This window comes from Salvelinus namaycush, chromosome 12 (genome assembly GCF_016432855.1).
Source record: "Salvelinus namaycush isolate Seneca chromosome 12, SaNama_1.0, whole genome shotgun sequence".
NCBI lineage: Eukaryota > Metazoa > Chordata > Actinopteri > Salmoniformes > Salmonidae > Salvelinus > Salvelinus namaycush.
This window is the reverse complement of record NC_052318.1, coordinates 44,406,258-44,478,346: the sequence shown is the minus strand read 5'-3', so window position 1 is coordinate 44,478,346 and position 72,089 is coordinate 44,406,258. Positions and strand designations below refer to the sequence as shown.

The window sequence follows — 72,089 nt, the reverse complement described above, 5'->3', positions numbered from 1 at the left end:
CTCTGGTTGTGTTGAAGGTTCTTCAGCTGCTTCTTCGTCTTCATTAAGGCACTGGGGGTCTTACCCAAGGTTCCAATGAGGTCAGACAAATTGATTTTGTCTCTTTCACCTGTCATTCATGACACGCAGACAGACATACAGTTCGGACCGTCAAATCACATGTACCTGGATCTTGTCAGACATTTAGCTACACGTTTTACTACTGAACTGCCAAACTATCTTGATAAAAGCACAAGGGATTTTGAAAAAAGTAAACCGGGTACATTTAGTTTAATTTACCTTTGACTGTGAATTCTGACACCTGAATGCTTTCTTCAGACCATTCAGTAAGCTTCTTCCTAATAGTATGAATAATAAACGTTGACAAAAAAAACTGATCAAACATACATGACTACAAAAGCAACACAAATAAAAAATGTTACATTACATACTGTTGATTTAATTCAATTGGTAGGCTAAGTCCTCCGGTCTGCATTTCTCTTTGTTAGGTTGTAATTTGAAATACTTGCTACACCAGAAGTTAATGGTTATATGTAGGAGGAATGTATATGGTGGGGTCAGTTGAGGGTGGATAAGATCCAGGGAAAGTTACTAAGTAAGGAAAAAGGCAATCACGTGGTTGTGGTCACTGATAAGGGTGGATAGCTGAAGATTAGTGAGGAATGTGGGCCGAGGTCAGGTCAGGTCAAGTCCCATGAAAGGAGAAGGAACAGTTTTATTACCCACATCACATAACTTCCTGCCTAGCAACAAATATGTAGTGTTTAGAGAAAAGGAGGAGACTAAGCCTAAAGGGGGGTATAAATACTTGTGCTTGTGTAAACATGTCTTTGTCTTATGCAGCTGAATGACCCAGTGGTTGAATAAACTTGGTTTGAGCTTTACTAGTCGTCCGCGAGTTTTACTCTGTTCATTTAGAATCTAACATCTTGTACAACTCCAGAAGCCCCACTTATCTAGGAATGTACCATTAAAACATGATCAGTTCTGACCTTTTCTTCCCCCCCCAAGCGAGCTGATAGCCTCCAGTAGCTTGCAGTGTTTCCTCTCATCATCACTGCCTCCCTGTATCAAACAAGACACAGTACCAAAGTTGACCGACCAATCCATAATTGATTTGCTTGGAAAAGTTAGATTCAATATAGTGATCTGCTTCTACATGTTTCTAAAATCCCAAATAGACAGATATGAGCAATTCCAGGTTAACGGAATTACGCTTTGACTCAGATTATTCACTTTAAAATGTATGCCAAACAAAAACCATTGATTTCAACATTTACAAATTATACAACTATGCAAAAGGACAAAAACCACTTCATGTCACCACTCTCTCTACCTCTGCTGAGCTGTAAATGAACAGCATTCTCACATACAACGCATTTGGAAAGTATTCAGACCCTTTCTCCACATTTTGTTACGTTACAGCCTTATTCAAAAATGTACTAAATTATTATTTTTCCTCATCAATCTACACACAATACCCCATAATGACAACACAAAGACAGATGTAGACATTTTTACAAATGTATACAAAATAAAAACAGATATATCACATTTACATAAGTATTCAGACCCTTTGCTATGAGACTCGAATTTGAGCTCAGGTGCATCCTGTTTCCATTGATCATCTTTGAGATTTTCCTACAACTTGATTGGAGTCCACCTGTGGTCAATTCAATTTATTGGACATGATTTGGAAAGGCACACAACTGTCTATATAAGGTCCCACGGGAGACAGTGCATGTCAGAGCAAAAACCAAGCCATGAGGTTGAAGGAATTGTCTGTAGAGCTCCGAGACAGTATTGTGTCAAGGCACAGATTTGAGGAAATGTCCCCCCAAAATTCTACTAAGCTATATGGAATTGTTTTAAGAAGGACAATTTAGCTATTTGATTTTGATGTATAAAAAAAATATATCCCAAAAATGTATATGATGAATTTTTTTTGTGTCTTACTGCTATTAGCTCATGTAAACACATTGCATTACAGATTCACTACATGGAACAGATAATCCCCCCAAAATATCAAAAGGAAGTTTGTTCTGAAGTGCCTCTCCTATATCGGAGAGATACACAATATATACAAAAGTATGTGGACACCCCTTCAAATTAGTAGATTTGGCTATTTCAGCCACACCTGTTGCTGACAGGTGTATAAAATTGAGCACACAGCCATGCAATCTCCATAGACAAACATTGGCAGTAGAATGACCTTCCTGAAGAGCTCAGTGACTTTCAACGTGGCACCGTCATAGGATGCCACATTCACAACAAGTCAGTTCGTCAAATTTCTGTCCTGCTAGATCTTCCCCGGTCAACTATAAGTGCTGTTATTGTGAAGTGAAAACATCTAGGAGCAACAACGGCTCAGCCATGAAGTGGTAGGCCACACAAGCTCACAGAACAGGGCCGTAGAGTGCTGAAGCGCATAAAAATCATCTGTCCTAGATTGCAACACTCACTACTGAGTTCCAAACTACCTCTTAAAGCATCGTCAGCACAAGAACTGTTCGTCGGGAGCGTCATGAAATGGGTTTCCATGGCAGAACAGCCGCACTCAAGCCTAAGATCACCATGCGCTATGCCAAGCGTCGGCTGGAGTGGTGTAAAGCCCGCCGCCATTGGACTCTGGAGCAATGGAAACGTGTTCTCTGGAGTGATGAATCACGCTTCACCATCTGGCAGTCCGACGGACGGATCTGGGTTTGGTGGATGCCAGGAGAACACTACCTGCCCCAATGCATAGTGCTAACTGTAAGGGTTGGTGGAGGAGGAATAATGGTCTGGGTTTTGGGTTTTTCATGGTAATGGTCTGGGTTTTTCATGGTTCGGGCTAGGCCCCTAGGTTCCAGTGAAGGGAAATCTTAATGCTACAGCATACAATGACATTCTAGACGATTCTGTGCTTCCAACTTTGGGGAAGGCCCTTTCCTGCATGACAATGCTCCTGTGCACAAAGCGAGGTCCATACAGAAATGGTTTGTTGAGATCGGCGTGAAAGAACTTGACTGGCCTGCACAGAGCCCTAACCTCAAACCCATCGAACACCTTTGGGATGAATTGGAAGGCCGACTGCGAGCAAGGCCTAATCGCCCAACCTAACTAATGCTCGTGGCTGAATAGAAGCAAGTCCCCACAGCTATGTTCTAACATCTAGTGGAAAGCCTTCCCAGAAGAGTTTAGGCTGTTATAGCAGCAAAGGGGGGACCAACTCCATATTAATGCCCATGATTTTGGAATGAGATGTTCAACGAGCAGTGAGCTTGTGTGGCTTACCACTTTGCAGCTGAGCCGTTATTGCTCCTAGACATTTCCACTTCATGATAACGGCACATACAGTTGACCGGGGCAGCTCTAGCAGTGCAGAAATTTGACAAACTGACTTGTTGGAAAGGTGGCATCCTATGACGGTGCCGCGTTGAAAACCACTGAGCACTTCAGTAAGGCCATTCAGTAAGGCCATTATTTTGTATATATAGTGTATATTGAGAACATAGGGTACTACTTCCTCTTGTACAATAAGGGATAGTTTTGCTGGGGAGAGAAGAGAATAATGTGACCATTTGAAAGCTAAAAAAAGATTGCGAAATGTTTAATGCTAGAAAAGGTTGGAGACCCCTGGTCTAGGGTGTCTGGGATGATGGTGTTGATGTGTGTCATGACCAGCCTGTCAAAGCACTTCATAATTACAGATGTCATTTAGGCAAGTTACCTTGGGGCTCTTGGGAACAGGGACAATGATGGTCAGCTTGGGATTACAGACTGAGACAAGGAGAGATTGAAAATGTCTGAAGACACTTGCCAGCTGGTCTTCGCATGCTTTGAGAATGAGCCCTGGATTTCTGTCCAGTGGCCTTGTTGACTGTTAACCTTTTTTAAATGTTTTGCTCATATCGGCCACGGAGAGCGAGATCACACAGTCATCCGGAAAAACGGGCTTTCACGCAAGGCACAGTGTTATATTCCTCGAAGCAAGCATAAAAGCCATTTAGCTCGTTTGGGAGTTCTGCATCACTTGGCAACTCATGGCTGGGTTTCCCTTTGTAATCCGTTAACGTCTGCAAACCCTGCCACATTCGACGAGCGTCGGGGCTTGTGTAATAAGATTCCACCTTACTCCTATACTGGCCTTTTGCTTTTTTTGATGTCTCGTCTGATGTCGTTGCGGGATTTCTTGTATGCGCCCATGTCCGTGTCCCGTTCCTTGTAAGGGGTAGCTCTAGCCTTTAATCCAGCGCGGATATTGCCTGTAATCCAGGTTTTTTGGTTTGGATACGTTCGTATCACTGGTACTTCCTGTTTGAACAGGAGAGTAGTCATGGTCAGATTGAGGTAGGATGGCATTTTGCCCACTCTCCCCTATGCACTCACAGCGAATTGCGGAGTGGTAACGTGCTTAACCGTGACGCTGCTAAAAAACTCTGGGTTTAAAATGGTACAGTTCACGCATATTTAGCAGTTGAGAAATAAATAAAGTAGGAACGGAAAGCTAGGAACTTCCTCTTGAAACTGTTGTTTCCTGTGCAACTGCAAGAATTGTTGGGCATTGACTGCTTGTCAGAATGCAGGTTTCCCTCTGACTCGTAACTTGAATGCGACTCGAGATGAATATTTATCTCATATAGAACACACAAGCAGACAATGTAAATTGATAAACTATTCTACTATGGGGTTGTCCAATTTTTCAAGTCATTACTTGTTACTTTGTTTGCAGAGGAAAAGTAAAAGTGGACAGTTCTAGCATCTGCAAAAGGCCTCGACACAAATATGTGTTCATGTTTCATATTTTTTGGGCCGTGGCGACAATGATTTTGCCATGGCGCAACACAACAGTTAAATGAGTACAGCAGAAAGACTGGAGCTATGGATGCAAGGACTGACCATCCATGACATCCACATTATAGTTTTAACAGTGTTTTGAGGCTAGACAGTGTTTGTTTACATTTACAATGTTTATAAACATTGGAGTAAAACAAGCTTATATTTTGGGTTCTGATGGGGTACGACAGCTGAACTAAAGCTCATGAAGCATTTATAAGTTATATTATTCAAGAATCAATGGGTATATCATGGTATTCCAATGCCTAAAATGTATGTAGCAACTAAGGATTCTAGCTTTAAATTACAGTACATTTATGAGAAGGAAAAAAATAAGATTTTTAATCAATGGAGCACTGCGGATACCAATATCCCTGTGAGCCTCTCCGGCCCATGTTGTCCAGGATTAAGAACATAAATTAATAATATTACATTGTAATGTATTGTATTACATCCTCTAAAGTTATTCCTGGATCCCTTGGCCAAAATAATTTTCGTCTGTTAGAAATGTTCAGAAATAAAATGACCCCCACACCCTGCAGTATGGTACAATACATTACACTGTATTCTAGTGTGCTCTACTGGACTGAACTCTACTTTACTGTTCTGTCCAAACTTGTGACCGTCTCAGATTTGGCCCGGCCAGGGTGGACTGACCAAATTTGAACAACTTTTCTGACGAAGGCCGTGAGGCCGATACGTAAGCTTATTAAAGATCAGTGATACTATCAAGAGCAGTGTGCGGTTTGCTTTTTCCTTCAACGTCCATGGACGTCCCTTGTTGGCCGGTCACTCAGGGGGGGAGGATGCTTGTTACAGTAAATTGAGGGTAGGTGGTAGGTGTCAGTAAGAGCCATGAGATGTGACATTAACTGGGCGAGTGAGAAGAGCGGCAGCGAGAGGGAGAATGAGGCGTCGTCCAGACTTTTCACAGTCTTGCTTTGTCCACCAAATAACAGAAAGAGAGGAAAAACTGTCATGAGCTGAACATAACAGTCAGTGGAAGGTAGGACAGTAGCAGGTGACCCAACTGTGGTTTGTGACTACAATGATTTCCCATTGTAGCCAATTCAATTGCAGTAATTAACAATTTGGTAACAGAATGAGTTTTAATCACGTAATAATTCATAAACAACCTTGATATCAGTAAAAACACGAACTAATTGGTAGGTCTACCTTAATTGTTTCTTCTGGGAGCTTTCTTAAACTTACAGAAGGCAAATAATTTCTCCAAAACTAAATATTAGTGTTGCTATTAGTTGGCAGGAGTTCTTACTTCAACATTATTTAGGGTGTCCAAAAGCAAAATCGCCTATTTTGACCAATGGGTAAAATAATATGTTCATTGTGTAGATAATCCCCTAAAATACTGTCTATCATAATCCGTAAAAAAATTATTGGAGTTTTGTCAACAGAGCTCGGTGCTTATTATTGGATGTATTTGATTACGAGTTTTTGGATATAGTGTTAATTAAATATTTTGAGAAAAACCCCACTGAACGATTCAGAAGAATCAAATGTGTCTTGGTGAAACGTATTTAAAAATATATATTTTATAACATAATGAGGTGAAATTCATCACCAAAGCGCATATTCACCCACTCTGAGCAGAGTGATGAATTTCTAATCCATCTGTTTGCCCAGAAATCAAAGCCTTTGCTTATTCTTAATTTTAAGGTTTGAAACTTTCAGAAATGTATATATATATATATATATATATATATATCTTTATTTTTATTTTTTATGTTGACTCTTAGCTTTCATTTGACACCCAATTTGACATGCTCAGAACTAGAGATGAAACGGTATGAAAATGTAATTTCACAATTATAGTGACCAAAATTATTACGGTTATCAGTATTATCGCGGTATTGTTAAAACGTGCTGGAAATGTTCAAAAAGTACTGAAATCATTTCACCAAGTTTTATATTGAAAGCCATTTTGTGTGCATAAACATGAAAATAATAACATTAAACATTAACATTAAGGATGGCACCATGTGGCCATGAGAGGTAAAAGTTTCCCTAGTGCAGCTTTAAATGAACACAACCTTAAGTAAGCAAATCAAACGTGCATATAAAAGCAACACAAGTAAAGCAATGTGCATGTAAGAACAATACAACCATATGTAAACACATCCAATGTGCATGTAAGAACAATACAACCATATGTAAACACATCCAATGTGCATGTAAGAACAATACAACCATATGTAAACACATCCAATGTGCATGTAAGAACAATACAACCATATGTAAACACATCCAATGTGCATGTAAGAACAATACAACCACATGTAAACACATCCAATGTGCAGGTGTTGACATTAAAATAACAACACAAAATATGCACAAAAAAATCAAATGAACAGCGCTGATTGTATGTCCGTTCTCTCCTTCATACAGAAATAAGGTGCTGCTGGCCTAACATCCTGTATGGATGCATCTTCGTTCACTTGAGATTGAAATGTAAAAATGTCAGCATATTTACTGTCCGGTTTAAGTAGTGATCTGCGAGGGGAAACAATGTGCCCGCTGGCACTGAACACTCTCTGATGGCACGCTGGTTGCTGGGATGCACAAAAGCTTCCTGGCAACCCTGGCAAGGTGAGGCAGCTCTGATGCATGGCCCCTCCACCACACCAGGGGATCCTCTTCTGCTGGAATGGTTGGCAGAGACAGGTAGACCTTGATCCCTTGATCCCGTGCTTCTACACCTGCATTGCTTGCTGTTTGGGGTTTTAGGCTGGGTTTCTGTACAGCACTTTGAGATATCAGCTGATGTAAGAAGGGCTATATAAATACATTTGATTTGATTTGATTCTTTCACTCTGTCTTCTGGGGTGGTCGGAATCTGACCCTCTTCACCTCTCTGCTGCCTCTTTCTCAGTAACCCAGCCAGGCCTTTCCCCTCCGATGCCGCTGCGGGGGTGTTGGTGGTGCTGCTGGTGCTTTGTGGTTCTTCCCTTTTCTTGTTCAGCTGCCAGCTTCAAGGCCTTCTGGACACAGCTGTCAGTGTCAACTTTTGCAGCCTCAGGCTCATCTAAAAGGCTCCTTTTGAAGCGGGGGTCAATGAAACAAGCCATGTGCATGACTCTATTTGCCTTCTCTGTGTATCTGTTGTTAAGGTCTTCTCTCATTACCCTTTTCATCTCCTTGGTCAGGGATGGCTCTGTATCCTTTTCCACCAGAACATCACGGGTGATGTGGTCCAGGACAGGCTTGATGGCTGACAGTGTCACTCGTGTCTCTGAGGCAAGTGCATCTGTAAACTTACTCCCTTATGACACTTATGTCGGCATCCTTGGGCATCAGATGCCATGTTCCTCTTTCTCCAGCCAGTGTTTTGCACAGACTGGCTGCTGTTGGCTGAGGAAACGCTCAAGCATCTTGTGTGTAGATCCCCATCGGGTCACCACATCATGGATCAGAGCCTTTTGTGGCATGTTGAGGCCAGCTTGCTTTTCTCTCAGTTCTCTCCTCTTCCAGCTCCGTCAGAAGCCTTGGACCAGATGACAGCAGGCCTTAACTGCTGTGTCAACCCTGAATTTTCAGAGCCTTTGAGATGGCCAGGTTCAAATTATGGCCAAAGCACCCAAGCCACAGATCTGGGAACTCTTCAAAAGCCTTGATCATGTTTGTTGCGTTGTCTGTGGTTATGCAGACCAGGTCTTTCTTGTTGATCCCCCACTCTTCCAGCATATTCTCAAAAAATCCTCTGATGATGTGAGCCGAGTGATCTTCTGGAAAGAACTGTAATTCCAGGCAGTTTGATTCCAGTTGCCAGTCTGGGGTGAGGTAATGGATAGTGAAGCTGATGTAGGGTTGACCACCCCCGCTTTTACTGGTCCAGAGGTCAGTAGTTGCAGCAAACCATGTGCCTTGAGCCAAACTTTTTCCAACATCAGCTTTAACCTGGTTGTTCAGGTCTTTGATTTCAGTCTTGGAAAGTAATGTTTGTGATGGCACTTTGTAGTGAGTCACGGCAACCTTCATCAGCCTCAGAAAGCCAGGCTTCTCAACAATTTGAAACGGCATCATGTCCTTTGCAATGTAATATGAAAGGGCTGCAGTGAGGCCTTGAGCATTTTTTGATGTTGGTGCATAAGCAGCCTGCCTTTTAAATGCTTGCTGGAGTGTCTGTATCCCAGCTGTAGATGAGGATGGAACAGTAGCATCACTGGGTTTGCCTGCTGCACGCCCACTCTGTAAACGCCCACTCTGTAAAAAGGAAATAGCAAATGTATTATTATGATTAACTCACTCACACACACACACACACACACACACACACACACACACACACACACACACACACACACACACACACACACACACACACACACACACACACACACACAATCTTCTGTGTTACATTTGAGTATATGCAATGATCCCATGCACAATTTACATAAATACAAATGAGTCTTAAGAAGACAGTGATAGTAATTGCAATGAGCCCAACAGTTGACATAAATATTGGAGTCTATAGTGTCTCTCCTGTTGGTACACTTTTACAACCAAGTCGACGACTGCCCGATTTTGAATAAACAAAATATGTTGGTTGGGTGACTAAACTACATAACGTGTTATCGTGTGCAATGGGCGAATAGAGTCTGCAGACACACAACGCATACAGCAGCAGAACAACGGGTAGTGTTTTTACAAGAGTAGGTAACACTGAAAGCTTCAGTTTACATGATTGACAAGGTATCAGCAAGTTAGACAGACAAACCATGACATTTTCCCCCATTCCGAAGTCCCCACATCATGCATTGAGCTAAAAGTTAACTTACCTTGCATTCGCTATAAAGTAGTGGGTGTTGGTCATGAAGATGACTCAAGAGATTTGAAGTGTTGTCCCCTTTCGCAGTGATTTTGTTGTTGTTGCATGTTCTGCAGACAGGGTGACCATCTTCGATTAAGTTTCCCTCAGCACTCTTGTAAAACCCAAAATACGACCACACTTCAGATTTGGTCCTCTTAGAAGGCTGAAAAATCTCCAGAGCGCTGTCACTGCCTTCCGCCATGTTTTCACACAAAACAAAACCCACGTTGCGTGCTGCGCCTGCGTCAGACTGTTGCTAACTTTGGTTGATGCTGGACAGTATTTACAGTGAATTTTTCAAGCCACGGTAATCAAACACAGTTTTATTGATAATTAATGTTTGAAACGGTAATGCTAACCGTTGGGAATTTTACTGTGGTTTATCGTGATACCGGTAACCGTTTCATCCCTACTCAGAACTTTACATATTGATGCTTATGGGTCCTTTCAGATGGAAATGCCCATATGCTACTGTTTTATTTTCTCAAGATAATAACTGCAGTGGTGTGTGCATCCCACCTCATCCTCACTGGCACTAATTATGTAATCTGCTAGTGCTTGATGAAGATCCTCTTCATCCATCCCCTGGACCATCGTTGCACTGGAGTGAGGGGTGTAAGCGCTGCGTTAATCGAATCCGGTATCAGGATAAATAAAAAGCAAGGTCTGCTAACTTTCTTTAATTATTTTTAATTAACGCAAGCAATAAATGGCAAATGCAATTTTCGTATATACGGGTTCACTGTATCACCGCGTAAGGGTAAAACAGAGAACTCTGGAATGTGCGCAAACAACAGTTATTATACTATGACAGCCATAGTTCCAACCCGTCCGTTGGCCTATCACAGTAGAGGCTGAGCGTGGTTTAAACTTTGCTCAGCCTATCGCTGGCACTCAGACTGGTCCCAGTCTCTTGGTGCTCTCAGGTGTCCTCATCTGGTCTATGGGTAGATTAGATCTGTCTTGTTCCGCTCCCCAGATGCTACACTCAAACAGTTCCTTTTATGGTATTGTCCAGTGTCCTACCCTCCCTGGTTGGCCTAGAGATATGCACCCCTCCCCTCTCCAGATTGACCACAGCTTTTATAGCATGTCACTCTATGTTGCTCAGTCTTTACACACATACACTCACACACAAACAATGCAGATGTAACAAAACAATATTCCTCTTCCTACAAGATGGTAACGGGCTATAGTGCATAAACATAAATCCTAACAGGGGCAACAATCATTACTTATGTTGCCCCTCGCTTGTTGTTATTGTATCATCAATATCTGATTTAGCTAACAAAGATCGTCATCATTGGCCCTGGACTTTTGTGTAACGTTACAGGGTGTAGCTTGTTAGTTAGCCAACGGTCTTCCATATGGACAAGGAAAAATTGTCACGCATACTTTGGTCAGCCAGGTAGCTACAACGCTAATATGAGCTAGCTAGCGAACGTAATTTAGATGTCCCCGGCACCATCAGTGCCTCTCGACCTTTCATTTCAACTAACCAGTAGCACAACAAAAAAATATCAGTAACAACCCAAGTTATTGAAAAGCCTGGAGTTCGTTGCACAAACCTTGTAATCTTCATAGTTTATGCACCATTTAGTGCAGTTTTTGACTTAGCCATTTTGACTAGCTAGACTTACATGTGCAATGTACAGTGTAGGAATCAAATCTGTTGTGCATTGTCGTAAAAACGCGTGCTCCACAGCTGGCGTGTTCGAGGACATCAATGCTGCGCACTGCAGTCAGTGCACATGGCCCAGATCAAAGATGATCTATATTGACAATTTGGTTGGCTGACCGCTCTAACGATGGAAATACATGCACGCAAAGGCGAAAGCCAGGAGGGAGGACGCAAAATCAAGTGGGAACATTCTAGCCCAAGGCTCTCAAACCCTGTTCCTGGAGAGCTAGGTTTTTGCTCCAACCCTAATTGTAACTAACCTGATTCAGTTTGGACTATAACTTAAGCATTATGAAACTTCTATTTGATCAAATAAGCCTCAGCTATCAAAATAGCAATTCACTTTTATCTTGACCAAATTAGACACTCGCATTGCACCCCCATACAAAAACTTATAATTTGGTCTGCTTAAAACTTCTTAGGGCTAGGTGTTGAGCGGGACACCTGCTGACAACATCCGGTGAAATTGGAGAACGCGCAATCCAAATAAATATTTATAATAATATTAAACATTCATGAACATACAAGTGTCTTTAATCATTTAAAAGCTTAACTTCTTGTTAATCTAACTGCGTTGTCAGATTTCAAAATGCGCTGAGGACAGCGCCCCACATTAGCATATTTTTCAACCAGCACAGGCTTCACAAAATCCCAAATCGCGATGAAATAAATCACTTACATTTGAAGATCTTCCTCTGCAATCCCAAGGGTCCCAGTTACAACATGAATGGTCGTTTTGTTCGATAAAATCCTTCTTTATATCCCAAAAAGTCTGTTTAGTTGGCGCCATTGATTTCAGTAATCCACTCGTTCAACATGCAGACAAAGGAGTCCAAAAAGCTACCGCTAAACTTCGTCCAAACAAGTCAAACGACGTTTCTATTTAATCCTCAGGTACTCTAAAATGTAAATAAACTATAATATTTTACATGGAAAGTAGTATGTTCAATAGGAAAGGAAAATGCGTAAGAGCGCACCGAAAGACTGATTTGCTTCAGGTGGTCCCCTAACAAAAACTCCAAATACTTGTTCGTTTTTCAAAAAAGAAGCCTGAAACCTTGAAGAAATACTGTTGACATCTAGTGGAAGCCATAGGAATTGCAATCTGGGTGACGCAGTTACAAAGAAACAATAGGTTTCCATAATAAGAGCCTGGGAGCTAAAAAAAAATATTTCTGGTCGGATTTTCTTCAGATTTTCGCCTGCCATATCAATTCTGTTATAGTCTCAGACATTATTTTAACAGTTTTAGAAACTCAAAGTGTTTTCTATCTAATGCTACCAATTATATGCATATCCTGGCTTCTGGGCCTGAGTAACAGGCAGTTTACTTTGGGCACGTCAGTCAGGCGGAAATTCAGGAAACTAGACCCTAGCCCGAAGAAGTTTTAATCTGCACTGACATATTTTTCCAGAGTAGACCCTTTCGCTTCTTCTCTTCCTCTCTGCCGAGATCTGATGAAATTGACCCCTTGCCCTGCTCTAACATTCACTTTAGAAAAACTCCTGGCTCTCTAATCATGACCATCCAGTCCATAATGAATGAGTGAGTCTTATCTTCTTGTGATATCTATCTATCTATCTATCTACAGTTGAAGTCGAAGTTTACATACACCTTAGCCAAATACATTTAAACTCAGTTTTTCACAATTCCTGACATTTAATCCCAGTAAAAATTCCCTGTTTTAGGTCAGTTAGGATCACCACTTTATTTTAAGAATGTGAAATGTCAGAATAATAGTAGAGAGAATGATTTGTTTCATCACATTCCCAGTGGGTCAGACGTTTACATACACTCAATTAGTATTTGGGAGCATTGCCTTTAAATTAACTTGGGTCAAACGTTTCCACAAGCTTCCCACAATAAGTTGGGTGAATTTTGGCCCATTCCTCCTGACAGAGCTGGTGTAACTGAGTCAGGTTTGCAGGCCTCCTTGCTCGCACACACTTTTTCAGTTCTGCCCACACAATTTCTATGGGATTGAGGTCAGGGCTTTGTGATGGCAACTCCAATACCTTGACTGTGTTGTCCTTAAGCTATTTTGCCACAACTTTGGAAGTATGCTTGGGGTCATTGTCCACTTGGAAGACCCATTTGTAACCAAGCTTTAACTTCCTGACTTATGTCTTGAGATGTTGTTTCAATATATCCACAACATTTTCCTTCCTCATGATGCCATCTATTTTGTGAAGTGCACCAGTCCCTCCTGCAGCAAAGCACCCCCACAACATGATGCTGCCACCACCGTGCTTCACGGTTGGGATGGTGTTCTTCGGCTTGCAAGCTTCCCCCTTTTTCCTCCAAACATAACGATTGTCATTATGGCCAAACAGTTCTATTTTTGTTTCATCAGACCAGAGGATATTTCTCCAAAAAGTACGATCTTTCTCCCCATGTGCAGTTGCAGACCGTAGCAGTGGCTTCTTCCTTGCTGAGCGGCCTTTCAGGTTATGTCAATATAGGACTCGTTTTACTGTGGATATAGATACTTTTGTACCTGTTTCCTCCAGCATCTTCACAAGATCCTTTGCTGTTGTTCTGGGATTGATTTGCACTTTTCACACCAAATTACGTTCATCTCTAGGAGACAGAACCCGTCTCCTTCCTGAGCGGTATGACGGCTGCGTGGTCCCATGGTGTTCATGCTTGTGTACTATTATTTGTACAGATGAACATGGTACCTTCAGGCGTTTGGAAATTGCTCGCAAGGATGAACCAGACTTGTGGAGTTCTACAATTCTTTTCTGAGGTTGTCACGATCGCCGTAATAACATTCGGACCAAAGCGCAGCGTGAAATCGGTTCGATTTTTTATTTGAAGTGAACCGCACAAAAAACAATAAAGAATACACGAAAGGTGACATTCTGGAGTGCTCACAGGCAACAACACAAAAACAAGATCCCACAAAACATAGTGGGGAAATGTCTGCCTAAATATGATCCCCAATCAGAGACAACGATAAACAGCTGCCTCTGATTGGGAACCATACCAGGCCAACATAGAGAATAAAAATGCTATCTATGGTCAGGGCTTGACAGAGGTCTTGGCTGATTTATTTTGATTTTCCCATGATGTCAAGCAAAGAGGCACTGAGTTTGAAGGTAGGCCTTGAAATACATCCACACGTACACCTCCAATTGACTCAAATTATGTCATTTAGCCTATCAGAAGCTTCTAAAGCCATGACATCATTTTCTGGAATTTCCAAGCTGTTTAAAGGCACAGTCAACTTAGTGTATGTAAACTTCTGACCCACTGGAATTGTGATACAGTGAATTATAAGTGAAATAATCTGTCTGTAAACAATTGTTGGAAAAATTACTTGTGTCATGCACAAATTAGATGTCCTAACCGACTTGCCAAAACTATAGTTTGTTAACAAGAAATTTGTGGAGTGGTTGAAAAACGAGTTTTAATGACTCCAACCTAAGTGTAGGTAAACTTCCGACTTCAACTGTAAGTATTCAGACCTTTTGCTATGAGACTCCAAATTGAGCTCTGGTGCATCCTGTTTCCATCCTTAAAATGTTTCTCAGTCCACCTGTGGTAAATTCAATTGATTTGACATGATTTGGAAAGGCATACACCTGTCTGTATAAAGTCCCACAGTTGACAGTGCATGTCAGAGCAAAAACCAAACCATGAGGTCAAAGGAATTGTCCGTAGAGCTCCGAGACATGGTTGACTCGAGGCACAGCATTGAAGGTCCCCAAGAACACAGTGGCCTCCATAATTCTTAAATGGAAGAAGTTTGGAACCACCAAGACTCTTCCGAGAGCTGGTCGCCCGGCCAAACTGAGCAATCGGGGTTGAAGGGCCTTGGTCAGGGTGGTTACCAAGAACCCGATGGTCAATCTGACAGAGCTCCAGAGTTCCTCTGTGGAGATGGAAGAACCTTCCAGAAGGACAACCATCTCTGCAGCAGTCCACCAATCAGTCCTTTATGGTAGAGCAGCCAGATAGCCTGCTTGGAGTTTGGCAAAAGGCACCTAAAGGACTCAGACCATGAGAAGCAAGATTCTCTGGTCTGATGAAACCAAGATTGAAAACTTTGGCCTGAATGCCAAGCGTCACATCTGGAGGAAACCTGGCACCATCCCTACGATGAAGCATGGTGGTGGCAGCATCATGCTGTGGGGATGTTTTTCAGACTGGGAGACTAGTCAGGATCGAGTGAAAGATGAACGGACAAGTCTCTAAATGTCGTTGAGTGGCCCAGCCAGAGCCTGGACTTGAACCCAATCTAACATCTCTTTAGAGACCTAAAAATAGCTGTCCAGCGACACTCCCCATCCAACCTGACAAAGCTTGAGAGGATCTGCTTGGGAGAATGGGCATGTGAAAATGTGAATGTGAAATTTCATTTTTTTAAATTTTTATAAATTTGCAAACATTTCTCAACCTGTTTTTGCTTTGTCATTATGGGGTTTGTAGATTGAGGGGGGAAAAACAATTTAATCAATTTAAGAATAAGGCTGTAACGTAACAAAATGTGGAAAAAGTGGGGTCTGAATACTTTCCGAATGCACCGTATGTCTGATCTACTAGGCAAATCCTTTAATGAAATAAAAACACACAACATTACTTTCTGTGAAGTACAGGAAAGTACTATTTTTTTTATTCCTTCATAATCAAACTTCACAAACAGCGTGAACTTGTACAATACCTCAGAGAGTGAAAATTACAAAAAAAGTGCTGGTAACATTTACAAAAAATCATCCTTACTTAGCAACAATCAGTTTATTCTTCCACACTTTTTTTAGTATTTTGTATTAAGGCTTAATACTTCTGTATAAAGTATATGCAAGATAAGTCTTCACAGTTTTTCGAAAAAAGTCACAATATTATGTAACATAATGAAGCTTTACGGCAATTTTTCTTTATAATAACAAATACACATCACTGGTAAATATACGTGAAATACAGGGCTTACTGTAAAATGGCAGGTAATGATACTGTTTGCTGAAATAACTTGCTTTCACACACTGATAGGAAAAGTTTGACATACCATTGTGATAACTGAAGGAGGAAGAAAGAAAAAAATTATAAGCTTAAACACTCGGGAGATCGCCTCCTAACTTTGGCACATCCCTTTAAACATTTTCACAAAATATATAAGGTTTATTTTGGAAATCATATGCACGGAAGAATAGCAAAACTGGCATATAGTGAAAACATGCTGTGTAGTAAGGTGCTAAATCAGAGATATTACATAACCAGCCTTTTCCACTCAGACTGACATGAATAAGGTGCATTTGTAAGACTCAAAGCATGTAGGTATTTATTTCTCTTAGATTTCAACTGTCTAAAATAACTTAGAAACACAAACTTTAAAAAACAATCAAAATAAAGTTGACCAAGTCTCGAAGTAGCCTCTTGTACTCATGCATCCCCATGGATTGAGAGAAATGGTTGAATATCTCTTACTACACTAATGCAGCTCTTCAGCTGTGGCATATGAAAATAAAAAGGAGAGCTGTATTTGATTTGTTATGTCATTTGCTTGTCTTTTAGAGTATGGATATTCCACAGAGGTTATTTAATGTGGAACATGCGTCTGAGAAATTAGAAGAGTAATGAATGAGATGGAATCAAAAAGTGAACGCAGTACAAAGCTGATATATATATATTCGGGGTATTTACTAAGCTGCACTAGTTAACAGATGGGAGCACTAGCCCTAGAACTTACCAATTTCACCCTCATGCATACTGTACGGTTAAAGTGATGCAACAAGCTTGCTTAAATAGCCTACATCACAAAAGCAATTTGGTTTTAGTGCAAACACTATTGGCTGGCTTCAGCTTCTCAATAATAACAAGCTCACCAAGGAGATTACAAGAAGGCACATACTTATGCTTCATATTTAGACAAACTGCAACACCTTTCAATAACACCACAAAGCAGTTATAACAGGAAAGCTACTATTCCCAGATACCAAAAATTATAATTATCATGATTGCTATCATAAATGATTGATGGTTCATAATTATCAATAGAGAACATTTCGATTTCAACAATATTTCACCCCACTACTCTTGATGTCTATTTCCTTATGGATAATTATGAATTATAATATATTTGGGTGGACTTTGATTCTTTGGATGACTAAACTGATGTTAAAATTGACGAGGAAAGATGCATTTCCCATCCATCAGTGTTTTTCTACAGAAATGTTGTAGTCTTTTTTTCCATTTTCAAAAATGTTTTCAATAATGTCCCAGAAAAATGTACTCCGACCTGACCTCAGATCTTTACATATGAGTGTTTTAAAACAGAAAAATAAGTAAATCAGTGAAGAAATTGAATGTTTTAACATGGAGGAAGTTTAATGTGTTATGTTGGCATCATTTGAAAGAAAATATTGTCTACATAACATAAACCTTTATTACCCTTTGTTCCGTTACCACCATCTTTTTCTGATGAGGACATTTTACAATGAGTGCATGTTTATGGGACATCTTGTGACTCTCAACTCCTTCCTGTCCCTCACTTAGGGCTTGTAAGAGCAATTTCATTTAGTCCAAAACAATTACAAGAGGAAACAGAACGTCTGATTGGTCAAACATGTCAACTCTAAACAACAATATGTGCGTGTCCAAGTTCATAATGTGTCTCAAAGACAACAGGTTTCCATTCTGTACCTTTAAACAAAAATCATGAAAAAAAAAAAAACTTTTAAAATATAACCTTTTACACAGCATTACACCTGTACACAGACAGCGTTTTTATTTCAAATACTGTGGCTTGAAGTATGTGTCAAATGTTCTGTGTTGTATTGCTTTCCATCAACAAAGACCAAAATATGTTTAGTGCAAATCTCTTTTCTGGTTTGATAAGTGGTAGTTGACTCTGCAAAAGACTTTAACATTAAGACAACATATACTGAGTGGTTTAGTTTGATTATTGAATTGCTATTAAGTGGTATCCCTTTTGATATTTTAGCATATACTTATTAGAACAGTCTTTCGTTAGAACAGCGAATTTTGAAATTGTTATTGTATAATAATGACGGACAGATTTTATAAGCCTGACAAAATGCAACAATTTAGCAGATATATTCAGCACCTTATTGAACTAAATGAAAATGGTGCAAATATAATTAGCAATTTCCATTAAAAAAATGTTGTCACTATTCCTTCTCCAGCAGTGTGGACATGCGCCATCTGTCAGGTAATGGGTGAGATAAGGCTTTATTCTGTGCAGTCGGTTCATGTCTCTCATATAACAGCTCTCAACTTGGAAATGTTGGAAAACTCAGTCCAGTCCAGTGTTTGACAAGTCAAAGTATAAAACTTCCTTGTACATATATAAAAATTTAAAATAAAACGTATCACCTATTTCAAAACAGCAGTCATACAATTCAAACAAGGTTGTTTCATAACAGTAATAAAAATAAAAACCAACTTGGAGCACACATAAAAGAAAAGAAAACTGACAAAACGACATTACTGCAGCATATAAGTCAGGGTTGCTTACTTGTGATGTTAACTACCTGTACTACAACAGCTCCACTTCTGCCAAGTTCATTATTTTAATATATAAGGAGTATTTGATCAGGAAGATAATGAAATCGCAAGCCAAAGCAGGCAACAAAACCTAAACAAAATATTCTTAACTAAATACATGTGTATATATAAATGCACCTCATATTTCACTGCAGATGCTTTTTTTTTTTCAAAAAGCTTGACTGATTAAAAACCTAAGCTTTCTGTAACATACAGCTAGCTACACTTCGAGAGCACACTGAATTTCTGATTTATCACTGAGGGGATCTTACAATGTCCAAGGGAGACACTGACTTTATGACACTACTACACTAAAGAAGCATGACACAAATTACTAATCATATTTCAAACATCCAGCTTGAAAAAAGCTTCAAAAGGCCATACCTCATCAATACGTGAAATATTAACAACAACAAAATCCAAAGGGTTACATTCTTCTTTGATATGAACAATTAATATTACAGAAAATATATAATGTAGTAATCGACATCATGTATGCCACCAACTGATAAGAAATTTGGTCCACATCTACAAGATGTTAATACAACTCAATTAATGTGAATATTATTACACTGTTTTGCTGTTTTTGCAGTAATTATTCATCAAATGTCTGCTGGCTATTGGGTTTAATGCTCTCTGGGAAGAATGTATCTGTAGCAGGCTCTAGGGTAGCCATCAAAATGTAATAATATCGTATTGTGGGATAAAAAAAAAAGGCCCTTAAATCTGATTTAGGCCTCTTTGCGTTACTTGAATTGGTTGTTATGGGCAGCGGCAAGTTTAATCTTCCTACTCTTTTACTCAATGGCATCAACACATTGCAAAACCAATAAACAAATATGTGCAAAAGCAACTAGCATCTTGGTCCATCTCAAAGTATGAAAAAACAGTATAAATTCGGTATAGATCTTCCACTATATGTTTGAAAAAACATTTTGAGACATGTGTCTTTTGAATATTAGTCAGGCAAATAGATAAATTGTGCATGGCACTTCAGTTTAGTATCAGTTTTCCACCAATCCAGTGCATTTTGTTTATCAGAGAATAAAAGCTTTGAAATCAACAATACGGCAGGAAGAAATCAACTACTGAAAACTGGAATAGCAGACGAACGAATCAAACAAAGACAAACAGATGAATCAAACCAAATGCGCGTATTGGAAAGGCCTAAATCAATTAGCTGATAGTATGTAGAAAAAATAACTAATAGATATTGAGTATTACTTTTAAGCAGAGGAACAATGCAACATTTAAAATCTTATTCATGTAATAACATGCTATAGTTTTACATCCCAGCTACCACGTGTCAGATTTATTTTTTCTGTTTTGCTGAATTTCTTTAGAAAAGCTATTTTGGTCTACAGTAGGCACATCAACACAACTATTCAACTAGTCTACCGATCGTGATCAGAGTATAAAAAGCAGTAACGCATTTTCACAAGCACCCTGTCTTTAGTATCAAAATAAAATAGAACAGTAGCCATCTAGCCAGATTTGAACGCGTACAAATGTACAGGAACGTACATCTTGGTAGTCTTTGTTATCGCTTACACAACAGATTATGTTATTTCTGCTTGAAACTCAAGACACTGTGATATTCTTATGATTCTTTGGTGTTTACGGCAACAACAAAAAAACATGTCATCCAACATGTTCAATAACCCCCTAATGGTTTTCTTGGATCCATATCACAACAGACAAAAATAATGACAACTACCGGCACCTTCAACAACAACACAAAGCAACGTATTGTCATGGAAGTTCTGCATGTTCAAACTAATTATATATGATTGCATGCTGATTGAGACCAAAAGTATGGGGGGGAAGGGGAACACAGCCGAAAGTGGACAGAAAAGTGTTAACCGAACCTATTAGGTGAAAGAGGGACCAACTTAGAAAAACATATGGGTAATACAGTGCAGTGCATATTACTTAATCTTACCATAGACATAAACTATCTTTTGGACATGTTAGAAGTTCAAGAGACCTGCCGAAAGCCCCAAGACATCCAAGGGTGCTAAGCAAGCTACTGTTGAGGCTCTTTCATTCAGCACCTTTCAAACGCCACAGCTTCTGGATGACTCAGTATTCTCTATAACTAAAAGACAACATTTACCGGGGGGGGGGGGGGGGGGGGGGTTGAGATATTGCATATGAAACCCAATCAGATAGGCACCAGAGCACGCCATGGTCCAGGAGAGCACGCCATGGTAGCAAGCAGACCATTGTCGTGTACGCAGGGGCATATTCTGCCCTAGGTTTAGAAGCTATAGCAAATACAATGATGGAATCATCAATGCAAGAGGTGCTAAGCAGTGCTTTTCTGAGACTGACCTGTAATCATCTACATTTGAGCTAGCCAGTGACATTTAAAGGAACAGCAATACGAGTGGGATTTATTGCAGATACTCAACATAAACCAACTTAGAGGGGAAAATGTCCCAGGACAGAATAACCAGCAGACCAGCAAATAGTGAAAACAAAGTCAATGATCTGGTGTCCTAGTAAGGCTGTTGGGGGTCACGTCATCTGTTACAACATAGTCACGTAAAGTGATGCCAGACTAGTTAGGAATGTTCTGGACAATACAGGAATGTCAATATTTCAAATATGCGGCGGGGTATTGGGTTTGGATAATACATAACATGAACTTTTCCCTATCAATTCAAGTCAGAGATACACAAACAAAAAAAGATGACGATTGATCTCCAAATCATATTCTAGGGAGTAACACTCTCATACAACGATAGTAAAGAGAAGAACGCTAAAGAGAGGCTAATAATGGGACAGCTGTCTGATTCTGGTTTATAAGGACACTTTGAATTACAGTCAACACTCGGACAAAGGCTTGCTACTCTTCGCGTAAAACTTGTTTGCACTTCTAACCTGGTATTGCTGTGGTGTTGTAGACTGGAGTAGCTGAATCAAATGTAGTACTGCATCTGTGTCACTGATCATGCACAGAAATGCAGGTGCACGTGTAGCTACATGCAGGGACAGAGAAGCATAATTGATTGAGAGGTCAGAAACAGATTTCGGACTGCCTATCATCGCCCGAACCAGCACAAAGACACAAGTATACACGCAATTCATCAATATAAACTACAGGCAGGGAACAAACACACGGTATGTGCTCAACTGACTGGGATGTCTGAAGTGAGATCGTAATCACTGAATTCTGAGAGAACAGCTAGGCTATGTCGAAGGACAACATTTGATTGTGGTTGGCATTTTGCATCAAAACAAAATGTGAAAAGGGTTTTAGTGACTACTATTTTGTTTTTTAGAAGAGCAAAACAAAAAACAAACAAATGTAATTATGGACGTTCAGTATGGCGGAAGAATGATAGCTAAAGCTGATAAGCCAAAAGTCATGACAATTTAGGTGTGCTTACAGACCTGGGCAAACTCTTTGAGATTACATCGTTTTAGACAAACAGAACAATTCTGTGTGTGTGTAATGGCAAATATGAAGATAGGGACCAGCTACTATATGATATTATTGTACATGCTTACTCATTGTTTTAATGAAGAGTTGGGTGGGCTATGACCCTTACTGTATTACAGTACCTACAGTTGTTTATCAGAGCGGTTTTCTCTTCTTGTATTAGTTACAAAACTATGTATGACAGCAGGAAATAAAAACACAAATCTATCTTTATATAAATAGAAGATTTGAGGCGGATAAAGATCTTTTAAAAAGGCTTTCTTAGGACGTACTGTGTTAAGACTATGACCAACATTGTTGTTATAGTAGTATAAATATTGTTATCATTTGTGTATAGATTATCATGTGTATATACTGTATATATTTGGAAAATGTACTGTAGGAGAGCAAAACTACTTTATGAAGATTTCGTATAGCACTGTACAAATAGGCACTTGATAGATAGGCACACTCCTTATATCCCTCAAAGCACATTCATTTAGCTGCAGTTCTGTCTGTATCTCAAAAAGGTTTATGTTATACGTGTTGTTGATGAAGAGGTGTATGTACTGTATATCCATTAGATTCAACTGATACCATGTAGTTGGAATCGATCTATATAATGTGTGCCAGCAGGTTTACTGTCAGGGTAACTGTTCGTTACTGTCTGAGTTACTATGCAAGATACTATGGAAGCGCATGAAATGAATGTGAGGACACTGATGTAAGCTGTTCGGACAAAGTATTTCCAAGCCTTCTAGAATTAGAACTACACTCAGGGAAAAAGGGCTCCAAAAGGGTTCTTTGGCTGTCCCCATAGGAGAACGCTTTGAAGAACCCTTTTTGGTTCCAGGCAGAACCGTTTTGGGTTCCATATAGAACCCTCAGTAGAAAGGGCTCTACCTGCAACCCAATAGGGTTCTACCTGGAACCAAAAAGGGTTCTTCAAATGGTTCTTCTATGTGGACAGCTGACAAACTCTTTTTGGTTCTACATATACACGCTTAGAAAAAAAGGTGCTATCGATTACATCACTACTTTTGTTCTTATATTTTCCCCAAAGATCTCTCATTTGAAAAGAGGTTTGTGTCCACCCAGAAGATACGCGCTTCTGCCAAGCTGTGACGTCTTCAATGGCTGTCTATCCTTGGCCCACTATCTAAAAACGAATGACAAATACACCGGTACACAATGGTTGCAAGAAAAAAGGGCAAAGTAAAGCCCTGAAACACACAAGCACACAGATGTTTCAAACACTGCAAAACTGATCCTGTGTGTCCACACTTAAGTGAAAACGTGAAATATAAGAAAATGACCGTTAAAACTCCAAACGAAAAGCTATAGGCTTAATTCTACGTAACTCTATACCTGTGAATATATTGTATAGTTGAAAAATACATTGTTATAGCAATCTTACAAACATAAATTGGACAATTGTGACAGGGGTGTATTTCAGGGTTGCATTGCATGTTTTCACAACTTTCTGACTATTCATTGAACACAATAATGGGACATCAGCCACTGGTACAATAAGTGAATGAAACAAAAAGAGAGCTGTTATAAGTAAGGCCAGGGAGAGGGAAAAATGGCGCTGTTGTAAAAAAATCCTAGGTAGTTCTTAAGCCATGTCAATGTATAGTATCATAAGATGCTAAACTTCTGCTTGTAAGTCAAGTTTGCCTTAAAACACACGTATGAGTGAGGTCAACCGTCTATGGGTAACCAACAGGCCTATACCTCAGTACTGTCAATATCATGTCATTTTTCCATTGAACCTCTCATAAGCCGTGTGATAATATGGATGATTTATAACCCAAATCCACTCTCGAAACGCTGTCTCTCAGAAACCAACATCTACATCACTATTGTCTTTTTAAACAACCTGTGACAACGAGAAAATGACACACTTTAGACAAACATCGACAGTCAACAGTGCATTTGATTCATGTATTACATAAACATCATTTAGACTGACTGTAAGAGACTGCAAAGTGGTCAAAATAATCACTTGATAATCTTGATAATTACAAAATAGTGCTAGATTATCTCGCTGATAATGCATTTGGAAGCAGCTATTGTCTGGTCTTGGTTTCATTATAAATACGTGATGGCTCCATGGCTATCATAGAGTGCATTCATTATTCTGTTTTGTGAAACTGAAGGATGGACTTGCTTTCACGGTGCATGGTACACACTGTGTTTACTGGGGCTAATTTGGTGACTGGACTGCTCTGCCTAGCTGGTTGACCATTTCTATATTATTCCATAGAGCAGACAATCACCAGGGCTGTAACAACATAGAAGAAGGAAAAAAATTAAAAGGTGGAACTCCGTCGGGGTCTCAATTGACTGTTGAGAGTTAGAATCGTAGAATACACAAGGTGCAATTTCAAAACTTAGTTGTGCATCAGTAGTTTTCCTGTTGTTATATGTCACTCACTGACAGTCACTCAATTAGCCCATGGCAGTAACACATTTTTAGATTGGTAAATTAGTCTAGTTAGTCTAGCCAGCTATCTAAACTTGTAGTAATCGTGGCTGAATTACCGACTGGGCAAGCAGGCCACTCCAGGGGGATTCCAATTGATTTTGTTAGTCACTCTCACTCAGATATCATTCACGTGGAGAATGGCAGGAAATTAGCTGTAAAACTGAAAAAACAATTGTTCTGTAAAACAAACTCATTTGTTTACTTTTCGTTAATGAAATACTTTTTTCTGCCAACATATCCCTCTGTACGTATTCAATTATAGTTTTTAATCCCAGTTCTGAGTTCATGTGTAGCGGCTAATTGTATCGCTAGTAGGCTATGTGTTTGGAGATGGACTGAGGTGAATGAAGCTACAGCAACCAGTGTGATAATGGCTGGGGTCACGTTTGCTGTTCTCCAAATAGCATTTTAGAGTTTTTAAACTGTATCGAAATGCAGTAAATGAGCTTCAACTTTCTTAAAACAGTCCGGACCTCACTAAAACTAAGACCCTGGTTTACGGGCCCTGAACAATACCACCAACACCAACACCAACAACAACTGTATGCTAGAGCAATAACATGTGATCAAAATAGATCTCAGCAGTCCCTTACATACTGTAGCCATCTGTTAAGGACTTTGCCTCATCAAACCTACGACTACAGATAGTCCTCCAAGAATAGAGACAAATGAACATTGCATGCAGCCATTCAGTGTTCCTTGTCTTAGTGTAGCAATTGAAGCTATAGAGTAGAAGCATGTATAGGCTTATGATCCCCCTAGAGACCTCTGCAGCAGAGGATAACAAACTGCTGGCCAATCACAAGTCACATACACTCACCTACGTATTTATTTGGACAGTGAAGCTAAAACGTTTAATATTGTCTTATGAAGCGCCAGTACAGAATATCACCTTTTATTTGAAGGTATTTTCATACAGTACATATCTGTTTTACTGTTTAGAAACGAAAGCACTTTATGTATCTAGTCCCCCCATTTGAAGTATTGGACAAATTCACTTATAGTGAATACTTATTGTGCCATTTTGGAGTCACTTTTATTGTAAATAAGAAAATAACATGTTTCTGAACACTTTTACATTAATGTACCAAGTTACAGATGCACAAAGATCCCCCGAAACATGCTATCCTCTCACCATTACCAATAACAGGGAGGTTACCATTTTTGGGGGGGCATGATATTTATGTCTCTGTAACTTTATCACACATCATTATTGACGATTCATTCATAATTATCCATAATTATGGTAGCATCCACCTTAATGTATAATCGTTCAGAAATATGATATTCTAATTTACAATGAAAGTGACTCCAAAATACACTACACATTATTTACCATTAATTTCTAGTGGGCATAGCATAATAGCACGACCAATATAAACTGCAAATGCATCCAACAAGTTGTTAGTCACAAGCTTGATGAACTCATTGCGTGCTAGGAATATGGGACCAAATACAAAACTTTTGACTAAATGTAATACACTATAAGGGAATTTGTCCAAATACTTCTAATACCTTCAAATGGGGGGACTACATACATAACGTGCTTTCATTTCTAAACGGTAAAACAGATATGTATGAAAATACGCTGGGGTATAGAGACACATTAAACACGTAGATTCACTGTTCCACAAAACACGTAGGGGAGTGTATATTGTTTCCTTCGCTTGACAACCACATGCTATTCAGTGACCAGATGGAAACTCTACGACATAATATGAAGACCCCTCTCTGATGCATGCAGTAGGTCCGTTGTTTCTGATATGAGGATATCCTAACGTTGTGATCTATGTTAATAACAGTCCTCATCACTTCCTTGTTTTTCCCATTTGAAAGAGACAAAGATAGAACACAGTGAAGCTGGCAGGAGAGTTTTCTCAGGTTGCCTTTTCAAATAGCAACCAGCTGAAGGAAGGTAACTAAAACACTAGGCATAAAATGCCATATACTTCTTCCAATAGGGGCAATGTATTTACCAGTATCAATATTTGATCAATAGATGTCTTTGTAAATGTGCATCACAAATGTGTTTGTTAGCCCATGAGGGTTAGCAAAAGCTGCTTCTCATAGTACCTGCACTGCATATTGCAAAGGAAGCCCTACAGTTCAGGTATTACACATCCACTTGGGACAACAACAGTTTGATTATACAACACACACAAACACTCACACAGACATACAAAACACAAGAGACACACACTTGTGAAACAATTTACAAATAGCAAATAAGCTTCGTACAATCTCCCACCCACCCTCTTATTCCCAAAGAAATGTCTAAAACACGCCTATGATTTATGTGTATCATTTATGTCCACGCACGCTATATAAAAAAAAGTTTGTTTTTGGGGGGGGATATCATTTGGCATGAATGCTTTTGTATGAAAATTCAGCATCTGTTCTAATGTATGCAGTGCGATAACTGCTGTTAGAAGGGTTTAACTCCTGAAAAGAATACATTAAAAGGGTAAAAACAGAGAGAAGCTCACGCGATGGTTCGGATTTGAATAAAAAATAAATGCTTACAGCACAAGTAAGTACATATAATAGCAAGCAATAACAAAAGCCAAGAAACGTTGAATTACCTTATCGAAAAATAGAACAAAGCTATTCTAACACGTGAATTCTACAACCAAACATTCGATAAAAAATGATTATTATTCTCTAAAACTAAAATATCTCTGGTAACAGTAGTGCACTTATCGGTTTAAGCAGTGCAACATATATGCAAGAAAATAATGCAGTCCTCTTATCAAGCTTTTAAGAAATCTTTTTTTCCTTTAGAAAATGAAAATCATAGAATTTAATTTCTTAAGTAAAACAATTCAATATTAAGCACAGCCATTTGAAGAACATTTGCAATGCAGCACTTTGTTTTTATCTACAACATATTGTTTTTCAGACTGTACTGTAATTGTGGTTAGTTACGATCTCATCATTGTAACTAAAAAAAAGTGTCTACTCAAAGAAATGAGCAAAAACGTTAGATTGCAGTTGCAGGCAGACGTGTCTGTCTTATTTTGGATAAAATGCAAGGACAACAAGACAAATATCAGAGCAGAGCCTTTGAGTGACGTGACACTTGAACGGCATCCCCGCTCCCTACTCCCAAATCTATTCTGTACACACTTGTGTCTAGGTATCCGGTGAAAACGGGAATGTATCTTACTGTCTGGAAAGTCCATCTGCAAATTGTGGTATATTATGAAGTAGGCTAATTATTGGCCCGGGTATATGTTATCATGCTTTATTTTGCCTCGTGTCTCTCTTGTCTGCATGTCATGTCCGAACATGACATGCCATTTGGGCCACCAGGTAGAGCTAAGATTTCAGGTATAGTGCATTTTATTTTCTCCACCTGCTCAAATAGCTGGGTCATGTCCTTAGGAACAGGGTAGACAAGAGTTTTAGGTCATAGGATGATATTTCTGTCCAATGCAAGTTCACAGAATCATTCTCAATTCACCGGTAATCCATTTGACGGCTGTCTTAAACTTCCTTGGTAAATCATTCCATTATCAAATAATATATATATTTTTTGAATCATTTGAATGATAATAGTAATAATGAAGAATCATGTTGTAATCTACAGCTGATAACAGTCTGGTGCAAGTTGTGGGAGCAGCAATCATGATAAGTCTGGTGGCATACTCAAGCCTGCCACAACTGCACATGTCAAATCCTCTTCATAGAACTAAACAATAATTTAGAAACGGATTAAGTCAAGAAGAACTTTCTTCTGTCTTCTGTTAATAAGTTATAGCCTTAACAGTCTTCTAAGATATTAGTGGCAGTGTATGCAAACGAAATAAACTCCTAACAATATTACTTATTTTTTGTTGCTCAAATACTGTCTTATCAACAACCCTAATTTCGTCAACTTAACCTGAACCATCAAAATGCATGGACAATAAAACATTAACCAAATAACCATTCCTATACCCACTCACAGGAAGTTCAGTACAATTAGTCAAATCAACTTGTACCTCCACAACAGCTGCATGTTAATCCCTCGATACCATAATAATAAATAAAAACCCAGTGTCAAATGAATTACTCTCCTTTTCTTATCCGACATAAGAAGGCAAACTTGTGACCGACAATATTTTTTAAGAGGGAATCTTTAGCCCAAGCCAGATATTTTTTTTTGTTTATTTGAAAATTATACCACAGTAAGCTTGGACGCCTATAGTGCCCAAAACGGTCAATATGGGATCACATTTATTACCATGTTAGAAATTCCATGGCAATGTTTGCACACGCGCACACACACACAAGCAGTCACGCACACATACAGATACACAAGCACACACATACACACATGAACACATACACTCATACAAACATATATCTATACTGTATATAGGTGTGTAAGTTTGAATTTGTGTATGTGTGTGTTTCTTTCGTAGGCCTTTCGGTAGTGTTCAACACATAAATCAGTATTTTAGGAAAGCATACATTTAGAGGCCTGTAGTAAGGATCCATCCAGTGGATCAATATCAAACTACAAAGCCTTAAGGCCACCATCTTGTTTTTCTTTTAGAATAACAACAAAAAAAACTCCTTTCTGGGAAACTTAATGTGCCAGTGTCTATACTCATTACTCTTCATGCCCCAAAATAAAAAAATCTAGTGCCATTTTTATTTTTCATTCTTTTTTTAAAGAAGTGCATCTATTTGTACTTATCCATCAGAGACGTGCATTCGCATGTGGTCATTGAAGTGCTCAATTTGGTCGAACTTGGCAGGGCAGACGGAGCACACATAGGTGGTCCCTTCTTGGCAGCTTGCCTCCGCAGCCACACCCACTCCTGTTCCGACCCCACCCCCTATTCCGGCGCCTCCGCTGACGGGCATGGCGAGGGCCACCACTCCAGCGCCGGGTTCGGGCACGGCCATGGGAATGGAGACGGGGCCACCGGCGCCTGCTGCCCCGGACAGCCCTGTGACGGCGCCCCCTGTGCTGTGCAGAGCCATGTGTCTCTCCAGCAGGGTCTTGTGAGAGAACTTCTTCTTGCAGATGTAGCACTCATAGGACTTCTCTCCACGGTGCAGCCGCATGTGGACGTTGAGGGAGCTCTTTTGGGTGAAGCGTTTGTTGCAGATGCTGCACTGGTAGGCACGCACCCCTGTGTGTGTGACCATGTGTTTGATTAGGTAATCCTTCAGGGAGAACGAGCGCCAGCAGATGCTGCACTGATGTGGTTTCTCACCTGAATATACACAGAAGTCACAGTCATTAGGAGGAGAAATGGGAGACAGGAAAACACAAAACCGTGCTAAACAACGAAGGACACCGACAGCGCAACTCATTTCTTCCAATGTAGCCTTGAAAATGTAATTTTGCAAATGAACGAGGACTGTGCCCGTCACAAAACAAGTTAAACCCAATGCCCTAACAAAGTTTGACCTCACTGCCAAGCAGCCATTGTTGATCGGCACACTCGTCCTCCATCTGTTTATGAATAAGTATCTCGGCTTGAATATATTTTTGAAACTATTTAAAATGTTACATTTTTTACAAAATAACATCATTCTGCTCTTAACTGGAATATAAAGAGCCCGATTATGAATTCTGGTAGAATTAGAACCCCTTCCAACGTCCTGCTCAGTGGTAGTTGCCATACCTCTTTTTGACCTTTTTAATATTTATGCACCAACCACCACCCAGTGATAAAACTCTAAATTACAAATAGTAATCAATGTGTCATATTTTACAGGACTAGCTTCATTGGCAACCATACAAGACCTGAAATATCACTCACTGTATTAATCAAATACAGAATATCAGTTATGATGCAGGCTGCCAAAGTTCATTTTTCAATGTGACAGAGCCTTAGAACTAATTTGTACCGCTCAGCTGAATCAAAATCAGGGATTGACATTAAGGTAGCCTAAAACTGATATTTCTGGTTCCTCCCCATTGTTTAAGTGAAGACAATTGATGGCATTTCTGTGTGTAAACAACTAGGGCCATAAAATGCCAGAAATGTTCTGTCTTTCACTTAAACAATGGGCAGGAACCAAAAAGATAATATTTAAGCTACTGGAATTATTTGCAGTTCGGTTGTTTTCAGTTGTTTTAAATCTACCTGACCAATGGGGAAATCACAGAGCAGGCTCAACTTGCTCGACTGCCATGAATTCAATAAGGGGAGAAACCAGAAAGTTAACTGCCATGAATTCAATGAGGGGAGAAACCAGAAAGTTAACTTGCCCGGCCAGTAGGGGAACCCTTGATGTCAATCCCTAAAATTAATACTTCTTTCATGCACAGAAAACCTATGTAATTTTCCTTATGCTAGTAAAATATTTGTTTGCTATTAGCCATCCATCAAGAAATAGCCTATATATTTCAAGCCACTAAACAAAATAAACATTTATCCATGGCTACATTTTAACTTAAAGAACCATTCATTGCGTTTGTGTATTTCATTTGCAAATGTACAGGGAAATTATTTGACCCACAAACCACTCATGGCAATATACTAGTGTTACATGCAAAATGGTAAGAGGAGCCAGTGTACTCACCAGTGTGCACAAACATGTGTTTGACATAGTTCTGTTTAGCAGTAAAGGTTTTAGTGCATAGAGTGCACTCATAGGGCTTCTTCTCCCCCTGTCCCATCTGGGCCGCCTGTTGCTGTTCCCGCGCTGCCTGCTGCTGTACCATTAACTGCTGAGAGAATGGGGGCATACTAGGGGGCGGCACGGCCACAAACTGGGGCTGTTGGCCTCCCGTGGACTGTGGCAGGCTGAAGAGGAAGGGTTTGTTGTTGCTGGCCGACTGTGTGGCAAAGAGGTTGGGCAGGTAGGAGTTGCTGGCCGTGCCCATTACCTGGGTGTTGCTGGTCATGGTGAGCGGCATCCTCAGGTTGCTGGTAAGGGATTCGGCCTGACGCATATAGAGTGGGGCACTTGGCAGGGACTGGGCCATGATTGGGTTGGGCAGGGGCTGCAACATATTACTGTCGCTAGTGCCGTGGGATGTGCCCCTGTCCTCCGTCTCATGCATCTGCTCTGGGGAGGAGTCATTGACATCGATCTGCACTGGGGTCCCCTCACACTGTTGCCCCTCTCCAACCCCTTCCCTCCCAAAGCCAAGCAGGTACTGCTGCTGATCCACGGAGTCTGGCTCAGTACCGATGGAGGAGCTTACCCCTGAGTCAAAGCTTTCACCCTTCGGCTCACTCTCCACACCCTCAACGTGGTCTGTGTCTCCTGTGCACTCATCCATACCATAGCTGCTGTACTCGTCCTCTGCCTCCTGCTTTATGTGAACGCCTCCTGTCTGTATGCGTACCGGTCGGGGCTGCTTGCGGCAGTGGGTGGTCTCAGGAGTGGATAGAAAGCGTTCCATCTGCTGTGATCTCTCATGGATGCGGGTGATCCACGGCGGGTCCTGGTCATGCTGGTCCTTCTGCGTGCCGAGGGCTGGGTCGTAGCTTGTTGTCATACTGGTTACGTAGTGGGAGCGCTCACGGGTTCCATTCTGCAGTGAAAGGCCGGAGTAGGAATAATGCGATGTGTACGCACGCTCTAGGCTCTGCTGGGACGTGGCCTGCATGTACACTGACTCTGCATCGCTGCTGGGCCCAGAGGTGCCTGACTCCGGTGTGCCCCGGGGCGTCTCCTGCCCAGAGTCCCCTGGGTTGACAGGGAACCCCCCTGGCCCGGCCAGGCCCACATTCTGGGACACGATGCGGGTGCACTCATCGATGACCGTTTTGATCTGCAGGATGCTGGCAGCAGTGAGGATCTGGAGAGCTTCCGATTGGGAAACCCGCAGGACCCCGCTGTACATGAAGTCTATCAGCTTCTGGATGGACTGCACCGAGACCACCGAGGGGACCTCAATGTCACTGTAGCCCAGGAGCAGCTTGTCCTGAAAGAAGGGGCTCCCAGCGGCCAGCACGCAGCGGTGGGCTCGCAGCATGCTTCCATGGATCCGAACAGTCACGTCACAGAAGTGCCCACGGTTGCGCTGCTCATTGAGGGTCCCAAGTACAGAATTGCTGAAGTTGTGGAGATTGATGTTATGAATGCGCTCGGTCATCCCCTTGCAACTGATGTCACCTGGAAAAAGAAGAAAACACCAAACGTTTTAAATGATGACTCAATCTTTAGGAATGTGGGCCACATGATGAGCAACAATCTAATAAAAAAAAAATGTGAAATTGATTATCAAATACATTTTGAGAAGCAACACAGCTGCACTGTTGTAGGGACATAATCACGATATTTAGCACAGATATGCCCAATTTAATCCACTTCAACATATGACCTTTCCCATCCACCCCATGTGCTTTCCTCACATTTCGGTGATCATCTTATTTTATGTTATTTCATGGTATGTTGGCATTTGATATTGAAACAATCATATCATTCGAGGTAAACTAGCTGGTTAGTAGTTGGATGAATGTCTGCACAAAACAGCACGACAAAGGATCTGTAGGGCAATAGCGAGAACGAAACAACCAAGATGGTTCCCATCCAATTAGTTTTGTTCCTATCTTACAAGTCTGGTGATATATTTTCTATGAGACTCCAAACGCCCAGTAGGTGGTAGTGTGGGTTTAGACTATAAAGCCTCGTTTATCAGCCTTCAGCGTGCACTGTGACGTGGTTCCTAACTACCCTACTCTCCGAATTTCAGGACGTTACACAGCTAGGCTTAAGCAGTGTTTAAGTTTGTATTTGCGCCCATCTCCTTTGCTAAAATGTAGAAGTCAAACTCACGAATGGAGTAGTGACTGCCCATAACACAAATTGTACATAATAAACTACAAATCTACAAAATGGCTCAGCTATAGGCTTCCTAATATTTCACGCGTTACAGTATTGCTCTCAATTCATGCATTGTTAAAGCTCTTCTTAGATATCTACATGTCGAATTAACAAATTGCTACAAAACAATACACGACTTACTTGTTGAATGTTTTACTTTTATCACGGACATTTGTAGATCAGTTTAACAAGACTGAATATGACAATGACAATCAATGGCATCCAATAGCTTTGTCACTCCACACATGGACGCTAGATTCATTGAATGGTTTAAAAAGGGTGTTCTACTATTTTACCATTACATCTCATCTCAATATAACATCATCGATTTTCTGAACCTCATCTGTATCAAATCACTAAATATTATTTAGCATTAGTCCTCCAGCAAACAGCCTCATTATACTATCCTCAACAACAACAAAAATGAATGGCTTCTCTGTAAGACTGAACACCTGTTCATACAATCTGTATACGTTTTACATATTTTCATTCATCCACATAACCCACACCCGGAGCGCAAGGGTTCTTAAAACCACTGCTATAATACAGCGCCTCTCCCTTTACTCACTGGGTACATACTGTACATCACACACACACACACGTTTATTCATATAGCACCTGACCCCTCTTCACTACTATCACCCTTGTAATTATCATATGCTTCGCAGTAAAACTACAATGAAATTAGGCTACTTTACTATGCAACCATGGTGACAGAAAAAAAAACACCTCCCCTTGATGTTAAACACGATCATCAAGATCTATCTAGATAATGTATATTCATGGCCACGCCTTGCTTTTAGGTCAACAAAAGGAGAGCTCTCAAGTGATTACCTTTGACCACCTGTCAGTGAATGATGAAAGCCTTGTATCTAGGTGACTATTTACTATAAGGTATTATCGAAGACATTCTATCAAAACCAAGGGAAGGACTAATGAATACCATTTATTGTTATTCATTCCTGGGGAACCAAATTATCGTAAATATATATAAATAAATTAAACAGGAAAAAAACGAATTCAAAGAATGAGAACAAACCAAATCACATCCAATAGGATTACTATAATCAGAAACAGAAAACGTTAATGATTGCAACATGCAGGACAGATTTGGTATGTATGAATAAAACCATATTCAATGTCTGTTTAATAAATGTGAAACACACCCATGCTGCTAGTGTACCCTAGCTATGAGGGGCACTGACCGACTGACCACAGAAATATACTCACACAGTCAGATGACGCTTGGTTGGGAAGATGTGTGTGAGGCTGGTGATGAGGCACGGGACACACTGCTACAGGTTCCTGGTGGAGGTGGCTGAGAGAAGACCAGTGCTAGGCAATACCTTCCGTCCTCTCTGCTGCCTCTATCATAGGTCGCTCTGCCACAGTGGTCTCTTCAATACCACCCTATAGGGGGAACAAGAAACAATTCAGAAATCAACATGCTCAATCTGAGAAAGAAGTGTATGACCTTGATACGTAGAGACCGACTCAAGCGAATGTACTCGTAACTTACAAAAGGCAACTGGGAAACTTTGAAGTGGTGACGTGGATGCAATGCAATGGATATGTTCTAATTTCCAACGTAAAGAGTGAGTGGACCTTCTAGACTAATACTCTAGTGGACAGTTAACCGCCAACTATACGTCAAGGTTGGAAATCACGTGGCCAAATCTCTTTTCAGTCGTTATCCAAACCACTGGTCAGTGAACCACACACAGCCAAAGGAGATCCATCCACCTTTCGGTCTGATGTACCCACAATTATATTATATCTCCTCATATCATATTTGTCAGTTCTGAATAAAATGTCAAAGGCTATAGACATGCCGTTATGCTCACAGTCTGATCGTTATCAGAAAAGCATTTAGAGACCAGAAATGTCTACAACCTGCCTCGAGCGGACCTACAGAGGACACAGGAGCTTGAATCAATTTAATAAAAGGTTGCAACAATCGCAAAAGGATTGCTCGCCAATATAAAAGTCTCCAACTGGATTGTGTGTGTGTGTGTGTGTGTGTGTGTGTGTGTGTGTGTGTGTGTGTGTGTGTGTGTGTGTGTGTGTGTGTGTGTGTGTGTGTGTATACCAAGGCCGTACTGAACGTGATTTCAAATCCCTGTTTTTCCCAGTCCCTATGTCTTGAGCGTAAAAATCGTCTCTCTAGGTTTCAATACTCATTACCAAGTTCCAAACTGCCTCTGGAAGCAATGTCAGAACAAGAACTGTTCATCGGGAGCTTCATGAAATGGGTTTCCATGCGCAATGCCAAACGTCGGCTGGAGTGGTGTAATGCTCGCCGCCATTGGACTCAGTGGAAACGCGTTCTCTGGAGTGATGAATCATGCTTCACCATCTGGCAGTCCGACGGACGAATCTGGGTTTGGCGGTTGCCAGGAGAAAGCTACCTGCCCCAATGCATAGTGCCAACTGTAACGAGGAATCATTTGGGCTAGTAAAGGGAAATCTTAATGCTACAGCATACAATGACATTCTAGATGATTCTGAGATTCCAACTTTGTGGCAACAGTTTGGGGAAGGCCCTTTCCTGTTTCAGCATGACAATGCCCCCTGTGGCACAAAGCGAGGTCCATACAGAAATGGTTTGTCGAGATCGGTGTGGAAGAACTTGACTGGCCTGCACAGAGCCCTGACCTCAACCTCATCGAACACCTTTGGGATGAATTGGAACACTGACTGCGAGCCAGGCCTAATCACCCAACATCAATGCTCAACCTCACTAATGCTCGTGGCTGAATCGAAGCAAGTCACCTTAGCAAAGTTCCAACATCTAATGGAAAGCCTTCCCAGAAAGGTGGAGGCTGTTATAGCAGCAAAGGGGGGAACCAAATCCATATGAATGCCCATGATTTTGGAATAAGATGTTCGACAAGCAGGTGTCTACATACTTTTGGTGATGCAGTATATATATATATATATATATAGTTGAAGTCGGAAGTTTACATACACTTAGGTTGGAGTCATTAAAACTCGTTTTTTAACCACTCCACAAATTTATTGTTAACAAACTATAGTTTTGGCAAGTCGGTTAGGATATCTACTTTGTGCATGACACAAGTCATTTTTCCAACAATTGTTTACAGACAGATTATTTAACTTAACTTATTTAACTGTATCACAATTCCAGTGGGTCAGAAGTTTACATACACTAAGTTGACTGTGCCTTTAAACAGCTTGGAAAATTCCAGAAAATTATGTCATGGCTTTAGAAGCTTCTGATAGGCTAAATGACATAATTTGAGTCAATTGGAGGTGTACGTATGGATGTATTTCAAGGCCTACCTTCGAACTCAGTGCTTCTTTGCTTGACATCATGGGAAAATCAAAAGAAATCGGCCAAGACCTCAGAAAACAAATTGTAGACCTCCACAAGTCTGGTTCATCCTTGGGAGCAATTTCCAAACGCCTGAAGGTACCACATTCATCTGTACAAACAATAGTACGCAAGTATAAACACCATGGGAGCACGCAGCCGTCCTACCGCTCAGGAAGGAGACACGCTATGTCTCATAGAAATGAACGTACTTTGGTGCGAAAAGTGCAAATCAATCCCAGAACAACAGTAAAAGACCTTGTGAAGATGCTGGAGGAAACCGGTTAAAAAGTATCTATATCCACAGTATAACGAATCCTATATCGACATTACCTGAAAGGCCGCTCAGCAAGGAAGAAGCCACTGCTCCAAAACCGCCATAAAAAAGCCAGACTACGGTTTGCAACTGCACATTGGGACAAAGATCGTACTTTTTGGAGAAATGTCCTCTGGTCTGATGAAACAAAAATAGAACTGTTTAGCCATAATGACCATTGTTATGCTTGGAGGAAAAGGGGGGAGGCTTGCAAGCCGAAGAACACCATCCCAACCGTGAAGCACGTTGGTGGCAGCATCATGTTGTGGGGGTGCTTTGCTGCAGGAGGGACTCGTGCACTTCACAAAATAGATGGCATCATGAGGAAGAAAAATTATGTGGATACATTGAAGCAACATCTCAAGATATCAGTCAGGAAGTTAAAGCTTGGTCGCAAATGGGTCTTCCAAATGGACAATGACCCCAAGCATACTTCCAAAGTTGTGGCAAAATGGCTGAAGGACAACAAAGTCGAAGTACTGGAGTGGCCATCACAAAGCCCTGACCTCAATCCTATAGAAAATATGTGGGCAGAACTGAAAAAACATGTGCGAGCAAGGAGGCCTATAAACCTGACTCAGTTACACCAGCTCTGTTAGGAGGAATGGGCCAAAATTCACCCAACTTATTGTGGGAAGCTTGTGGTAGGCTATCCGAAACGTTTGACCCAAGTTAAACAATTTAAAGGCAATGCTACCAAATACTAATTGAGTATATGTAAACTTCTGACCCACTGGGAATGTGATGAAAGAAATAAAAGCTGAAATAAAACACTCTCAACTATTTTTCTGACATTTCACATTCTTAAAATAAAGTGGTGATCCTAACTGACCTAAGACAGGGAATTTTTACTAGGATTAAATGTCAGGAATGATGAAAAAGCGAGTTTAAATGTATTTGGCTAAGGTGTATGTAAACTTCCGACTTCAACTGTAAATATCAAAAATGGTGTTACTATGGCGTACCATATTAGGAGCTTATGATCAGTAGCACATGACAAAACTTTCGGAAGGTAAGGGTGCTCACGAGCGGCTAGATGTTCTTTACCATTCCGCCATCAGATTTGCCACCAAATGCTCCTTATAGGACACATCACTGCACTCTATACTCCTCTGTAACCTGGTCATCTCTGTATACTCGTCGCAAGACTCACTGGTTGATGCTTATTTATAAAACCCTCTTAGGCCTCACTCCCCCATATCTGAGATATTTACTGCAGCCCTCATCATCCACCCGTTCTGCCAGTCACATTCTGTTAAAGGTCCCCAAAGCACACACATCCCTGGGTCACTCCTCTTTTCAGTTCGCTGCAGCTAGCGACTGGAACGAGCTGCAACAAACACTCAAACTGGACACTTTTATCTTAATCTCTTCATTCAAAGACTCAATCATGGACACTCTTACTGACAGTTGTGGCTGCTTTGTGCGATGTATTGTTGTCTCTACCTTCTTGCCCTCTGTGCTGTTGTCTGTGCCCAATAATGTTTGTACCATGTTTTGTGCTGCTACCATGTTGTTGTCACATTGTGTTGCTACCATGCTGTGTTTTCATGTGTTACTGCCATGCTATGATGTTGTCTTAGGTCTCTCTTTATGTAGTGTTGTGTTGTCTCTCTTGTCGTGATGTGTGTTTAGTTCTATATTTTCTTTTATTGTTATTTTATTTTTAATCCCAGCCCCCGTCCCCGCAGGAGGCCTTTTGCCTTCTGGTAGGCATTCATTGTAAATAATCATTTGTTCTCAACTGACTTGCCTAGTTAAATAAAGGTTAAATAAAAATAAACAGTCAAATCATATATACCCTAACACATAAGGCATTCATGGAGAAACACAAAAAGGCATTCAGCTACACCCTGCATGTGATTCTCAGGTTTACAGAGACTCTAAGCTATACAAGTATACAGTGGGGTACGAAATTATTGACACCCTTGATAAAGATGAGCAAAAATGACTGTATAAAATAAATAATTGAAATACTGTTTGCAACGCAAAACATTTTGGGAAATTATATTATTTTATACTAATACAATTGCTCAGAAATATATTTTGTTTAACCCTTTACACTCGTCTCTGTATAGGAGTTGAAAATGGCATGGGCACTGATAAATGCCTAAATTGGTACAGTAACATGCTATACATGACGTCCGAGCTCAGGCTCTGTGCTTCACAGCTCCGTATGGGTTTTGACTGACAGACGCTCTAAACTTGAGCATTGCGCGCGACGAGAAATTCCCCCCATCCCTCCCGCTAATTGGGCAACTGTCGCAAATTTTTTGGGGCTGACCGAGTGAGGGAAATTCTGTAAATCAAGAGGACTCGATGTATGTTTGAAAGATTAGACATTGAGGATTAAAAAGGAAATACTGCTTTGATGTCATACAAGGAAGTCCAAATGTGCACTTCACATTTCCATATCATAAACTCATGTCATATACAGTGTCCATGTTTATGATCATTATGTTTGATGTACCGTTACAAGACGACATGTTATTATACCCTGGGTTATTCTGAACAGAATTAGCCTATGTTTGTCTATTGTGATGAACATTTGCAGCGACACACGCACTTGAATGGACTCGTAACTCCTTTCTATGCGCACCTATATCTGTTCCCCTGAATTGCCTTGTGAAAGCTTAAGACCGCAATATTGTGTTTTATAATGGACCATTTTTTGGGATTGTGTAAACAACAACAGTAAATTGTGTGAACGCGGAGATGCAGGGTTGTGTTCCAAACAGCTGCAAGTGTGCTTGCTGTAGTTCCTCAACGGCACCGCTAGGAGAGCTCAAAAAAAGAACCTTATAGTTGAAGACTCTTCTTTGAGATTACTTAGGAAATGTGCACACTTTGGAGAGGTGTGTGGCCACTTGGAGACGCCAGTTAGTCCTCTCACTCAAACTCTTGTAATTATTTTGTCTTATGTCGCACCTACACCACATGTTTCAGGAATGTTCTTACCATGTTACTGAATGTATCCAGAGTATTTTCAGATTTCGTTATCAACAAATGTGGCAAAAAGTACAGGAAATGTAAAATGCACATAAAATCAACAGTGTAATGTTTGGATTCAGTCTTGTGTCAGGTGACCTGTTGTGTCCTCACCTTTGGTCTAATCATTTCCATAATCTCCAAACTGTTCCCTTTCAATTGCTACCATGGTTATACTTTTTATATTTATTATGTAAGAAACATTTCAATTTAGCCCTATCCATATAGGCCAATTCCCATGAGTTAACCAGAAATTACACCTTTTTAAAGGAAAAAAAGGTAAGTGTCAAAATGATTGACACCTCTGTTTTCCATACCTTTCAATAGCTCACCTTGCGAGGATAACGACACTGAGCCTTTTTCTAGAAGAGGACACATTGGTCACATTTGAGTGGGATCGTAGACAATTCCTCCATACAGAATTTTTCTAGATCCTTGATATCCTTCGTCTGCGTTTATGGACTCCCCTCTTCAATTCAAACCAAAGGCTTTTAACTTGCAAAATGCCGATTTTGTGGCCAATTAAGCATTTCTTTGTGGATCCACTTGTAGCCAAGTTTCAGCCTCCTGGCAGAGGCAACCAGGTTTTTGGCTAAAATGTCCTGGTACTGGGTAAAGTTCATGATGCCGTTGACCTGAAAAAGGGTGCCAGGACCAGTGGAAACAAAATAGCCCTGTAACATCAAAGATCCACCACCATATTTTACAGTAGGTATGGGGTTCTTTTCTGCTCATACATTCTCATTTGGACGCCAAACCCACCACTGGTGTTAGCGGCCAAAGAGCTTTATTTTCATGTCATCTGACCAAAGCACTGGTTCTAAGCCAAGTGCCAACTCCAGGGATGTACATTTGTTGGGTGACATGAAGAAAAAAAATATGACCCCTACCGTTTAGAGACATTGTTACTTGTTAAACAAAATATTTATCTGAGCAATTGTATTAGTAGAAAAACATTTGAGCATACAATATAGCTCAGTATTTTATTTATTTATTTTATAACAGTCATTTCTGCTCATCTTTACCAAGGGTGTCAATCATTTTGGATCATACTCTATGTGCACGACCACAAACTGTAAGGGTCCAACTACGGCCAGTTTATGCATCCTCAGGTTTTTACTGTTCACAGAATGGAGAAAATGTCCATATGTCAAACTCAAAATAAACCTAATCATATCATGAAGTTTTCTGAAGGATACATAAATACTCATATTTAGTTTGAACCCGTTCTGTTGTGGTTTTCTTGTTTAGATGCTGTGACTGATATACTTATAGTACAACACAAACAAATGTATTCTCATCAACTCAGCCAAATGTGTCCATGTCTTCCCATTCAAAAAATGTAATACAATTTCTGTCCATATGTGTCCTTCATCTATTACAATCTATTTTGCTGAATGGTCTTCATGAATAGGATCATACAGTATATAGTAGGAATATTATGTTAAGCACTGAGGCTTGATTAAACCCTTACATTTCAGTAGAGGGGTATTTGGGTAACCAACAACAGTTTTAATATTCTAAGGAGCCAACAATCCTTACATTTATTTGACTGGGAAAATGTACTGGCATCAAGTTACACAACTTGTATTAACTTCCGTTCATGACTGCAACAGACAAAGAAGACATAACATGTGACGGCAATGAATACAGAATTGTCTCCATAAATACTTTGTCATTTATCTTTTCATCAGATTTTATTTTCTGCTTTTGGTTATCTTACCCAGTCTGCTCTGAGCTGAGATATTTATTTTTCTAAAAAGGGCTTTATTTATCCTTGCATACTTTCCATTGTATTAGTAGGCCTATGCCCCTGGCAGACCAGCCAGATGAACATAATTAAACACTGATTTGTAGATGCACAGCAGCAGTCAAAGACAACCTTCGGAAAAACAATCAAATTGACATAAACCAAGAGAACACAATGTAATGCCCGACTAGTTAAACGAAAAAAGGGTTCAAAAAGGCTTCTTCGGGTGTCCCCATAGGAGAACCCATTTTGGTTACAGATAGAACTCTTTTGCGTTCCATGTAGAACCTTCTGTGTAAAGGGTTCTTCAAGGAAACCAAAAGGGTTGTACCTGGAACCAAATAGGGTTCTCCAAAGGGTTATCCTGTTATCCTATGGGGACAGCCGAAGAACCCTTTTATATCCTAGATAACACTTTTTTTTTTACAGAAGAGAGTCATTGTTTATAATTTCTATTTTAGAAGGCATGGTTTGGAGTAGGAATGTTAGTGTGACGTTTGAAAGAAATAGAGAGATAGTAAGCTTCATTAAGCTTAATTTCCTTGAAAATATGACATGATACATGTGGACCTCATTAACCTGTTTCCTAACAACCAAATACCTGTGGTGGTGACACTACAGAAGATTGACATACAGCATCACCCCTCTAAGCCAATAGCTGTGTGCCACGACATGAATAATGTTTATCTCCATTGTCTTACTGAATTATAGTTTGCGGCACAGTAAATAAAGCTGTGAGCATGTGTTGTTTGTTTTCTATGTTGGACAAAATGGCACCATGGTTCCATAACAAGCCATTGCTTTGTACTAAATCACAGGGTTTTAGGTCAAACAGCTCAAAGGAAACAAGCTTGGATAGCCTCGCCAACTAAGCCATCAAGAAATTACATCATAATTCAATTGCTCACAGACACATTATGGCCATTTTTTGGTGTTAAAATCACAGCTAAGATGTTGATGATTCTCTCATGGTAGCCATATTATTTTGATATAGGGACTTTGCAAAATACCTTCCAATGAAGCCATGAACCAAGTCTGAAGCCATGAACCAAGCCTGAAGCCATGAACCAAGCCTGAAGCCATGAACCAAGCCTGAAGCCATGAACCAAGTCTGAAGCCATGAACCAAGCCTGAAGCCATGAACCAAGCCTGAAGCCATGAACCAAGCCTGAAGCCATGAACCAAGCCTGAAGCCATGAACCAAGCCTGAAGCCATGAACCAAGCCTGAAGCCATGAACCAAGCCTGAAGCCATGAACCAAGCCTGAAGCCATGAACCAAGCCTGAAGCCATGAACCAAGCCTGAAGCCATAAACCAAGCCTGAAGCCATGAACCAAGCCTGAAGCCATGAACCAAGCCTGAAGCCATGAACCAAGCCTGAAGCCATGAACCAAGCCTGAAGCCATGAACCAAGCCTGAAGCCATGAACCAAGCCTGAAGCCATGAACCAAGTCTGAAGCCATGAACCAAGCCTGAAGCCATGAACCAAGCCTGAAGCCATTAACCAAGTCTGAAGCCATTGCTATGCAGCTGAAAAGATGTTGAGTGATGCATGGCAACAGCTGAAACACACCAATACCAATAGGACATCCTCAATTGTCTAGTGACCCCTAATAATCCATACAATCACAATAAGGTCCCAGCAGCTACACTTGCGGACCCCTGATGAAGCACACTTGCCAGGACAGTAGTCACTCTTTGACTTCTCTATTGCCTATCCAGTATGCCCATTGCCCAACACTGACTAAACGTCAGACCTTCCTATTCCTACTATCAGGTAATTTGTGGTAAATATCTCCATATGAATTTGAATTCAAGTACAATAGTACCATCTATATTAAGGAGTGTCATAAAATGTACATATCATCATGCACGCATGCAAGCGCACACACGGTATGCACTCACTCTCTCACTCACTCACATTTGAAAGCACATAAAGGGGCCTTTTTCTATTCTTACCATAGTGCTTTGGAAAAGTGACAAAGTGCTGAAATCATGAGGGAAATTACACTAGTTTACAATAAGCCAGCCAATGCAGGTGTAATAGTGTGGTCAGGGTCATTCTATGATGACCTGATGACAAAGGCCCCTGCATGGCTAGATTTAGACAACACGAGCATATACATTTCCTCCCTGGCTTCAGTTGCAATCTAGACATGTAAAGCCACCTGCCTGAGGGGTGAAGTGAGGTGAATACGGGCAACAAAGGCTTCAGCTGCTCAGACTGTCACTCACAACAGTGATTCCATTTTAGCTGTGACACAGTGGGTGAGCAGCAGCCAGCTCCTACCTGCAGTGAATGCTAATCAGTCCAGGGGTCTGTATCTCTGCCTCCTTCCCTCCTCCCTCCCCTGTCTTGGACGAAAGGGGCTGATGATCCTTCAAAATTAATTAGATCCTTTTTGGAGGCAGCCATTTTCTTTCACTCATTATGCCTCTGCCAAAATCTGTAGCTTTTTTCTTTTCATCCCCGTTCAGGGGGAATCCAACTATACTTGCGAAATATTATGTTCTTAAAAACAAAAGTGCATTTATTTGTCTGATATCGATCTTCCCCACAGCTCTCCCTTTCTCTCTATCTCTCTCCCTGCACTGCACTGTGTTTCCCTCTGTAGTTAGCTGTCAATAAGTCCCCAGAGGTCAGTTCGTCTGCTAGAAATCAGACACAATGCTCTAGACTGCCAGTGCCATGCCCTGCTGCCACAACAAAGACCACAGGAAGAAAAAAAAGGTGGAGAAATGGGAAGAGAGCAGCATCACCAGTCTGACTTCAGGATAATCAGAGCTGCTTTAATTAGTTGGCAACCTCATGACGAATACTGTGCTGAATTTGGAAATCAGTTTCATCTAGGGGGAAAATGAAAAGGTGGGGGTGGGGGATGGGGTTGAGGACAGAGATGAGAGGCGGGTTTGTGAAAGGAGACGATGTCAGCCATGTGAATAATATACATCTTGAATATGCAAATGTGACTTCAATACACACAACAAGCGTATATTTTCTCCTTGATACATGTGAGCCTACAGGGGGGCGGGGCGAGGGATTTTCATGGAAATGAACCAACCCATTTGCTTCCTTGGGCGATGAATAATCTGGGATGTGTATTGTGTTGTACATACTGTGCCATTCAGAAGAATATTCCCACCTATTCTGATTTTATTTACTGCTAATAGCTATTATCCATTAATGCAGCACGTAGTGTTTTAATTATTTTTGTTGTTGCACCTGAGTACTATCAATCTGGTTCAACCATTTCATCACCATGTAATTCATACTGCCGTGCCGAAAATAAAGCCTAAGAAAATGGGTCCGCTTTCAACAATTGTATGGTATTTGCACACTGACGAAATTGCTAAAAAAAAAATGTTTTACACCAGATGAAATAATTATAAACACAAATGTCATGAGTGGAAAGCTTCATTCTAACCTCATTTGTTTCCTGTAACGGTATTGTTGATGTTAACTAAGGTATGGTCTGACAGACATCAAACCCATTAGCAGCTGCCCTACTGTTTCATCAAGGCATTTCTATAATTTCACACAATTTTCGAAATTGTTTGACTAACGTGAATAACCAAATACACATAGGTCACGTCTATTCATTCACAGTAAGGAGCTACATTGCACATAAATTCACCAAAATGTATACTAAATCTGGATACGGCATAAATAAACAGAAGGTAAATGGAACAATACTGCAAATGACACTCTGATCTGAATACATTATTGGCCAATTGATTGTTCAGTTCTCTCCCAACAACATTCTGTTGGGTAATTAAATTAATGAGCAATATACAGTACTACATCTCGTATTACAGTTGAGTGGTTTAAAATCAAACCCTTGTGCTATTAAGTATAAACATAAAAATTACCTGATAACATGTTTAATGCGCCCAAAATGCACAAACACTCTTTAGTAGAATGACTGGAAGCTCAATCTCAGGTTTTAATAGATTTATCCTTTGTTCTGCTTATGAACTTTGTTGGCAGAAAATCCATCACGTTTGAAAATCAACATGAACAAAACCCCTACACACTGCTACAAATATCTAAAAATCCCCCCCCAAAAAAGAGGTCACATTGTCATGACGTGATGTGCTGAGTTGTCTACAATCCTTACTAGCTTTTTCTCATTTTCAAAACATGTGTCGGACTTAACGAAGCCGAAACATACATGTTTCCAAAAAGGTACAGTAATTGGTACGTGCCAATACCACAGGTCATTTAAGTCAAAGCAATGCCACCACTCAACACATCAGAATGAGTTCATCAATGATAAATAAGATGATAAACATTGCCCTGTTCTAATCTAAGTTCTCTCCATTCTTAATGTTTTGGGGTCATTTGAGTTTTTGCCAACAATGTATAACCTTCAAAAATGGTTTCAAATGATCAAATGATCAGTCCTTGTATCCATATCTATGAATTTGACAGTGGTTACATTTCAGGGTAATTACTAATTGCGGTTCCAGTAAAATTACAGCAAAATGTTAGGTTAGGAACACTGTTGCCATACCATCTCAGAATTGTTATGAAAGCACTACTACTGAAAGTTATGCAACAATCTATAACAAATACATTAGAGGGAATGTTGCGTTAAAAGCTCCCATTCGGTTGTGACATAACTGTAGCCTGCATTGCTTTAAAAAAAGAAAATCCAGAATGAGCTGGAAATATAATGGGAACATTTTAGGTAGAATGATCGGGGCGGCAGGTAGCCTAGTGGTTAGAGCGTTGGGCCAGTAATTGCAAAGGTTGCTAGATCGAATCCCTCGAGCTGACAAGGTAGAAATCTGTCGTTCTGCCCCTCAACAAGGCAGTTAAGCCGCTGTTCCTAGGCCGTCATTGAAAATAAGAAGTTGTTCTTAACTGACTTGCCTAGTTAAATAAAGGTGAAATAAAAAATTATTGAATGGTCTACAGCTTACATTGTGTGACCAAGTGCTTATTTGCAAGTAGCCTACACACAGCGTGCTGTAGTCTGTTCAACCATTGTACTTCAGTTTTTATTTTTATTTGAAACATGACAAAATAAGGTTCTGTATATTTGCATTCTTCTGTAAACATTTTGTGAATCTTCTTCTGAGACTTGATGAGTTATGCAAGTATGCAAGGTAGCCAAATAGGGTGTAAACCAATAGAGTCCACTCATTAGCATTAGCCGTAATGGGAAAAACGGTTGCATTGTGGTATACCAGGAGATCAGTAGCTGGGCAGGGGTTGGTGGGTGAGCTCATAGAGCTAGTCCTTCGATCAAACATTGCCAAAGATGTAGATTGGCACCCAGATGCTTTGCTAAGGCAGTTTTTCCTTGTTATTTTTCTTTCGATGGCACTATTGCATCTATCAGGACATATTTTCCTATGGGAAATGCTAACAGTCCTGCGTCTTAGTAATGAGTGTGACTTGTGTGCGTAGACACACAAGACTTTTCTTGAGATTACGAGAAATTTATTACGTGACCAGAACATGACAGTTTCCCGTGATCTTGAGATAACAAAAGTAAAGACTAGGGCTACTTGAAGACATGCAATGACATAACAATTCATCAAAGTTTGAGGCAATTATTCCATCATGAGTGACGCAAGCATAAGCATGTCTAACTACAAAAAAAATTGGCTGAACAACTTGTTCACTTAATTCATTGCATGTCAAGAACTCCCAGCCAACACCCCTTCTACTTAATTCCTAGCATGATTTACTTTGCATTCATGAGGTCTATCATAAATACTTGAAGATGTAGGATTTAAATTTGATCACCCTGTTGCAGGAGAACAATTCAAAACTTGCATTTGAGGTTTAAAAAGGCTTCTAAAGAAATTTCAGACTGGATTTTCCCTCATGAAAAATGTATCAACGCCTACAAAAATGTCCATTAATTATAACATAATAATAATAATAATTCACATTTCCTGTTGCTGCAGGATTATTTCAAACTGGCTCAAAATCCTACATCTGTACAAATGACTCAAGTATCTTGAATATCTCAAAATTAATCAAGACAGGAACTCAAAACAAAGTTGAGGCTCAACCATAAACGATTCTCAAACCATTGATCAAGTCCATCTTGCAGTAGCCTACAAACAGTACTTGTAAAAGCAGTCAATATCAGGACGCTGTTTGAATCTCAGGCTTGGTTGCCTTTTGATATGCATTTCAGTGGGTTTCGTGTTTCACAAAGCCATTCAGAAAACAAACCATTTGACCACTCATGTGACCGTCTTTAAAATGCTTTAACCCTGAAGCAGATATTTGCACAATTGCAGTCTCATTATTTTGGCACAGCAGGTGTCCATGGCAACTGCCAAATTTGGAAGAAGAAAAAAAGGAAGAAAAATATTTAATTCAAGAGAAACAGTATAAACACTTGACCTATAGGATGTAATAAGGAATCTCTGGAAAAAATACAGTCATAGATTTTACATACAAAGCGTTCTGTCATTGCTTTACACCATACCACACTCCAAAGCCAAACCCAACACAGACTTCTGAAGAAGGGTATGTTGTTTAAAAGATACAGTCATATTGTATCTTGTTAGCTCTTATAACCTTTGACCTCTCTATAATAGTTATGCTGGCAGACTCATCTTACTTCGGTGCCAATGGCCTGCTGGCCAGCTTCTCATCCAGCTACTGTAACTAGCTACAAAAGCTTACACATTGCATCAGAGATAGAGAACATTTCAAACACACTCTCACACACACACAAACACTTACACAAAGTATTTATAAAGTATGTGTCATTCAGGAAACAAGGGATTGTTTGTTGTTAATCCAGAAGGGGTAGACGCAAACTGCCAACCTGAAAATATAAGGTCTTTATAAACTTGACCAATAGATTAATAACGGTGTTGCAAGGTGAACTAGTTAAGAAAGCCAGCCATTTCACAAGAATGAAGCAACGAGCCAGAAGCTCGCTGTTCTTTTTTCTGTTTGAGAAAATAATAGCAACGTGATTTAGGCTAATAGCAAGAGTGAACTGCGATGACTACGGTGGTGTATTAAAAGTTTAGTAATCATTAAACCATAAACCATTTGGCATTGTCTCAATATTTCCAATTTATAATGACAGAGGGACTCTTAAAAAATGAAATAAGAGCCATGTCAGCTAATCGTGATAACAAATATTTTGTTGTTGCTCAACAGAAACTTTGTCAAGAAAAGTGCGACAACCAAATCATGAAATAGGTAAACGCCTGCTATTGTCTTCACAAGATGGCATAAAAGATATTTCTAAAATCAATACATTTCATGACAATACGTTTGAGCGAACTACATCCTCTTTGACTTCATAATTTAGACTAGGACAAAACAATCATTTGCACAACTACTGGCTAATGTGTAAGGCTGTTGCAGACATAGATAGTCAGAGGACAAATAAAAAACCCTTGACCAGCAATGTTGCTAAAATGTACAAGTCATTCTATCAAATATTTAATTTGCCAAAAATGTAATTGCGATACCTTGATAATTGTCCTTTAGAATGTAAAGTGGCCTGCAGTAGACCACCAAAGCTTGCATGAACATAGGTTACAGTCATGTATTATCTCACACAGTATAACAATTGAACAGAGCTTAAACAACACATGAGACAACTAGTTTTACTATGCTTGACATGCAAGCTGCTGCAACATGTAAAAGCAAGTAGAGAGCAGAAATTCTTACAAATTCTTGAAAGAAGAATAACAATGTGTCTGGATTACTAGGTCATATCCCCATTGTGACCTGTTTTCTCTTACCCCTACAAGAAAGCACACTTGTCACAATCTCTCTAAAAACGTTCGCTACCTAGATGTTAAATACTCTGAATCAGTCAGCACACTTTCTAAAAATAATACTGAGAAGCTAGCTTATATAAAGAGTATATTATGAGTATCATTTCACAATCCTGATCCATTTCATGCAAGTGTTCGGCTAGAGAAAGAATGCAAAAGCGGAGTGTCTGTTTCTTCAGTGGATATTCATAAAGCAAAAATAGATTTGTTTGTGCATAAACCAAAATAATTTCATAAAAGAAGTAGGGCCTAACTGTTTTCATCGGTAAAGCAAAACATCTAAAGATATGACTGCCAGCTATTTCCTAAAAAATAATTGCTACCCTATTAATAAAAAGTAACAAGTTGTGGAAAGTCCAAATAGCATTTACTTTGTGGGTCAACTCTGGTTTTATAACACAAATGCTGTTGTGCAGATTATACGTCTCCGGTTTTTCCATTGCACACCAATGTCCCTGTGCGTTTTTTTAATGGGATATAGTCCGTCTTACAGTTTTGGCTACAAGTGTTGTTCACTAGCATGGGGTCTAAAAGGATTTTCAGGAGGTCTAGGTGTAAACAAGCAGAATATAGGTCTAAACTTACTATGGAATAATCCACAAATTTCCCTGAAGAAACCATTTTATTTATTTTCTAAAACCATCTTCAGAAACTTTCCCTTTTGAATACACAGTGATCTCACCATGACTTGTAGAAAACCATATGGCTGGCGGGGTTAGCTGAGGACACACATGCACCTTGGCAAACATACAACTTCCCTATTAGAATCCAAGATACATTTCTCACATCAGTGAAATGCCCGAGCCCTCGTGGATGTGTTTAAAGATTAAGACGGAGAAAAAAGGCATTACATGACCCTGTCTTTTGCCTAAATCAAATCATTTTTTAAGGAATTCAAGAACAGCACAGCAAGAACATAAAGACACTACCGTAAAGGCTAATAGAGATTCTAAAACAATAAACTATTGTAGGTTACAAAGTCCTTAGATCAATGGCAATCTACCATAAAGTTCACTAAATATGTGTTAACGCTACATGTTCTACTCCATCATACCCCCACGAAGGTATTTTCTTTTGACTGTGCTGAGAAAATGCATGGTTTGAATAATAATGGCTTTGTTTCCCTTTATTTAACTCAAACATTGTCTAATAAATCCCAATACATAAACATGGTCACAATATTCTTTTCCAGTGTGCCCCTTGGCTGCGGTGTGGGTTTGATTGTAATTCAGCCTTATTATCTGACGATCAAGCTGATTCACTATACATTGTAAGAAGTAGTCATGTTAGATCTGGCACAGAAAACTGACTTGCATTGTACTGTCAAAGACATAAGCCGAGGCAAGAGAGATAATATAGGCCTACTGCTTGACACCATATAGAAAATCCTTTCAACAAAGTCTCCTGTTGGACTTTTGGTTCTTTTTTTTTATAACTGCAATCTAAACATTGGAAAGGGAGTGGCAATCTATTCACACAGTTCATGACTATTAGAGGTAGGCATATAAGCATACACTGTGTACCTTTGTGCTAAAACATAGCCCTGGTGAACCAGTTGGGTTTGCCATCTCAAGCATTATTTGAGTTATATGCATATTTCACAAGTCAGAAGTGACTGTCACTGGGCAAGAATGTTAACACTATCCAGTGATCTGCTCAGATAGCGTGCTCTCCAACTTGCGAGTCAGCTGCCAGAGTTTGGTAGTTTTCAAGCTTATCACTATTGTGAAGTTTGATAGTTTATCAAATAAACAATATAGCCTAGTGATCAATATCATTGTGGTTTGACCCTGCACATTTTTTTGGTAATAAAATGTGTTAACAACTCTTCTTCATCTGATAATTGGGTAACTTAAGGTTACTTGCATACCCCCAGTTCTCTGTAGTACAATCCCTGTTAAGTGGGTTCTCTTAATTATTTGTTTTCGACATCTCATTCGTGAGATTCTCCTACGTAGCTTGAAGAACCAATGGAATACAGTGCATTAGGGGAAATATTCAGACCCCTTGACTTTTTGCACATTTTGTTATGTTACAGCCTTATTCTAAAATGGATGAAATTGTTTTTCCCCCTCGTCAATCTACACACAATACCCCATAATGACAAAGGAAAAACTGGTTTTTATACATTTTTACAAATGTATAAACAATTATAAACAGAAATATCACATTTAGTAAGTATTTGTACCCTTTAATCAGTACTTTGTTGAAGCACCTTAGGCAGCGATAACAGCCTCAAGTCTTCTTGGGTATGACGCTACGAGCTTGGCACAACTGTATTTGTGGAGTTTCTCCCATTCTTCTCTGCTGATCCTCCCAAGCTCTGTCAGGTTGGATGGGGAGCGTCGATGCACAGCTATTTTCAGGTCTCTCCAGAGATGTTCGATTGGGTTCAAGTCCGGGCTCTGGCTGGGCCACTCAAGGATATTCAGAGACTTGTCCCGAAGGCACTAGTGAGTTGTCTTGGCTGTGTGCTTGCGGTCGTTGTCATGTTGGAAGGTTAACATTCTCCCCCAGCCTGAGGTCCTGAGCGCGCTGGAGCAGGTTTTCATCAAGGATCTCTCTGTACTTTGCTCCGTTCATCTTTCCCTCGATCCTGACTAGTCTCCCAGTCCCTGCCGCTGAGAAGTGGTTTCCGTCTGGCCACTCTACCATAAAGGCCTGATTGGTGGAGTGCTGCAGAGATGGGAGAACCTTCCAGAAGGACAACCATCTCCACAGAGGAACTCTTAAGCTCTGTCAGAGTGACCATATGGTTCTTGGTCACCTCCCTGACCAAAGCCCTTCTCTACCGATTGCTCAGTTTGGACGGGCGGCCAGCTCTAGGAAGAGTCTTAGTGGTTCCAAACTGCTTCCATTTAAGAATGATAGAGACCACTGTGTTCTTGGGGACCTTCAACGCTGCAGAACTCTTTTGGTACCCTTCCCCAGATCTGTGCCTCGACAGAATCCTGTCTCGGAGCTCTACGGAAAATTCCCTCTACCTCATGGCTTGGTTTTTGCTCTAACATTCACTGTCAACTGTGGGACCTTATATAGACAAGTGTGTACCTTTCCAAATCATGTCCAATCAATTGAATGTACCACAGGTGGACTCCAGTCAACTTGCAGAAACATCTCAAGGATGATCAATGGAAACAGGATGCAGCTGAGATCAATTTTGAGTGTCATAGCAAAGAGTCTGAATACTTATGTAAATAAGGTATTTCTGTATTTTATTTTTATTTTTATAAATTTGCAAACATTTATAAAAGCCTGGTTTCACTTTGTAATTATGGGGTATTGTGTGCAGATTGATGAGGGGGAGAAAAAGTGTATCCATTTTAGAATAAGGCTGTAATGTAACAAAATGTGGAAAAGTCAAGGGGTCTGAATACTTTCCGAATGCACTGTTTGTCTGTGAGAGAGTGGCGAATGAGTGAGACCCTCCCCTCATACTAAAGAGCCTGCCCTCTGATCATTCTCAAGCATGCCAAACTTCCTCACATTCTTGCGAGTATGGGAATGTGGTAAGATTAGGGTTGCAAAGGGTCGGAAACTTTCCAGAATTTTTTTCATGGGAGGTTAAGCCCGGGAGTTTTTCTTAAATTCGTCAAAAAAGTTAGCTTATTACAGTGAATCTTTTTTGGGGATACACATAAGGCAATTCTAGGTCTTGTGGCATATTTTGGTTAAACTTTCCCCAATTCAATGGAATTGCAACCCTCTGCATGCACAGTGCATTCTTCCATCACATGTACAGCTCACTGTCTGAGCCAAGGACTGCATGCTTTCTGGTAAGTTTTGATTACAATACTGGGTGGGGTGAATATATTTTATATGACATACATGATTTTTTGTTAACTAGTAAATAGTAGCCTACAGCAAAGTGTGTTAAAATAATTTCTAACTTGTTAGAAATTTCTGCTAGTTAGTTTTGGCTACCATGTGGGTTTTTAGCCTGCTAACTGAGGAGTGTTAATTCACCTGTTTCCATACATGTTTCATTTTAAAACATTTATCTTACAAAGGAGTTGTTTAATCTAACTGCTTAACTATTTATCTGTATATACATGGAATTGTACTTGTAGGTTTCTTACTCTTTACAGGAAAATGTGTGGAGACATTTCACTGCAGCTAATGTAGATGGAAAAGCTGTGTACATTTGCAAATACTATGCCAAATGTGACGAATGCAACAAAGATGCAGAATTATCTGGCCAAGTGCATAAAGTTCCCTCAGCGCTCACAACCTCTGATAAAAGTCCCTCTACTTCTATTCGAGAGGAAAATTATGAATCAGACACCTTATCAATAGCAACAGCTCATGGTCCTCCTGGAATCATACGTTTTTGTTGATTCAATGGAGGAACGTAGTCAGAGAAATGCTGAGGAATGTCTTGCTCGAGCTGTGTATGCAACTGGTTCACCTCTGATGCTCACAAGCAATGTGTATTGGAAGAGATTTCTGAATGTTCTTCACCCAGCATACATCCCTCCAACCAGACATGCTTTATCTACTCATTTGCTGGATGCAGAGTTCAACCGAGTTCAAGTGAAGGTCAAGCAAATCATAGAGAAAGCAGACTGTATTGCAATCATCTCTGATGGGTGGTTGAATGTTCGTGGGCAAGAATAATTAACTAAATCTCCACCTTTCAACTAGTATTCTACAAGCACAGACACAAGGGACAACAGACACACCGGTCTCTACATTGCAGATGAGCTGAAGGCAGTCATCAATGACCTTGGACCACAGAAGGTATTTGCACTGGTGACAGACAATCCTGTGAACATGAAGGCTGCTTGGTCTAAAGTTGAGGAGTCCTACCCTCACATCACGCCCATTGGTTGTGCTGCTCATGCATTGAATCTGCTCCTCAAGGACATCATGGCACTGAAAACAATGGATACACTCTACAAGAGAGCCAAGGAAATGGTTAGGTATGTGAAGAGTCATCAAGTTATAGCAGCAATCTACCTCACCAAGCAAAGTGAGAAGAATAAGAGCACCACATTTACGCTGCCAACAACACCCATTGGGGTGGTGTTGTCATCATGTGTGACAGTCTCCTGGAGGGGAAGGAGTCTCTCCCAAGAAATGGCCATTTCACAGTCTGCCGATATGGACAGCCCCATCAAGAGGATCCTCCTGGAACATATATTTTGGGAGAGAGTGGTAAGCAGCCTGAAACTCCTGAAACCTATAGCAGTATCCATTGCACGGATTGAGGGAGACAATGCCATCCTGTCTGATGTTCAGAGTCTGCTTGTAGATGGTGGCCATCCGGGCAAATTTGAGGCTTTTTGAGCCTGACAACGAGCTATCCTCAACAAGGTTGAAAAGTGACAGTGAGATGAGGCCTCAGAGTCTGATGTTCAAGAGGTGGATATTGAGGAGGTCCAGGGAGAAGACATGGAAGCCTGAGAGGGAGACAGCCAAAGCTTTAGTTTCTTGACTATCATTTTACAGATGTATGTTGAAAATGTTTTTGGGAAATGCGATGGATCATTGGGGATCATTTAATATTCCCTTTCTTCTGTTGTTCAGTGAAATCATCCCACGGGAAGAGTCAACTAATTTAATTAAAGTTCAATTCGTAACTAAATTGTTTTTTTTATTTCTATTGGAAGGATTTAACCATTTGCAATTATGTCTACTTATGATAAGGTAAAAGGTTTATATTTCTGTCTCCATATGATATGGTAAACATATCCAATGCAAAAAACATCTACATTTAAATTGTATTAATTTGCATATATTTCCATTAATTCCCATGTATTCCCGTTAATTCCCACGGAAAGTTTCCACCTCTGAATATTCCCTAAAATGTGCAACCCTAGGTGAGATAATATCAAAGAACCGGGAATACGGTGCATTTTGTTACGTTACAGTCTTCTTTAAAATAATGATTTCTTTTTTAAACGCATTAATGTACACACAATTCCACCATAATGACAAAGTGAAAACAGGTTTTTAGACATTTTTGCAAATGTATAAAAATAAAAAAAATCCCTGAAGGTAGCCTAGTGGTTAGAGCGTTGGACTAGTAACCGAAAGATTGCAAGATTGAATCCCCGAGCTGACAAGGTAAAAATCTGTTGTGCTGCCCCTGAACAAGGCAGTTAACCCACTGTTCTGTCCCCACAGGAGGCCTTTTGCCTTCTGGTAGGCCTTCATTGAAAATAAGAATTTGTTCTTAACTGACTTGCCTAGTTAAATAAAGGTAAAATAAAATAAGTTGAAAAAAATCTACATAAGTATTCAGACCCTTTGCTATAAGACTCGAAATTGAGCTCAGGTGCATCCTGTTTCCATTGATCATCCTTGAGATGTTTATACAACTTGATTGGAGTCCACCTGTGGTAAATTCAATTGATTGGACATGATTTGGAAAGGCACAAACCTATCTATATACTGTAAGGTCCCACAGTTGACAGTACATGTCAGAGCAGAAACCAAGCAATGAGGTCAAAGGAATTGTCCGTAGAGCACCGAGACAGGATTGTGTCAAGGCACAGACCTGGGGAAGGGTACCAAAATGGAATAAGTGGAATAAGTTTGGAACCACCAAGCCTCTTCCTATAGCTGGCCGCCTGGCCAAACTGAGCAATCGGGGGAAAAGAGCCTTGGTCAAGGAGGTGAACAAGAACCCGATGGTACAGAAAAGTACAAAGTACAGAGAGATCCTTGATGAAAACCTGCTCCAGAGTGCTCAGGACCTTAGACTGGGACGAAGGTTCACCTTCCAACAGGACAACGACCCTAAGCACACAGCCAAGACAACGCAGGAGTGGCGTTCGTGACATGTCTCAGACTGTCCTTGAGTGGCCCAGCCAGAGCCGGACTTGAACCCGATCCAACATCTCTGGAGAGACCTTAAAATAGCTGTGCAGCGATGCTTCCCATCCAACCTGACAGAGCTTGTGAGGATCAGCAGAAAATAATGGGAGAAACTCCCCAAATACAGGTGTGGGCTAGTAGCCTAGCTAGTTAACACAGTGCTGGTCGGAGAAGCTAATTATAAAACAATGTGAACATAGCTAGTGTTCACCAAGTGGGCTAGTAGCCTAGCTAATTAGCACAAAGTTAGCCAAAGGAAGCTAGCGCTATGTTCATCTTGCGACGAACAAAAGCATGGCTCTCGACTGATAAGCAGGACGGTCAATCTAGTCACAGCCGGTAGTGGGTTAAACTAAACAAGAGAGCGAACTAGTAATTCTACCATTGCAGGTATAAAACCTAGTCGGTAGGATAGCTAGCCTTGTGGTGCGATAGCCAGGTTAGCTATGCCTTGCAGCTATAGCCGTGTGACACTAGCTAGAACAGGAGATGAAGGAAGAAAAGCTGTGAAGCTAATTCTTACCCAAAGTAGAAAGTATCCTTCCAGGAAAGTCACCCAGGACAAAATATGAGATCTGATAACCCTGTGCTTGTTGGTGCAACCTTGACTCCACACCGGTGAACAGTTAAGCAGGAAAACAGATCAAGTTGTGCTGAAGAAAACTAAGTAGAAGTCTTCTGTGAGGAAGATTGGTGAGAATGATCAGAGGTCAGGCGAGTGGCTCTTTAATATCAGGGGAGGGGCTCCTTCATTCGCCACTCGACCTGTCTGTCTCCGACAGACATGTATGATTGGTTCTTTGATTTACTTAGGAAATTCTGGTGAATCCCACGAATGAGATGTCAAAACGAATAATTAAAAGAGAACCCGCATCTTAGCAGTGATTATAGTACACTTAGCAATGGAAGGCGCACTGCACTCTACCCCTCCTCAACTTTCTTTCCATGGCCTCAATACTTCCTTGGCCTACTAGGCATATGTCCTTGGCAGTAGTCGATGAATGGTTTCTAATGCCTAGGTCGCTACAATACGCAAAGTAAGGTTGAAGTATGTTAAACAGCAAATACTAAACTATGAATTTCCAAATAATTACAACTCATATAAACAATCCACAAACTCATACGTAGCAGTGTGGCCACATTTCTGCATGTAGGCTCGGCCTTAAATGGACACTGTGAGATTTTGTCAATGATGAACTTGTGGATACCATTTTTATGTCTCTGTGTCCAGTATGAAGGAAGCTAGAATTGTTTAGCGAACCAATGCTAACTAGCGTTAGCACAATGACTGGACGTCTATGGGTATCTGCTAGCTCTAACTTCCTTAATACTGGACACAGAGCCATACAAATTGTATCAATGAGTTCATCTGACTCCGGGGAAGTAGATAAAGAGCCTCATTGACAAAATCCCGAAGTATCCATTTCAAAGCTGGAAGAGAAATCTGTCACACAATTTGGGCACAATAGCACTATTAAGCTTAAAACATGTTACATATATGCTCAGACAATTACTACTGAATATCTTATGCTTGCCCCCCCCCCCCCCCCGTTCATATACGAAAAGGCTTTAAAACGGAAATAAGTATAAAGTAGACTAGAAGACATGACATGGTAATGTGAACTCTTCATCACATTTTCAGGATATGTTTCAGGGCTAAAAGGAGCTATTAGCAGCAGGACATCTTACAGCGTGCTCCTGAAAAGCCTATAATGGGCTTTCAAAAAATGCACAATATTGTAATCTGTGCCCTAGATACCACACCAATATATGTTTCTGAGTATAGCCTAATGCTAAAATATCATTACATAATGTGCCGGGGAGCATTAGTTTGCCACTTACTGATTTATTCAGCAAATGAGAACAACACAGCTGTTGCTTAGCTAATTTACAGTTTTCTATGTCTTCAGTTTAAAAGCTTGCTGTGTTGAAGAGAAAGGGAGGCCCCAGCATTCTGTGGAGAGGATGCATTTACAAATGTCTCAATATGTCAATATTTTAGTGACCATTTGCCAGAGAGCTGACAGCTGGGCTTGCTAACACTGTAGAACATACTACAGTATTTGCACAGGGGGCAGCTTTGATTGAACAGCAGGCCTAAGTTGGTTGGAAGCTGGAACTACAAAAACTGAGAGGCTGAAACCATTCTACTATGTGCTTGAGCAAAAGAGGACAGGAAGCAATATTAAAACGGCAAATACAACTTCTTCCTCTGGCTTTGTAATAGTTACAATTCTTTAAAAAATGTATATCTAATCAAGATGTGGTACCCATTGCATGATTATGGAATTAGCCACACAAAGCAATCCCTTGAGAGCCGAAGGGTATACCATTACATTTTCATCAAACTTTTGTTCTGTGAGCATAAATAGGCACATGGCTTACCTTTCAATTTAAACTGGACACCTCCAAAAACCTCCCCACCTTGCAATGACATCACAGATCACATTTGATGTCCTGGCAGTGTCTTCGTGAGCCAATCCAGACGTATCGCTATGGACAAAGGACTGAATCAATTATCATGAATCGAAACTTGACATTTTGCATTTAAAATATTTGTTTTGTGATTGCTCATATGAAGAGTTATTGTAAGACATAGTTAACAAACAAACTCCTTCAACTCTGCTAGCACCTCTGAATTGTAGCCTGAATAACCAGTGAGGTTTTTCTTCACAACCTGAAAATGTGTTGTAAGAGTTGTAAGTTCTATGTAACGATGTGCATGTAGTTACACTGTTATTGGGATTACAATGAAAATGTGACAATTATGGACAACTGGGCCTGTTTACTATGTGGTGTGGTTGAATTAATGAACTCTGTAAGAAAATTGAATTGAACTGAAACCGAAGAGCAGTAAAGGCTGTTGGATGCCAAAATCTCTCTAAAGAGTAGGCCTAAATGTCCAACCAACAGGCTTGAATTGCAATACTTCATGTGTGATACTGCACTCATTACAATAATTATAATTTCATCCATCATAGCATAGGCCCACTCTGCATACAGCCTCAATCACTACAATGGTGGATGTGTTAAATAAAAACTCTCCGTATCAAACCAGTATACTTAACATAAAACTGCATATCTCAATCTCATCACCAAAAGGGAAATGGATATCAAAAATTGGAGGGAACATACTTGTAGGCTGTAAACTTTATAATGTACATTTCAGTTATGAGTTTTATCTTAGCTCAAGATGTGTACTGATCAGTAAACGTAGGCTACTTGTCAACAGGCAAGTATGGATTCTTCAATGCGTGTTTGCTGTCCTACAGTTCAACACTATTCTTCATTATGTCTACAGCCTATGATTCACATGATCATTTAGAATATAAGACACACAACTCCACACACTCATGTCAGCAGCAGCCAGTGCACGCACATGTGTTTAAAAACGTGTGGCTGGTTATCCATTACAAGTCAGAGTGCCAAGCAAAGTTTCTGTTGTGGAGTTACCGGTATATGCCAGCTATATATAGTAAGCCTATTCTATATAGGGCAGATAAGCCTCAACAGTAGTCTATGACCATTAGAAGACTGTTATAAGGGGGTGAATGGGAAACAAGCCACACCGAAACAGTTATATTTAAAAATGTCATTATCCGAAAAGGACATTGTGAACCATCTCTGACTGATTCAATAAAGTTTGTTATTCACCCATAAATCTATTCAACCTGCAACATTTGTAACAATGTTTCATTCTAATAGACTATATAGGCTGTGGCTACTCCTAACCTTGTTGACCAAGTCTGGTGCTGACATCCAACATGCGGTGCAGCGGCAATAGTCTCAACAACTTTGAGAGATGGATAGGACGTTTTGCCCCACTTTGATCAACTGTCAAATCAACCGTCAATAAAATTGTTAAAACTAATGAAACTGTTTGAAGTTGGAGAAACCAACATCTTGATGAGCCAATTCACTGCTTCAAGCACCCCTGTGCCGTCATTTATCAAACGAACCGGATTGTCTCCCATAGGACTATAGGCCTATGCCTAATGATATCATATTTCTATATTACAATATTTTTTTAAACGGTCTCTCTTCTAATTTCCTATACGGTCATGTACGTTAATATAGATGGAATTGCGCAACAAAGATCGTGACAATAAAAGAGGGCATTCATTTTGTAAAACATGGCACCAAAATCCAGAGCAGATGGACAGTTTTTATTCTATCGGTGAAACTAAATCCGCAGTGTCTTTCATACTTTTCGCCTGGGATATTGACTGAATATGTAGGCTACCTTTCTGTGTCAGGCAGATGTTAATGTATAATTTAATTTGACAAACGTCTGACACCTTGCATCCTAATTTAAATTTAGGTACAGCATGTGCCAAACTAAAATATTTGATGGCTTTATTGCAATTTTACTTATATTTCGCCCATTGTTCGGTCCAACAAGTGTTGACTTGGTAGGGGGTTGGACACATTTGGACTAGTCCGAGAAAAACGCCAACAGACGGAGATACAACATAGTGGTTTTAAATTGTATGCCTGCTCCTTCTCATTCCCAAATTATTGACCCTTATATATCTGTTTATTCCGCTTTACGCACCACACCGCATGCACTAAACTCCAGATGTTTCATGTAAATTATCCTTATGTTGTCTAATTTGTGTTATACATGGAGCCCCATTCATAATAACGTGACAGTCCGAAGTAGAACAGTCAACACAATTAATTTCTCTGTCCAGAATAGGAAGGAGTAAAACTAAGGAAATAAGCATTGATGTTGAGAATAATGACAGATGGGCAACCTAGGACGTCATGAAAGTGAGCAGAGCGTCTTTTTTGTCGGGTGTAACGTAAACTGACTATTGTAAATCCATACTATCTGTAATCAATAGACCCCACAATATCATATATCATTCTGCATTTACGTTCTAATTCAATTAGGCTCTGGAATGCTGTAAGGAAAAAAAGTTTACTGATTCTGCGTTAATCTGGTTGGGAAATCCAGAAATGGAGGCAATGGAACTAAGCGTACAATTGTCTGTATGTTTTAAGCTTCACTTACTATTAAGTTTAGTATATATCATATATAGGGAATAACTGTAATATATTCTTATAAATAGCCTAACAGAGACAGTTTTAACACCAGACCTTTCCCTCACTTTTCCTATTTCTTACCTGCTGTCCTAAGCTTGTTCTCCAATGGCGACAGCGATTCACAGCTTCCCCGGTTTTTCCCCGGCAAGGCTTCGAATTGTTTAATATTTTCCCTTACTTTATTTCATTTCTCACTTCCATCTTCTTTCATCTCATCAATAAACACACGCTGCAGCCTACCTTCATAAAGGACTTAAACGAGTTCAAGTGTGCCCTCCCATTTTTTAACTATACGTTGAATATTTTGGACAGGCACGCCTTTTCACTTACGATTGGAACAGAGCCTCTCTTGAGCGATGTAGGTTGGAACATAAATCGGTCAGCGTGGTTTAGCCCCAATCATTGAGCCGTACACCCTCTCTACGGAGTGCAGTGGGCCGGTGAAACTGTCTCCATGGCATTGTGGCTCCGAAATAGTAAATGTTCCTCTTACCCAGACAGGGTTGTTTGATCCAATATGAACAACCGAAGGCCGTAGTTTTAATGAAATTCCACTCTCTGTGTCTTGAAATGTTCATCCATGCAAGAATGTACGTCTTCGCAGAATGTTATTTAAGGAAATAATTTTAATTCAGGTCACCGAGGGTTAATTTCGTCTTACACGCTTTTAATTAAAAAAAAATATATATATAATTATATAGGCCTATATTGGAATCATGACGCTTGGTTTAAAATGTAAAGAGAATAACTCTAGTTTCAATATTCCATTGATCAAAAGGGCAGTCAATTGAAGAATTATGTCTATCATGTGTCTGTACTTTGCATTGGACAAAGTCGTTGTCAGTAACTGCTACCGATTGGTTTGCAGCTTCATATTGGATGACGTAGCTGCCTATCATTTTTAGTACCAACAAGCTAGATTGGCTGCCGTGTCTTTGACTTTCTACGCATTTCTATTTTCTCATTTATTTATTTTTTAACGTCCCTAGCTGACCTCAAGCCAAGATTAAAAAAAAAAAAAAATGCTGACGGTTTAGCTGGCCAATCAGATTGAGTAATGCAATATTAAATTGTTTTGTTCTCCAATGCATTCACAGATATGTTCTGACTGGCATGAAATAAAGCAATAGTGGATCGTGCAAGTCCCCACACCCCCCTCCGGCCTTCATGCCCCCTCCCCGTCTAGACAGTGACAGGTGTGTGTGTGAGTGTGTGCGAGCGCGCTTGTCTGATGTCTAGACTTGAATAATCAGCCTTAATTAAAGCTGAAGTTAATGTTTATTGTATATTCTAAACATCATGGGCTATTCGTTGCCGGCAACACCATGAGATGTCGAACATATCTGCAGAACCCGAAGTAGGCTATCACGTTCTCACTTGGAATGATGCTTATCAGGAGGTTCTGTTTCATGCATAATGCTCTGTTGTAGGATAATTAGGTGTGACTCATAGCCTAAATAATAAATAATACGCGTGCTTCAGCCTACTATGAAATTAGACTAAGAAAGACAACATGACGATAACCATTGAGCAAACGTTGTTCATTAACATTAAATACGCGTATTTCCTATGTTGTTTAGTCCAGCAAGACACATCTCATAACTACAACGTACTCAAACAATCGCCATTTCTCATGGTAAACTTTCATCCCGAATTGTAGATTTCCGGATTTTGAGACATCTGCTTTTTGTTGATTATGAGCGCCATCTGGCGGATATTATTTTATGTAATTTTATTGCGGGTTAAGGGGAGGACACCCGCGGCGTGAGAAGGGGTAGCCACAGATAGAACAATGAGCCAGAAATTTCACGAGATGTATACGTGTGAAGCATCGGGTTGGGCTTTTCCGCTCACCAACAAATATGGTGATGAGAGGAAGCTCAGTGGCCGGCAGTGGGAGAAGATGGAGCGAAATGGATTTTGGCCGACTTAATGCACATTTTCTCATCGAGTAAACGTTTGATCTCAATACAGTTTTCTGTTCCCAAAACTACAATCTTATACGAACACTAGTGGACTAAGTTTTGTAGATTTTACCCTTTGCCAAAGTTTTAAGAAATTGCGTTGTTCAGAAGTGCAATGGTGAATTGGGTTAATGCAGACGCGCACTTCACAGAGTAGGCGTTCCCTAACGGAAATACGCAAATCAATGAAATAACTAGCCAATAGGATCTCGCTAGCTCGTGCTTGCCCCCCCCCCCCTCTCTATTCTTGCTTGTTCTGCCCACTATGACTCATTTGTTCCCGTTGGAAACGACAGGCTGTGGTGTATCTTGGGTTAGTTATACAAATCTTTGGATGCTGCATCCCAATATGGCAACTGGATTATGGGCGAGAGGGTGTGTCGAAAGGAAATTATTGGGCGTGTGGAAAAGTGTGTGAAGTCAAAAGTGCTCTGCTATAGGTTTGATGGTTTTGATTGATCAGTGTTTTTTTTCTTCAGTTTCTTACCTTGCAACTACCATACATTGAGCTACCTTACCGTGAGAGTTTGGACTTCTTTTTTTAAGCCAGAGGATGAGTCTGAGTCGCATTTCACTGTTTGGTTTACACAAATAATTGTTCATTTTAAGTTATAAAACTGGCAATTGTTTATTTTTGATTAAAAGTATTGATGGCGGTTGTATTTAATGCGTTCTATGCGTGTGCAGCTGTCACCCTGATATTGGCTACGAGGTAGCTACTTCCCAAGGGCCGAACAGTAGTGCTTGTCAAGCAGAGCGAAGGGCACTGGGTCCCAATGTTGTTGCTGTTCATGCCCTCCCAATTGAGTAGTAGACTATATATACACTACCAGTCAAAAGTTTGGACACGCCTACTCATTCAAGGGTTTTTATTTATTTTTACATTGTAGAATAATAGTGAGGACATCAAAACTATGAAATAACACATTTTACATTTTAGATTCTTCAAAGTAGCCACCCTTTGCCTTGATGACAGCTGTGCACACTCTTGGCATTCTCTCAACCAGCTTCATGAGGTAGTCACCTGGAATGCATTTCAATTAACAGGTGTGCCTTGTTAAAAAAGAACAGCTCAAATAAGCAAAGAGAAATGACAGTTCATCATTATTTTAAGACATGAAGGTCAGTCACTCCGTAACAACTTTGAAAGTTTCTTCAAGTGCAGTCGCAAAAACCATCAAGCGCTATGATGAAACTGGTTCTCATGAGGACCGCCACAGGAAAGGAAGATCCAGAGTTACCTCTGCTGCAGAGGATAAGTTCATTAGAGTTAACTGCACCTCAGATTGCAGCCCAAATAAATGCTTCACAGAGTTCAAGTAACAGACACATCTCAACATCAACTGTTCAGAGGAGACTGCGTGAATCAGGCCTTCATGGTCTAATTGCTGCAAAGAAACCACTAATAAAGGACACCAATAAGAAGAAGAGACTTGCCTGGGCCAAAGCACACAAACAATGGACATTAGACCAGTGGAAATCTGTCCTATGGTCTGATGAGTCCAAATGTGAGATTTTTGGTTCCAACCGCTGTGTCTTTGTGAGAGTAGGTGAACGGATGATCTCCGCATGTATGGTTCCCACCATGAAGCATGGAGGAGGAGGTGTGATGGTGCTTTGCTGGTGACACTGTATGTGATTTATTTAGAACTCAAGGCACACTTAACCAGCATGGCTACCACAGCATTCAGCAGCGATACGCCATCTCATCTGGTTTTTGCTTAGTGGGACTATCATATGTTTTTCAACAGGACAATGACCCAAAACCCACCTCTAGGCTGTGTAAGAGGTATTTGACCAAGGAGTGATGGAGTGCTGCATCAGATGACCTGGCCTCCACAATCACCCGACCTCAACCCAATTGAGATGGTTTGGGATGAGTTGGACCGCAGAGTGAAGGAAAAGCAGCCAACAAGTGCTCAGCATATGTGGGAAAGCATTCCTCATGAAGTGGGTTGAGAGAATGCCAAGAGTGTGCAAAGCTGTCATCAAGGCAAAGGGTGGCTACTTTGAAGAATCAAAAATATTAAATATACTGTATTTTGATTTGTTTAACACCTTTTTGGTAGTTTTGATGTCTTCACTATTATTCTGCAGAAAAACCCTGGAATGTGTAGGTGTGTCCAAACATTTGACTGGTACTGTATGCATCAAGGTGACATCTAGATGGTTATCAATATTAGTTATTTCTTGTGTAGGCTGCTGTCCTACACAATAAAATCATGTGCGAGAAAAATTGCCACGTTAGTTACCGCCGGTGACAGGACCGTGATAGAGAGTAGGAAGCACTTCATGTCGACTTGTGCAGTCCAATCCGCCACGCAAAATAGTCTGGAGTGCCAACAAATTTGCCCAATTAGCTGATTCGCTTTCCATAAACCCACTCCTTTCGATACACCCGCTCACTCTTACTCTGGTCGCCATGTTGGGCTGCAGCTACCCATACTTGCTCGGTGTCGCGAAGAGTGCAATTCGGGGAGTTCCTGCATGTGGACATTCCTTCATTTGGGAACCCCTCTTTATACTATTATTTGTAACTTTTTAAGTTAGGACAGGCGGGAGGCGGTGGCGCACCAGTACAGTAGGTGGGGTTAATGCACAATAGCAAGCTAGCACACGCTCCCCCCTCCTTCCACCTGCTGTGCTAGCGGTAGGATAGGCTAACTAGCAAGCTAGCACATGACACGGTGTCGCAAACAAGCTAGTTAGCTAGCACATGGTGTCACCCCAACCTTCCGCCTACTGTGCTAGTGGGAGGCGGGAGTGACCAGTAGACAGTGTCCTTCACCCCCGCCTGTCGGGCACTGTTTTCCTGCAGTTCTGTTAACGAAGGTGAGGGCAGGTGTTCGGCAGGTAGGAGCGAAGGCCACGGTCTACCAGTGTCACTCCTGGTAGCTAGCAAGGAGGACTCCGGTAGGAGGCGGAAAAAACTCAGATCATATTTTAATTCCCTTTTGACCCACATTCCAAAGCGTCACAAGCATGAAGATGTCGTGCTCGATTGGGGTGGGTGGGGTGCTCGAGGGGGGTGTTCATGCAAGAAACAATGGGATGCGGGGGGGGGGAGGGGGGGGGGGGGGTGGCGTTCCTGCAGATGCAGGAATGACCACATGCAGGAACGCCCGAATTGTGGGCTGCAGTTGCACACTATTGTCGGTGTCTCAGAGACTATTACTGTTAACCTACATTATGGGAGGTTCATTTCTTTGGCGTGAGTTAACGTTCAGCTACCACTGTGCCAAAAGATCAGTCAGTGGCATAGAAAAACGACCACTCGTGTGTCAATTTCAGGTATTTGGTTTTACTGTGCATAAAGCTGTGTGCTGATATACCGGTAGGCTAATGAGAGAAGACACAATTATATACCCATTATTTTTTTCTTCCCAGAACCTGTCACTTTCAAATGCATATCGACCACCAGAGGAAAAATAGGTTATGGACAATTTGCCAGACCATTTTACTCTTTCATTCCCCAGAAGTCATTGTTCGTGCCAATTGCATCACTGTAACTCCTAGACCTATACACTTTTTGGAGTGTCATATGCAGTATTGCAAAATGGAAATTTAATAACTTCTCTGCTCAGATGGCAGGAACAACAAAGTGCTTATAATCGATACTGCTGATCTGTCTTTCCGTTCTGTGCCATCCTACATGAACCCATCTGAGCGGTCTGTAAAATACATGGAAAGCCATAACTTTCTTCAGATCTTTCAGGTGAGAAAAACAAGCACCTGAGGTGAAACAAAAGTTGGTGATCATGAAACATGGGCATGCAGTGTTTGCAGTCTTTTTTTGTGATCTCTCTACAGGAGATGATTAAAAACCTGTTTTTTGACAGGCCAGAGGAGCCGCTTCAGTTCATGTTAGAACAGGTTAGACTCCTATATGTTTTTAGATAAAGGCCTAGAGACCATACAGGTACAATAACTAGGCCTATTGCATGTTTCGCCTAGCTTTTGGGCAACAAGGCCGCAATACTGTCACGGTAATCTGAACCTTCTTGAGTCCTTTCATCACTCTTTTTTTACCCTGTGTGTATTAACACATACAGTGCATATGGAAAGAATTCAGACATTTTGTTACGTTACAGCCTTATTCTAAAATGTATTAAATAGCTTTTTTCCCACATCCATCTACACACAATACCGCATAATGACAAAGCAAAAACAGTTTTTTAGAAAATGTATTAAAAATAAAAAATGTAAATTATTATTATTAAAAACATTTACGTAAGTGTTCAGACCCTTAACTCAGTACTTTGTTGAAGCACCTTTGGCACCGATTACAGCCTTGAGTCTTCTTGGGTATGATGCTACAAGCTTGGCACACCTGTATTTGGGGAGTTTCTCCCATTCTTCTCAGCAGATCTTCTCAAGCTCTGTCATGTTGGATGGGAAGCATCGCTGCAATGCTATTTTCAGGTCTCTCCAGAGATGTTTGATCTGGTTCAAGTCAAGGCTCTGGCTGGGCCACTCAAGGACATTCATAGATTTGTCCCGAAGCCACTACTGCATTGTCTTGGCTATGTGCTTAGGGTCATTGTCCTGTTAGAAGGTGAACCTTCGCCCCAGTGTTAGGTCCTGAGCGCTCTGGAGCAGGTTTTCATCAAGGATCTCTCTGTACTTTGTTCCGTTTATCTTTCCCTCGATCCTGACTAGTCTCCCAGTCCTTGCTGCTGAAAAACATCCCCACAGAATGATGCTGCCAACCCCATGCTTCACCGTAGGGATGGTGCCAGGTTTCCTCCAGACGTGACACTTGGCATTCAGGTTTCATCAGACCAGAGAATCTTGTTTCTCATGGTCTGAGAGTCCTTTAGGTGCCTTTTGGGAAACTCCAAGTGGGCTGTCATGTTCCTTTAACTGAGGAGTCGCTTCTGTCTGGCCACTCTACCATAAAAGCCTGAATGGTGGAGTGCGGAAGAGATGGTTATTGTTCTAGAAGGAACTCTAGAGCACTGTCAGAATGACCATCGGGTTCTTGGTCACCTCCCTGACCAAGGCCCTTTTCCCCCAATTGCTCAGTTTGGCCAGGCAGCCAGCTCTAGGAAGAGTCTTGATGGTTCCAAACTTCTTCCATTTAAGAATGATGGAGCACATGGCCAATGTGAACACATGGCCAATGTGTTCTTCAGGACCTTCAATGCTGTAGACATTTTTTGGTAATCTTCCCCAGATCTGAGCCTGTCTCGGCGCTCTACGGACAATTCCTTCGACCTCATGGCTTGGTTTTTGCTCTGACATGTACTGTCAACTGTGGGAACTTATATAGACAGGTGTGTACCTTTCTAAAACATGTCCAATTGAATTTACCACAGGTGGACTCCAATCAAGTTGTAGAAACATCTCAAGGATGATCAATGGAAACAGGATGCAACTGAGCTCAATTTCAAGTCTCATAGCAAAGGGTCTGAATACTTATGTAACTAAGGTATTTCTGGGTTTCTTTTAAATACATTTTCCCAAATTTCTAAAAAACCTGTTTTCACTTTGTCGTTATGGGGTATTGTATGTGGATTGATGAGGAACAAAAATTATTTAATCAATTTTAAAATAAGGCTTTAATGTAGCAAAATGTGGAAAAAGTGAGGGATCTGAATACTTTCTGAATGCACTGTATATGCCTAATATTCAATTTTTCCCCCCAGTTTTTTCCTCCACGTTTTGTTTAAGAAAAGCTATCGGAGGTGGTAGGTGTGGTGAAGTTCTCGGAGTCCAAGGCTTGCACTGACGGTCAGGATAAAGATGAGTCTGTGACAGTAGGAGTGAAGTTTTTGGAAAAAGTGGACCCTTGCCTTTTGTCTGATCCATTTGTCGATTCAGGGTGGGTGAAAACAGAGTTGGGTGCTGTGGAATCGGTGAGGGTAACCAGAAGTGGTCTTGTGATAATTGTTTGTGTTTCTGCTGGACAGAGGGAGAAGGCACTCTGCGTTAAACGAATGGGGGCAAGACATGTGAATTGTTTTGCTCTCAAGAAAAGGGTGCCATTGAAAGGAGTGATTACTGGGGTAGCAGTAAAAGTTGACCAACTGAAGGGACGATTCCTGGTGTTTGTGATGCTCGTCGTTTGGTGCGATGCAGACAGGGTGGCGTTAGTGGTGAAACGGAAAGTCATTGTTCTTTTGAGTTTTAATGTTGATTCTTTACCCGACAAAGTGATGTTAGGATATATAAGTTATCCTGTACGAGCCTTTGACCCGAATACATTACGTTGTTACAGGTGTCAAGCTTATGGGCATGTGGCAGCAGTGTGTAGGAGGGAGGCTCCTAGGTGTGAGATGTGTGCAGAAGGGCATGAGACAAAGGACTGTGTACCATTGGGGAAAGTAGTGGTATGTGTTAATTGTAGGGGTGCCCATGGGGCTGGGGATCAGAAATGTCCCGTGCGAGAGAGGCTGGTGTTCTTTTTTATTATTAGATGTATTTATTTTTATTTTTGTGTGTGTTGTGTTAGATGGTAGGTTTAATAATAACGAAAATGGAACGTTATTTGTTTTTGTTTATTTATGTTATTTGTTTATTTATGAATTTTTTCAAGCGAAGTATAATGGAGTTGTACTCCAGTCTAGTAGGTGGCGGTAATGCAACATTTATTGGATGCCAACCGCCGTTAAACCTCATCGAAGAAGAAAAAGACAGTCGTCAGGCAGTATTGGTTCTGTTTTCATGTCCAGACACTTCTCTTGTTTTGTAACGTTCCATTTTCGTTATTAAACTCACCATCTGCACCTGCTTCCTGACTCCCTGCATCCTCATTATGTTGGGGTTCGTTCCTTGTTCCTTGTCAATCATTGGCTCATTGGTGAAATTAGCATTCAGACAATATCTTTAATTAAATAATTCAAAAACCTTTATTAATGCAATTGCAGACAGAAGTTGACAACAGGAACATAGCACGCATGTTTCCGAGTAAGTTCTGCAAAATAGAAAAGGGTCAGAGGTGTTTTATTATGCCTACAGTCATATATCTTAGTGATATCACTGCCTACGTCATTACCTTCTACTCATGAGAACAAGCCCATGCCTACACAGCTATATAAACAAGAGGTTCAGTGTTATCTAAAAGCTCAGCAGTAAATGTCCACTCCCCAAGTTGATTTACAGTGGAATGTCTGACTAGTCTCTTATCTCTTACACTCCCCTGCAGAATTCTGTCTCACAGTCACACATTTCTCAGACCGTTTCTTTATATAATATTAAACCTTTATAATGAATATATATAGTTAACCTGTAGTCTAGGACCCTATAAATGTAAGGAGGGAGGGGTCTTATAACCCCTCCCCTTATATTAATACAACATAAGCATAGTCAATTATTATAATACATCAAACATTTGGTATAGCCCCTATCATGACCCAAAGGTGAATCCGACAGTTACACAGCCTGAATTCAAAACGGATTAAAAAAATATCTCACACAATACCCCTTAATGACAAAGTGAAAACCTGTTTATTGAAATGTTTATTGAAATACAGAAATATCTCATTTAAATAAGTATTCACACCCCTGAGTCAATACATGTTAGAGTCACATTTGGCAGCAATTACAGCAGTGAGTTTTTCTGGGTAAGTCTCTAAGAGCTGGATGGTACAATGTTTTCCCATTATTCTTTTGAAAAGTCTTCAAGCTCTATAAAATTGGTTGTTGATCATTGCTAGACAACCATTTTTAAGTTTGCCATAGATTTTGAAGCAGATTTAAGTAAAAACTGTAACTCGGCCACTCAGGAACATTCACTGTCTTCTTGGTAACCAACTCCAGTGTAGATTTGGCCTTGTGTTTTAGGTTATTGCCCTGCTGAAAGGTGAATTCATCTCCCAGTGTTTGGTGGAAAGCAGACTGAACCAGGTTTTCCTCTAGGATTTTGCCTGCGGTTAGCTCCATTCTTTTTCTTTTTTATACTGAAAAACTCCTCAGTCCTTAACGATTACAAGCATACCCATAACATGACTCAGTAATGTGTTGTATTGAATTTGCCCTAAACATAACACTTTGTATTCAGGACCAAAAGTTTATTTCTTAGCCACATTTTTTGCAGTATTACTTTGGGGCCTTGTTGCAAACAGGATGCATATTTTGAAATATTTTCTTTTGACTGTCAATTAGGTTAGTATTGTGGAGTAACTACAGTGGTGAACCGTCATTCAGGGCAGGTGGGGCAGAACCTTTCTAGCAAAATAAATAAATATATACACTACCGTTCAAAAGTTTGGGGTCACTTAGAAACGTCCTTGTTTTCCATGAAAACATACATGAAATGAGTTGCAAGATGAAATGGAAATATAGTCAAGACCTTGACAAGATTAATTATTTTTTTATTTTATTGAAATAATAATTGTGTCCTTCAAACTTTGCATTCGTCAATGAATCCTCCATTTGCAGCAATTACAGCCTTGCAGACCTTTGGCATTGTAGTTGTCAATTTGTTGAGGTAATCTGAAGAGATTTCACCCCATGCTTCCTGAAGCACCTCCCACAAATTGGATTGGCTTGATGGGCCCTTCTTACGTACCATATGGTCAAGCTGCTCCCACAACAGCTCAATAGAATTGAGATC

At 40.4% G+C, this 72,089-nt stretch overlaps 2 protein-coding genes and 1 pseudogene across 2 annotated transcripts; all 3 read right to left on the bottom strand.

The window, feature by feature from the left end:
* LOC120057583 overlaps window positions 1-10,240 on the bottom strand; it is an 11,345-nt pseudogene extending 1,105 nt beyond the window's left edge.
* On the bottom strand, window positions 7,095-10,311 carry LOC120056631 (E3 SUMO-protein ligase ZBED1-like). Its single transcript, XM_039004831.1, has 2 exons — window positions 9,615-10,311; window positions 7,095-9,039 (listed from the first exon to the last, which is right to left on the bottom strand). Exons 1-2 carry the CDS (start codon window positions 9,846-9,848, stop codon window positions 8,356-8,358), a joined length of 918 nt encoding a protein of 305 aa, XP_038860759.1. The 5' UTR covers window positions 9,849-10,311; the 3' UTR covers window positions 7,095-8,355.
* Window positions 10,312-28,882: 18,571 nt separating this feature from the next.
* On the bottom strand, window positions 28,883-61,865 carry LOC120057303 (zinc finger and BTB domain-containing protein 20-like). Its single transcript, XM_039005873.1, has 5 exons — window positions 61,650-61,865; window positions 58,905-59,012; window positions 34,767-34,946; window positions 31,281-32,825; window positions 28,883-29,962 (listed from the first exon to the last, which is right to left on the bottom strand). Exons 4-5 carry the CDS (start codon window positions 32,803-32,805, stop codon window positions 29,433-29,435), a joined length of 2,055 nt encoding a protein of 684 aa, XP_038861801.1. The 5' UTR covers window positions 32,806-32,825; window positions 34,767-34,946; window positions 58,905-59,012; window positions 61,650-61,865; the 3' UTR covers window positions 28,883-29,432.
* Between the last annotated feature and the right edge of the window lie 10,224 nt (window positions 61,866-72,089).

Coding starts and splice junctions, on each gene's coding strand:
- LOC120056631 (XM_039004831.1), bottom strand. CDS start 9,848: ATGGCGGAAGGCAGTGACAGCGCTCTGGAGATTTTTCAGCCTTCTAAG. Junction 9,040..9,614: donor TACTTTATAGCGAATGCAAG/GTAAGTTAACTT, acceptor TCCTTTTTACAG/AGTGGGCGTTTACAGAGTGG.
- LOC120057303 (XM_039005873.1), bottom strand. CDS start 32,805: ATGACCGAGCGCATTCATAACATCAATCTCCACAACTTCAGCAATTCT. Junction 29,963..31,280: donor ACACATGTTTGTGCACACTG/GTGAGTACACTG, acceptor GTGTATATTCAG/GTGAGAAACCACATCAGTGC.